The sequence below is a fragment of the Henckelia pumila genome, chromosome 2 (genome assembly GCF_033568475.1).
Source record: "Henckelia pumila isolate YLH828 chromosome 2, ASM3356847v2, whole genome shotgun sequence".
Taxonomy (NCBI): domain Eukaryota; kingdom Viridiplantae; phylum Streptophyta; class Magnoliopsida; order Lamiales; family Gesneriaceae; genus Henckelia; species Henckelia pumila.
In genome coordinates, this window is record NC_133121.1 from 57,472,935 (window position 1) to 57,545,023 (window position 72,089).

Genomic DNA, 72,089 nt, shown 5'->3' on the forward strand with positions numbered 1-72,089 from the left:
CATGTCTTTAAAACCAGGATGTCGATTCTGATAAACACGGGAGTATTGCTCTGCTTTTGGGATCCCGAGGATGAGGTCATGTAACGACTCACCGACTCTCCCAATCGAGGTGGTGCCACGTATCCCACTCCTCTAGACTTTGAGCAACCATAATGAGTATGCTAGCACTAGGCGAAATACTACAACCTAGGCCACTCAATCATAGTTCCCAAACGTCTAACAAAAAGGGCGGTTCTGCCCGCTGAAATCAAAGTAGGCTCAAGATGAATGCATAACATAAACATAAACATAACAAAAACTCAATCAATCCACAAATACAAGTTCCACATGCTAGAACAAGTATCAATGCAATATGTGATTTAAAAAGGGAAACTCGAGAACCAAAAGTCCCGAGTATGCTATCCCGCTACGATGACTTCTTTTACCTTTCAATGCCATAGATCCAAGTCCGGACAAGCTACAACAAAAGATTGTATCAACAACTAGACAACCTAAACAACAAACAACGGTTCAAGGAAATCTATTTACCGTTCTTCGTCCAACTCTCGACGAACAATGCTGCTAACACTGGGCTCGACACACTCCAACGAATCTGTACGAATACAAGAGTTGATCAACAACCACGATCATTCACAAGCCAAGGCTTCGCTCAAAACCAAAAACGATTCGAAAACCCAAAACTCAAACCGACGGCATAACGGCTATAAACTGAACAAACCGGAAATGCAGACAGCAGTTCAATACTGATATAATCTCATTTTAATGCCCAAAACAACAATAACAAAGCAAACCCATCAATCTCAAAATTCACATTTTCGAAAATGGCTTCCAAAAATCATAACAAATCCAAACGTCGCTCTAATTCAAAACCGACAGATAATAAACGATCAGAACTCTGTCTAGAACAACATACTCGAATCTAGAACGATTCTAACAACATCCAAAAACTAGAATGTATCCGATCGTAGAAAAACTTACGATATAACAGAGCTCTCACTGCAGTGATCGATAATCTGCCTTCAGAAATAAATTCCAACGGCCGGATCGAGCTCGGACTGAAATCTGGAAGCTTGGAAAAGGTTGGAGGCATCTTCAATGGAGCTCACGGTTTGGAGGAGGAAGAAGAAGACTTTGTCAACAAAATCTAGGTGTAGATAATATATAAAAATCAATATTTGCATTTTAGTCCCTAAAATTTCCAAAATTTGCAAAAAGGACCCTGATCAAAATCAAACCGGCTCGAGAACTCTGTAATCTCTGATTAACTCAAATAAACTCATTTAAGATAAAAACAGGGCGTTACAATTCTCCCCCACTAAGAAGAGATTTCGTCCTCGAAATCAACGAGAACCACAACTCAAAGATAAAATAAAAAACTAAAGACAGTAAGAAGAACTCACGTCATCCGAATAGCTCCGGAAATCGCTGTCTCATGTCAGATTCTGTCTCCCAAGTCGCTTCCTCGACGCCGTGACGGCTCCACTGCACTTTCACTAATGAAATCAACTTGGTTCTGAGTTGATTCTCCTTCCGATCAAGGATCTGAATCGGTCGTTCAAAATAGCTCAGAGTCTCGTCTAACTCGGCTTCGTCAGGCTGAAGGATGTGAGTAGGATCTGGATGATACTTTCGCAGCATAGAGGCGTGAAAAAAGTCGTGAATACCAAATAAAGACGGAGGAAGTGCAAGTCTGTAGGCAAGATCGCCTATCTTCTCGAGAATCTTGTACGGCCCGATGAATCTCGGAGATAACTTCCCTCTCTTACCGAATCTGACAGTGCCTCTGAACGGAGAAATCTTAAGGAAAACGCGGTCTCCCTGCTCGAAACTCAGAGGTCTACGTCTGACATTCGCATACTTCGCCTGTCTATCTTGTGCTGACTTCATTCTGGTCTGAATGATCTTAACCTGCTCTGCCATATCTCTAAGCATCTCCGGTCCCAAATCTGGTGACTCGGATAAATCATCCCAAAACAGCGGAGATCAACACTTCTTGCCGTACAAATCCTTGAAAGGCGCCATACCGATACTCGCTTGGAAGCTGTTGTTGTAAGAAAACTCGACAAGAGGCAAAGAATCCTGCCAACTAGTGCCAAAGTCTAGCACTACCGCTCGAAGCATATCCTCTAGCGTCTGGATAGTCCGCTCTGACTGTCCATCGGTCTGAGGATGATAAGCTGTACTCAGATGCAAACGAGTACCAAGTGCCCCCTAAAGACTTTGCCAAAAGTGAGAAGTGAATCTAGGATCTCTGTCTGAAACGATCGACTTCGGCACACCATGCAGTCTCACAACATTGCTAACATACAACTCAGCCATCTGATCATGACGATACGTCATCCTGTACGGAATAAAACACGCAGACTTCGTCAATCGGTCGATCACTACCCAAATGGCATCGCATCCTCGAACGGATCGTGGTAGCTTCGTGACGAAATCCATGGAAATGTGATCCCACTTCCATTCAGGAACAGATAAGCTGTGCAATAGAACACCTGGTCGCTTCCGCTCTGCTTTTACTTGATGACAGTTCAAACACCGAGATACAAACCTCGCAACATCGCCCTTCTTTTTCTTCCACCAGAACTGACTCTTTAGATCGTTGTACATCTTACGACCTCCAGGATGAACACTGAACCGACTGCAATGAGCCTCTCGGAGAATACGCTGTCTCAACTCCAAAATATCAGGCACAACAATACGGTTATTCACAAACAAGACGTCATCTCTAACCTGGAATTCTGACTGATGCCCAGATCTGACTTTCTCTACTGAAACCTGAATGCTCGGCTCAGACTTCTGTGCTTCTCTGATTGCAATAAACAACTCTGGTTCGGCTTGAATAGCAAACACTCTGATAGTCTCCCTATCTGTTTCAAACTCTAAACCAGAAGTGCAACAATCATCGATCAACTGAGAAACACCAATAGTAGAAAGAGATAAAGAACAAAGCTTTCGGCTCAACGCATCTGCAACTGCATTCGACTTCCCCGGATAATACTTGATTTCACAGTCGAAATCCTTCAACCATCTTCTCTGTCTCATATTCAGCTCTGCCTGTGAAAACAAGTACTTAAGGCTCTTATGGTCAGAAAAGATCTCGAAAGACTCACCATAAAGATAGTGACGCCAGATCTTCAGAGCAAAGATGATCGCAGCTAGTTCAAGATCATGAACCGGATAACGAGTCTCGTGCGGTTTCAGCTGTCTCGATGCATACGCTACCACATGCTTATGCTGCATAAGAACACAACCCAAGCCTCGGTTAGAAGCATCACAATAGACTGTGAAACCTCCAGTACCCTTCGGAATAGAAATAATTGGAGCACTGGTCAGTCTCCTCTTCAGATCAACAAAGCTAGCCTCACAATCTGCAGTCCAGACAAAAGGCGCATTCTTCTGAGTCAGCTGGGTAATAGGCTTGGCAATAGACGAGAAACCCTCGATGAAACGACGGTAATAACCAGCTAAACCCATCAAGCTTCGGATCTCAGGTACTGATGTAGGTTTAGGCCAATTCATAACCGCTTCAATCTTGCTGGGATCGACAGAAATCCCATCTTCAGATATAATATGACCAAGAAAGACAACTCGATCTAACCAGAATTCACACTTAGACAGCTTGGCAAACAACTGCTCAACTCGCAAAATCTGCAGTACGGTCCTCAAGTGCTCTGCATGGTCAGTACGGTTCTTCGAGTAGATAAGAATATCATCAATGAAAATAATGACGAACTCATCTAAATAACGCTGAAAGATACGGTTCATCAAACCCATAAAAACTGCTGGAGCGTTAGTCAATCCGAACGGCATGACTATAAACTCGAAATGACCATACCTCGTTCTGAATGCGGTCTTAGGAACATCTTCCTCTCGCACTCTCATCTGATGGTAGCCTAACCTCAGATCAATCTTAGAATAGACAGAAGAACCCTGCAGTTGATCAAAAAGGTCATCTATTCTGGGTAAAGGATACCTGTTCTTGACTGTAGCCTGATTCAATTGGCGGTAGTCGATACAGAGTTGCATAGAACCATCCTTCTTCCGAACGAATAGAACAGGAGCACCCCAAGGCGATACACTAGGTCTGATGTATCCCTTGGCAATCAAATCTTCAAGCTGCTCCTTCAACTCTCTCAATTCAACAAGTGTCATACGATAAGGAGCTTCCAAAATAGGTTGAGTATCTGGCACTAAGTCAATGCTGAATTCGATTTCTCGAATAGGCGGCAATCCAGGAACATCTTCTGGGAACACATCCGCAAATTCTCTAACCACCGGTAAATCTACCAAAGCTGGGCTAGATTTCAGTACATCAACTGCATATACCAAAAATCCTTCTGCACCTCTCTGTAGCAACGAGTCATAGATAACACTGAAATCAAAGGAATTCTAGATCGAGAACCCTTACCAAAGAATTTCCACTCGTCTGCCATTTCAGGTCTGAACCTGATCACTTTCTGAAAACAATCGACTGTTGCCCTGTACTTGGTTAAAGCATCTATACCGACAATACAATCAAAATCTGACAGTCCAAGCACAATACAGTCAATTTCTAGAAAATTTCCCTCAAAACAGAGCTCACTGTTCCTGACTAATCTGACAGAAACAATTCCCCCACCCAAAGGTGAAGTAACAGCTACTACTGTAGGCAACAATTCAGTTGGCAAAGCATGCAATAATACAAATTTCTCAGAGATAAAGGAATGGGAAGCACCTGTATCTATCAAAACATGAGCAGAATGACCAAAGATCGAACAGTTACCTGCTATAACATCATCAGGTGCTGCCTGAGCCTGATCCTCTGTCAATGCAAAGACTCGTGCCTGCTGTCTCGGAGGCTGATTTGCACTGGTACTACCTCCCTGTCTGTTCTGCTGCTGAGGCTGGAAAGAGTGCACTGCAGAAGACTGCCTCTCAGACTGAGCTGCAGATCTAGACGAACTCCCACTCTGAGCTCTATCTCTGTTACGCTGTGGGCACACTTTAGAGAAGTGTCCCGGTTGCTGACAGGTGTTACAATTGCCGAAGACTCCCACACACTGATCTGATGAGTGTCTTCCTCCACACTTGCTGCAGTACAAGGATGATGACCCAGAACTCGATCCTGAACCGAATTGCTTCGAACCACTGGAACTGGACGAACTGTTTCCTTGCCTCTTGAACTGTATACCTCTTGCTTTGTACTGATCTTTTCTGTTTCCCCCACTGCTACCACCTTCATACCTCTGCTGCTAGTTCTGATGTTGAGGTGGCTGATTCTGGTACTGAGATGGTTGGTTCTGATACTGCCTCTACTGCTGAGGTGCCCCCTGATTACCTCTTTGCCTCCACAAGCCTGCTTCTGCTCCCTTTGCATAATTCATGGCATCCGCAAAGTTGCTTGGCCTGTTGGTGTTAACCAACGTGAAGACATCGGGGTTCAACCCGTTGATGAACTGATCTGCCTTAGCTTCTTCATCTCCGGCAATTAGCGGTGCAAAACGCAACAGACTATCGAACTTAGCCACATACTCTTCAATGTTCAGATTCCCTTGCTTCAGATTTGCAAACTCTGCTCCCTTATCCTTACGATACGAGATAGGGAAAAACCGCTTATAAAACTCAGATTTAAAAAGAGTCCAAGTAACCTCTGTACCTCTACTCTCAAATGCTTTCTTTGTCATGATCCACCAGCTCTTAGCACCACCACGCAGCTGATGAATTACTAACCTGATTCGGCGGTCATCTGTGTAGTCAATGGAATCAAACAACTGATCCATATCATCCAACCAATTTTCACAGTCAACTGGATTTTTTGAACCCATCAACAACGGCGGATTGAATGACTGAAACCTCTTCAGCAAGGTTTCCATAGGAGTCGCTGAAGCATCCAACTGATCAACCTCAGTGCTAGCTTGCTCAGTCGCAGGGATAACTGGCGGTGTGTTTCTGTTTATCACTCGACGGGGACCCATCTGATAATCAAAGGTTAGGACACGAGATATCTCAATCGCTACAATCAGTGCCCTTACAACCGCTTGGAATACCGGATACCAGTCGGTAACAGAAACAGTTATATCTCAAGTAGATCATGCTTTATAAATTAAATCACATAACCATGTAATTCAATAATTCTCAATAATAAAGCATGCTCGCATGGAATTAAGTACATAGTTAAAATAATTCAAACACATGCGAGGAGCCAATACACGCAGACTCGATCTACCCGCTCACTCTAGTTCGACCAAGAATCTTAACGCTCTGATACCACTTAATGTGAGACCTCGTTTCTAATCAACTAATATCAGAGGACAAGCGATAAGTAAACAAGAACCCAAAGTAAATTTTTTTTTTTTTTAAAAGGAGACTCGCGCGCCCGCGCTGACATTAGCGCGCCCGCGCCTACGCCCCGCAAATCCCAGCGCGCCCGCGCTCATACCTCGCAAAAACTAGCGCGCCCGCGCTCTAAGTAAGAGCACCCGCGCCCACACCTCGCAAAGAGGCCGCGCGCCCGCGCCGTCCCCTCGCCCAGAGAAGTTAAGGCACTGAACTAAACTCAATCAAAACCTAAACACTAGCATTAAGAGTATTTGATATTCCAATAACAATACAAGAAAGGTTTAGGGGAGAGCAACATTCAATTCGATAGCACCTACATCGTTTCTTGTTACAAAACATATACGAGAAGTTCGAATGACTAAACATGATCGCAAAACATAACTAGGTTGACATGCTGATTCGACTTCTAAACGAGTCTCACTTCTATCTCTTGCTCTGGACGCTAACCAGGTCTATGCTGACTTGATCCTGCCCTTCCTGTTGCCAAGTACACATACAAAACAAAGCAACAGCCGGATAACCAGTGAGAATGATAATCCCAGTAAAAGCAACATATCAAGTAATGAATATACAACATGCTATCAAACCACATATTCAAGTCGAAGTTAATGATATGCATGTCTTTAAAACCAGGATATCGATTCTGATAAACACGGGAGTATTGCTCTGCTTTTGGGATCCCGAGGATGAGGTCACGTAACGACTCACCGACTCTCCCAATCGAGGTGGTGCCACGTATCCCACTCCTCTAGAATTTGAGCAACCATAATGAGTATGCTAGCACTAGGCGAAATACTACAACCTAGGCCACTCAATCATAGTTTCCAAACGTCTAACAAAAAGGGCGGTTCTGCCCGCTGAAATCAAAGTAGGCTCAAGATGAATGCATAACAGAAACATAAACATAACAAAAACTCAATCAATCCACAAATACAAGTTCCACATGCTAGAACAATTATCAATGCAATATGTGATTTAAAAAGGGAAACTCGAGAACCAACAGTCCCGAGTATGCTATCCCGCTACGATGACTGCTTTTACCTTTCAATGCCGTAGATCCAACTCCGGACAAGCTACAACAAAAGATTGTATCAACAACTAGACAGCCTAAACAACAAACAACGGTTCAAGGAAATCTCTTTACCATTCTTCGTCCAACTCTCGGCGAACAATGCTGCTAACACTGGGCTCGACACACTCCAATGAATCTGTACGAATATAAGAGTTGATCAACAACCACGATCATTCACAAGCCAAGGCTTCGCTCAAAACCAAAAATGATTCGAAAACCCAAAACTCAAACCGACGGCATAACGGCTATAAACTAAACAAACCGGAAATGCAGACAGCAGTTCAATACTGATATAATCTCATTTCAATGCCCAAAACAACAATAACAAAGCAAACCCATCAATCTCAAAATTCACATTTTCGAAAATGGCTTCCAAAAATCATAACAAATCCAAACGTCGCTCTAATTCAAAACCTACAGATAATAAACGATCAGAACTCTGTCTAGAACAACATACTCGAATCTAGAACGATTCTAAAAACATCCAAAAACTAGAATGTATCCGATCGTAGAAAACTTACGATATAACAGAGCTCTCACTGCAGTGATCGATAATCTGCCTTCAGAAATAAATTCCAACGGCCGGATCGAGCTCGGACTGAAATCTGGAAGCTTGGAAAAGGTTGGAGGCGTCTTCAATGGAGCTCACGGTTTGGAGGAGGAAGAAGAAGACTTTGTCAACAAAATCTAAGTGTAGATAATATATAAAAATCAATATTTGTGTTTTAGTCCCTGAAATTTCCAAAATTTGCAAAAAGGACCCTGATCAAAATCAAACCGGCTCGAGAACTCTGTAATCTCTGATTAACTCAAATAAACTCATTTAAGATAAAAACAGGGCGTTACAAATACCCTGTCATTTGCATGCATCATATTTGTATGTTTATCCGTGCTTTCGTATTGAGCTTAGCGCTCACGTCCAGTCTTTTCTGTGTATCTGGACACCCCATTCGACGGGGCAGGTTAAGGTGCGGGATTGAGCACCAGGAGCTTGGAGAGGCCAGTAATCCTTGAAGACAGCAAGATTAGCTGTAGGTTTATTTAAGTAATTCGATTGGGTTGTATAATCGAGTTTGTTTAGCCGGTTGTATTCTGTCGGTCTTCTTGTATTTAAGTCTTCCGCAGTAATTTTATTTAATTCATGCTTAATTATGCTCTTATCTCTGATTAGGTAGTGGATCCGGTATGGGTCGCTACAGATGTAGTCAGTGCAAATGCATGCATCATCCAGTACCAGCCGCCACCTCAGTACCAGCAGCCACCTTTTCAGCAGCATTATTCGCAGCAGCGTCAGCAGCCGCAGCAGTCTCAGTGGCAGCCTCCTCAGACTCCTTCTCGGGGTCATTCTTCTTTGCGGCCATGTGCCCAGGGTCATGTCTTTGCTCTTAACCAGGAACAGGATAGGCTGACAGTGATCGGATGATCGCAGGTACCTATAGTTTATGAGGTTTTCCTGCGTATATTTTGATTGATACTGGTGCATCACATTCTTTCGTCTCAGCACGTTTTTCTAAGAACTATAAGTTGCCATTCATTCCTTTAGACATCTTTCTAGTAGTTTCTACTCCTATGGGTAGCGAGGTTTTAGCCAAGCGTCTAGTAGTGGGTTGTGTCTTGGACTTCGAGGGGAATCAGCTTAGTGCTAACCAGATGATTCTAGCCATGGAGGATTTCGATTGCATCATTGGGATAGATCTCCTGACTACCTACCGCGCGATAGTGGATTGCTATCAGAGATTTGTTCAGTTTCGACCAGAGGATAGCGAGTCTTGGTATTTCTATGGTGAGGGAGCGCGACCCCCAATTCCAGTGGTTTTTGCTCTGAAAGCCCGACGTGCTTTAGAGTCTGGCAGGGAAGGCTACCTTATCTACGCCATTGACGCATCCTTAGGGGAACCAGATATCCGGAAGATACCAGTGGTTCGTGATTTTCCAGATGTGTTTTCGGAGGAAATTCCAGGTTTGCCACCAGTGAGGGAGATCGAGTTTGGCATTGAGTTACTGCCAGGGACTGCACCGATTTCTAGAGCTCCTTATCGTTTAACGCCATCAGAGATGAAAGAGTTGCAGAAGCAATTGCAAGATCTTCTTGATAAGGGCTACATTCAACCCATTGTTTCGCCATGGGGAGCCCCAGTGTTGTTTGTCAAGAAGAAGGATGGTTCGATGCTGGTTGTGTATTGACAACCGTCAATTGAATCAAGTGACCGTGAAGAATAATTATCCTCTTCCGCGGATAGAAGATCTCTTTGATCAGTTGCAGGTTACTTCTGTTTATTCGAAGATTGATCTTCGGTCTGGGTATCATCAGTTGCGAGTTCGGCAGGAGGATGTTCCTAAGACAGCATTGTGTACATGGTATGGACACTATGAGTTTCTAGTGATGTCGTTTGGTCTGACGAATGCTCCAGCTGTTTTGATGAACAGGGTGTTCCGTGACTTTTTGGATAAGTTCGTGGTAGTGTTCATCGAAGATATCTTGGTTTATTCTCGCAGCATGGATGAACATTCCTATCATCTATACACTGTACTCCAAGTCTTGAGGGAGAGACAGTCGTATGCAAAGTTGAGCAAGTGTGACTTCTGGATTGACAGGATTGTATTCCTTGGTCATGTCATTTCTCAGGAGGGCGTATCTGTTGACCCCAGCAAGACAGATGCTATTTTGAATTGGTCGCGTTTGACTACAGCTTTTGAGATCCGTAGTTTCCTCAGTTTGGCAGGGTACTACCGGCGTTTTGCGGAGAACTTCTCTTAGATAGCTAGGCCTTTGACACATCTGACAAATAAAGAAGCTTCTTTCATGTGGTCTGATGCTTGTCAAGACAATTTTCGAGAGCTGAGACGTCGTTTTACGACAGCGCCAGTTCTTGCTTTGCCGTCTGAACCAGGTGGGTTTGTAGTATACACTGATGCTTCTCTTCTGGGTTTGGGGTGTGTGTTGACTCAGAATGGCCACGTGATCGCGTATGCTTCCAAACAGTTGAAAAATTACGAGGAGAACTATCCCGTACATGATCTAGAGCTTGCAGCCATTGTCTTTGCTCTGAAGATATGGCGCCACTATTTGTACAGAGAAAGATTCGAGATCTTCACCGATCATAAGAGTTTTAAGTATCTGTTCACTCAGGCTGAGTTGAACATGCGGCAGTGTCGTTGGATGGATCTGTTGAAGTATTATGATTGTGAGATCAAGTACAATCCAGGTTCATCGAACCCCGTTGCTGATGCGCTTAGTCGCAAGGTCTATGTGAGTTCCCTTCATACCAGTTCGGTTTCGAAGGCAGTGGAGGAGTGTTGTTCTTTGGGATTGACGTTCCGTCATAAGAAAGAACAGCAAGGGATTCATGTTTCTTCTGTGCTTGCAGAGCCAGCCTTGTATCGACGAATCCAGGAAGCTCAGAATTCTGATATGAGGACTCAGAAGTTAGACCATTTGCCTGAGGGTGGTAATACTTCTGGTTTTCATCTGCAAGGAGACGGTCTGTTGTGCCTTTCTGGTCGAGTTGTAGTACTCGAGGATTCTGCTTTGAGGGATGAGATCTTATCGCAAGCTCACCGCATTCAATTCTCTGTACATCCGGGCAGCATGAAGATGTATAAGGATCTTTGCACTTGATTTTGGTGGAAAGGTATGAAGCACAGCGTCTATCAGTTTGTATCCCAATGCCTTGTGTGTCAGCAGGTCAAGGCAGAGTTTAGACGACCCGGAGGGTTACTTCACAGCTTAGAGATTCCTGAGTGGAAGTGGGAGCATGTGACGATGGATTTTGTCACCCACTTGCCTATGTCTTCCAGGAATTGTGATGCTATTTGGGTTGTCGTGGACCGATTATCAAATTCAGCGCATTTTCTTCCCTATAACCGCGATTATACCTTTGATAGGATGGCGCAATTGTATGTGCGGGAGATCGTTCGATTGCATGGAATTCCATTGAGCATTGTCAGTGATAGGGATCTGATATTCACCTCGAGATTTTGGGGTAGTTTCCAGCGAGCCCTTGGTACTACTTTGAGCTTGAGTACGACTTATCATCCAGAGACAGACGAACAACCCGAGCATACTATTCGCACCTTGGAGGATATGCTTCGCGCAGCAGTGATGGATTTTGGTCCAGCGTGGCATGATCATTTACCGTTGGTGGAGTTCGCTTACAACAATAGTTTTCATCGTGGCATTGGCATGGCACCATTTGAGGCTCTTTATGGATGTCGTTGTCGCAAACCTCTGTTTTGGGACGAGGTTGGCGAGCGTCAGGTTGAGGGCCCTCAGATGATTCAGCAGATGACTGATGCAGTGGAGTTGATCCGACGTAGGATTAAGGCGGCCCAAGATCGACAGGATAGCTACGCGAACACTCATCGAAGACCGTTACATTTCGAGGTATGAGAGCATGTATTCTTGCGTGTGTCACCTTTCCGGAAGGTGATGAGGTTCGGTCGCAAGGGTAAGCTGACACCGAGATTTATTGATCCTTTCGAGATTCTCGAGAAGGTTGGGGACGTATAGTCTAGCATTGCCACCAGATCTTTCGGGGATCCATGATGTGTTCCACGTGTCCTTGTTGAGACAGTACGTGGCGGATGAGTCGCATATCTTGCATCCGACCAAGGTATAATTAGATCAGGATCTGTCGTATGTGGAGAGACCCCTATGGATTCTAGACAGGAAGGACAAGGTGTTTCGTAACAAGTGCATACCATTGGTGATGGTACAGTGGCAGTGCAGAGGTACAGAGGAAGCTACTTGGGAGTTAGAGAGTCGGATGCGAGCCGAGCACCCCGAGTTATTTTGAGATTTTGTACTTCTTTGTATCAAGTTTGTACTTGTTCAGTTGTAATAAAGAACATTCGTGTTGAGTCCTGTACTTTTCCTCTGACTTTAATTTCGAGGACAAAATTTCTTAAGTGGGGGAGAATGTAGTGACCCGTATCCAGAATTAATGATTAATGAGTAATTAATCGTGTGATCATGTTTAGATTTAGTAAAAAATGATTAAGGGGTTTCCAAAAGGCTCTAAGGAGTTCAAAAATGGATCCAGGACACTCAAAAATGGCCGAAGGGGTTCTGAGGGTTCGGATGGTTCGGAGGCTCCGAACCGGGTTAGGAGGCTCCGAACTGGATCGGAGGATCCGAACCTAAGATCGGAGGATCCGAACGGGTTCGGAGGATCCGAACTCGGATCGGAGGCTCCGAAGATATTACGTCATGGGTGAGGTCACTGATGGGACTTCGGGGGATCCGAAGTCAGGATCGGAGGCTCCGAATAGGAAAGGAGGATCCGAAGTCAGGAACGGAGGATCCGAACCAGTTCGGAGGATCTGAAGTCGAGTTCGGAGGCTCCAAACTTTGCCTATAAATAGAGGGTCTGAGAGCTCATTCCCTTGCACCTCTCTCCTCTCTTCACTCTCGATTCATAGGCCTTCTAACTCAGATCTAGGAAGTTCTAGGCGTCCTATGGGGAATCCGAAAGTGGCATAGCGATCCAGGCATCGTAGCGGAGCTGTGGCCTAGTTTTGAGGCAAGCGACAGCAAAGGGATAACGACGGACGCAGGTATAGCTTTGGCTTCCTAAAAATATTTAGGAGTATGCAATAGCTTAGTTAAGGCTTTTAGAGATTAATTATTAATGCATGGGTAACTGCATTGTAGTAGCAGTAGACTGGACTAGTAGGCTTGGAGTCTAGACCAACGGAGCTAGGTTTTGACCAGCAGTTGTTAGAGGTACGTAAGTACTGACCGAGATAGCCGGCATGATATATTTGCATGTATGTTGCATGAGTATGTGCTATATGTTTTATCGTGTTTTAGCATGTTTTACCGCCTTAGCACATGCACAATTTTACGTATGATTGCATCTCGAGATATGTGAATCATTGACAGTCTCCATAGGGAACAGTAATCTCATGTTGGACTCGAGTCAGGTATGACAGTTTCCATATGGGACTTGTATCCTATTTTGGATTCGGGTCAGGATGGGGTTGGCTCAGCCCTGATATAGAACATACGAGTACCTCACGGAGTCGCTCTCTAGCCGGTACTGTATATTCCTGGTGCCTTGAGCAAGTGTTTTACCTGGGATTTTAAATCATCTGTGTACGCATATTTGTACTTATATCATTGCTTATGTATTGAGCGTAGCCACTCACGCCCTTGGGTTTGGGTATTGTGGTGTACCTTGTGGCGGGGCAGGTTTAAGGCTGGAGGGTCCAGGAGGCTCTCCACAGGATTGAGGATCCGAGAGAGTGAGGTTTTAGAGGTTAGGGATTTGTTTACCCTGAACCTTCGATTTGTTTGTATAATGGTATTTATACACTTATGTTATCGTTTTTGGTATTCTACCGATTGGATTTGTTGTATTTTAAATTATCCGCTCCTTACGCTTTAAGTATTATTGCATGCGCTTTATTATAATTCCGACTAGATAGTGGATCCTAGTTGGGTCACTACATCCATTGTCCAGAATTTTTTAGTCACCCCAAACGATGTCTAAGTCTATCTTCGCCATTCACAATATACCTTTTTATGTTATACATATGCTATCCAAGTTTCAACCCAATCCAAGGGTTAGATTTTTGTCAAATGCCTTCTCAAGAAACCTGCACAACTTTTATGGGAGAAGAGATTAGCTTCAGTGTGACATCCAGGAACCAATCCAGATGTAAACAAAATCCGATCTTCACTGTTCACAATTTATATCACGACCTGAGGAACGTTATGATCAAATTTTAAGTCGATCCAACGGTTCCACATGTCTCAAACGCTTCTAAAAGTTTACTGCTCATCAAGCACATGCAAATCCGAGAGCTCTCCTATTTTTGAGCAAGAAGTGCAGCAGATCTCGTACCCTTTTCTGACCAATTTCAAAGCAAAACAAGGGCCTAAGTTATGTTCAAGAATCACACAAGGAGCTGCTACCCAAGACCGATTAGATACTAGAAATTCGAAGCACCAGATTCTGCACAAGTTTGTGGATTTGAAAGCTTTCGTGTTCAATCATGTCAGCAAGTTTCATTCACGTTTTTAATCCAATTGAGCAAGTTCAAAGACTACCAAAACATATTTAAGCATTAGAGGTAAGTGGGATTATATATATATGTTTTAAAATAATGATGTTCTTGATTTTGAAAACTCGATCGTACATTCCTCGTTTCATGTCCTTTGATTTTGTTTCATGTGTCATTCGGTATGATTCCTCTGTTATGCTATGAGATCTTGAAATGCACTGTTAGGATTCGAATTAAGAAGTGGTAAGAAAATTTCGAAAACATGATAAGATATGATAAGGCTCTGATGTGGGTTATAATAACCGTTTAAGGCCTCGCCCCTTAGAGGAGTAACAATTAGGGACTGGTCAAGAGCCATGATTAACGAGATGAATAACAGTGTCATGTATAAGTTATGATTCAGTTATGATATGTCTTGATTCTTTGTTTCGAATTCTGTTTGTCTCCTGTCTTGACTCCTGTTGCGGCATGTTCTGGAACATGTCTCCTTTTGAATTCGTATCATGTATATATATTTGATATTTTTGTGTACGATTGGCCCCTACTTACGAAGTGTTTCCCAAAACCCTCACCTCCTTACTTCCCTTCCCAGATACGGGCGAAGATCAATTGGAAGATGATGAACAACACGCATTTTGAGGTTGATGATCAAGTTCAAGATATGGAAATTCCAGAATTTATTTCAGTCTTATTTTTTATTACGTTATTGCTTCCGCACTTGTGTTTCTCTCTGTAAAAACAGTTATGGTTTATGACATAGACTGAATTTTGGCAAGATTTGTACTACAAGGCTTGTTGTTTCAATGTTAAATTGTTAACAACGCCGATGTAAACTAGACCCGGTTCTGGGGCGTGACATCAAGTATAAGCATCCTATACCTAGACTAGATGATATGTTAGATGAGTTACATGGTTCTAGTATTTTTTAGCAAAATTGATCTTAAGAGTGTTTATCATCAAACTAGAATGAGGGAAGGTGATGAATGGAAAACTTCTTTTAAAACTAAGTATGGGTTGTATGAGTGGTTAGTTATGCCTTTTGGATTAACTAATTCACCTAGCACTTTTATGAGGTTGTTGAATCATGTCTTGCGTGCACATATTGGGAAATTTGTTGTTGTTTACTTTGATGATATCTTGGTGTATAGCAAGAATTTGAATGATCTTGTGGAACACTTGAGAATTGTGCTAATCACATTGAAAGTGAAAATTTATATGACAACTTGAATAATTGTGTGTTTTATACAAAAGAACTTGTGTTTCTTGGTTTTGTGGTAAGTGCTCAAGGGGTGAAAGTTGATGAGGAAAAGATAAGTGCTATTCGAGATTGGCCAACGCTTACTTATATAGGTCAAGTTCGAAGTTTTCATGGTCTTGCAAGTTTCTATAGAAGATTTGTGAAAGATTTCAGCACTTTGGCGGCACCTATGATTGCGGTGATCAAGAAGAACGTTTTATTCCATTGGGACGAGGATCAAGAGAAGTCTTTGAATATCATTAAGCAAAAATTAATTAATGCTCCTTTACTTGTTTTACCAAATTTTTATAATACTTTTGAAATTGAATGTGAGGCATCAGGTGTAGGGATTGGAGGCGTCTTGATGCAAGGTGGGCGGCCGATTGCATACTGTAGTGAGAAATTAAGTGGAGCAGCATTGAACTACCCTACTTATGATTAGGAGTTCTATACATTGGTGAGAGTGCTTGAGACATGATAGCACTACTTAAGGCCTAAAGCATTTGTGATACATACAGATCATGAATCTTTGAAGCACCTTAAGGGACAACAAAAGTTGAATAAGAGACATGCTAAGTGGGTAGCGTTTGTGGAAACGTTTCCCTACGTTATCAAGTATAAGCAAGGTAAGGAAAACGTGGTATAGGATGCACTATCACAAAGGTATGTACTTTTAACGACTTTATATTCTAAGTTCTTGGGTTTTAAGCATGTTAAGGAATTATCATCTGTTGATAGTGATTTCGGTGGAATTTTTGAGTCATGTATGTGTGGTCCAATGGATAAATTTTACTTGCATGATGGATATTTGTTTAAGAAAGATAAGTTGTGTATTCCTAAATTTTCTATTCGTGAATTACTTGTAAGGGAATCACATGGGGGAGGTTTAATAGGGCACTTCGGTGGGGCTAAAACTTATCAAACATTGCATGAACATTTTTATTGGCCTCACATGAAGCATGATGTTGAGAGGATTTGTGAGAAATGTGTGACTTATAGGAAAGCTAAGTCAAGACAACAACCAAATGGATTATATACACCACTTCCTATTCCTAGTGAACCATGGGTAGATATTTCTATGGATTTTTTTCTAGGACTACCAAGGTCTAAGAAGGGGAGGGATTCGGTTTTTTTTTTGTGGTTGATAGGTTTTCAAAAATGGCTCATTTCATTGCATGTCATAAATCTGATGATGCTTCGCATGTTGTTGATTTATTCTTAAATGAAATTGTTAGATTGCATGGCATGCCTAAAAGTATTGTTTCTGATAGAGATACAAGATTTTTGAGTTACTTTTGGAAAACATTATGGTGCAAACTTGGTACTAAATTACTGTTTTCGACTACATGTCATCCTTAAACGGATGGTCTAACTGAAGTTGTTAATAGGACGTTAGGAACTTTTTTGCGTACTATAATCAAAAAGAATTTTAAGATTTGGGAAGTATGTTTGCCTTTTGTTGAGTTTTCATATAATCGTAGTATTCATTCTACTATGAATTTTTATCCATTTGAAATTGTGTATGGTTTTAATTCTTTAACTCCATTGGATTTGATGTCTTTGGGTATGAATGAAAGGGTTAACATGGATGGTAATAAAAAGGTGGAGTTTGTGAGGAGTTTGCATGAGAAGATAAAGGCAAACATTGAGAAAAAAAAAACTTGCAATATAATAAGCAAGCAAATAAGGGGAAAAAGAAGGTTGTGTTTGAACCAGGTGATTGGTTGTGGTTTCACTTGAGGAAAGAAAGATTCCAAGAAAAGAGGCATTTAAAGCTTCTACCTAGGGATGATGGACCGTTTCAAGTCCTTGAGAGAATCAATGGCAATGCCTACAAATTGGACTTTTCAGGTGAGTATAACGTGAATACTATTTTTAATGTGTCTGACTTGTCATTGTTTGATGTAGGTAATGATAGATATTTGAGGACAAATCCTTTTCAAGAAGGGGAGGATTATGCGATCATGGACGGCTCGCGTGTTGATCAAGTATCTAAGGATCCATTAGAGTTGCCGCGAGGACAAATGACGAGAGGGCGTATCAATCTTTGATGACAAATTATCAAGGAGTTGGAGTACTTGGAGCTCACTTTGGAGGTGTGTTAATGTTCTCGAAGTTCAAAAAAGACATTGCGGAAGAGGATTTTAAACGTTCGGGACAGAACAACTCGTGCCCTAGTGAGCAAAGCTACCCGCTCAAGCGCAAGTGCATGCCCTAGCACGCAATGTTAGAGTAGGTGCCCGTCGAGCCAATCTGTTGGTCGATGGTCCTTGAAAGAACTCTTGTATGACAATCTTTATTTTATTAATATTTGACATTATTTAATTGGCACATATTTATCTATATACTCATGCTAGCTGCATACATAAAGCCCTTGATTATACAAATAGTAGAAAGAATATGAGCTGGTCATGCGATGACTATCATGAAACTCATATTTGGAATACTATATATTCTAAACTATTCCTAGTCGATTCAGCCGCCACAAAGAAGGATAAAGGCCGCTCGAGTTTGATACTAGTATTTGCGATGTGAGTACCAAGTTTCATTGGTATGGGACATGATGATGTCCCAGCATGCAAATAGGTGCTCCTTGTAGAGTGCACTGAACAACCTCCCTAAAGGACTTTTCAAGTGGTTCTAACTTATCGAGTGGAGAAGTCCTAGTTTATGGTTGTACACCATTAGTCCTTATGACCCGGGACAACATGAAGACTCTATATGCTAGTGATTCACTTTGACTTGTTTACCGACTCATCTAGGGTCATCAGGTGGCAATGTTGGGTGTTGTGACAAAACATATAGAAGTCGATGCATTGTAGTCGGGGATTCACCGCTTACCTACGGGTATGGATATCCTATGTGATCTCATGCATATGTAGCTTGAAATCTCTGATCAGAGTAGGTGGTAATTAAGAAAGGGTTTTCTTGAATTACACCTTCGATGCAACTACGACATGACACATAGATATCGATTCAAACTCTCGATAAACGAATGGTTGTCGAATCGATCGGGATATATGAGTTGAAGGTACCATACTGTACGCTAACCATAATTGATTGGTTCTTGAAGGCACTATCATTTGATACCTAGGGAGTCATGTAAGCTATGCTGCTAGACGTTTAACATGACTGGTTGGGTACTATCAGACTTGAGTTTTCTGACGTTCTTATTATCAAGGGGTTGATTAATAAGAATGGAGCTATATAGGGTATACTCACATAAGGGACTTGTTGATCCCGAATCATATGGAGATGTGAACCCACTGCTAGTTGTATCAATGAACCATTGAGGGTCAGATAAGTACTAGCTTTCTAGATCCCATTGAGAATAAAATTAGTTCAATGTGTTGAACAACTTATAAAGGAGTTTATAAGTAATATAAATTAGAAGTATGACTTTTAATGGAAAATAAAAGGGAAAGTAACTTTTAATTTGTGAATGTGTTCCAAAATTAAAAGTTGACTTAAAAATAATTAGTTTGTGAAAATGGCGATATTCTAAACTATTATTTTGAACTTAATTAATTAATTCAAGTGTTGAATTAATTTTACACTAGTAGACTTTGTAAAGTTTAAATGATTAAATTAATTCAAGTGTTGGATTAATTAAACACTATTGAGTCTAGTAGAGCTCAAAATAAAATAGTGTTGTATAATTATTTTACTAGTGGGCTTGAATGAGTTCAAGTCGGATTTAATTAATTGACTAAACTTAAATGGGTTTAGGTTTAATAATTAATTAAAATTAAGTTCAAATTCCATGTGTATATATATGTATATATATATCTGTTGGACGTGTGTATATATATATGATTATATATATTAAATATTATATTTAAAAGGAAATTTGAAGGGTTGAATGAATGGATGCAATTTTTCATGCAAGATTTTAACTTTTCCATGAATTGTTTAATTGTATCATTTAATCTTTGACCATGAAAATTATATTATCTATATTATACACAATTTCCTCCACTAATATACAACACATGGCCGTGGCTTTCTCTTAAGAAATTCTCCATTTTTGTCTTTTGATTTTTGGAAAAAAAAAAAAAAAAAAAAGACAAGAAAATCTCAATTCCAAATGCTCTAAATATTCTAGTGCATGTTTAGAGTGGATCTAGCTTGACTAGTTGTGTACCTAATTCGGAGAAGGAGCATTTCGAACAAGGAGTGTTTTGGAATCTTGTAGATTCGGTTTACCATTTCAAGAGCTAAGTTATTTAAAACTTCGTTGGAGCAATAAATCAATCTTTTGATATTGATAGGTAAAATCTTCTAAAACACCCTATGGATGTTTGCTACACAAGTGCTCGGTTTTTTTTTTATAAAAATTTTAAATTTCCGCTGCGTATCCGGGGACAAGTTAACCGATCCCCAACAGTGGTATCAGAGCCTAGGTTACTCTTTTGTGTAGCATTTGTTGAATATTATATTGAGGTAAATTTCTAACCAAATGAGAAAATCAAAATCCATCAACTTTGGGGCTGTTTTTGAAATTTTTTTATAAAATTAGGGGCTGCCCATTTCGGGCGGTTTGGGGCAGCCGAGGGCCGCCCCACGGGCAGCACATTTTAATAAAAAAATTGGTTGGCCGGATTCCGGCGATGGTGCTCCGGCAACGACTATGACGACTAGGGTTTTCAAAAGGTGTTTTGGGATATCCAAGTGTCATGAGCCCTAAGTTGTTGAGATTGTAAAAGTTGATATTTTTATGAAAATTGAAAATTTATGAATTGTGTATTTTCTCATAAAATAAATAATTAAAGTGGGACTTTGATTATTTATAGTAAATGGTGATTTACATGAAAATCGGTTATAAATTAATTAATTTGAAAGTAAACAAAGGTGTTTGTTTATTTTATTAATTTAATTTATAATTGTGGTGGTTAGTGATTGGACCAAGATATATAATATTTGATCAATTGATTATTGTGATAATTAATTAATGGTGTATGATATGTAATATTATTCATGAAGGATGATCAAAAGCCCAAAACCAATTTTTTAGGTGTATGCTAGGATATTTTGTGTTGAATGGTTTATAACCCGTTCCCACCCCATGAGATGTATCCCTATTTGCCATAGATATTTTATTGTAAAATATTTGATAGTGGAAGATCAAGATTGGAAGATGGTGGGACATGATGAATTATGAAGATCCAAGACATGTAAATATTGGAAGCTTATGTAATTGTTGCATATGCATCCCGTGCATTTCCTAGGATTGGACCTAGGCCCGTGTTTGGCTCACATGGGCCAAAGAGTTTTAGGGCAATTGATCATCCTTCTTACTTTACTGTTTATAATATATGCATGATATATTATAAATAATGGGTATGAACGTTATTATTTTATAATAACAAAGTTGCATGAATCCGGCAATCATACAATCAAACATGGCGAGTTTTTAAAATTAACGATGAGACCATTTCAAAATTAAAAATCCTCATTTTGAATTAGATTCAAAATTTATATCAAGCCCGAAAAGGGAAATTATAAATTTGTTTATGATTTCCATGTCTTCCATTGACAATGGGTGCATGATGAACGCTACCCGTATTCAATGCTCGACTCATATTAATTGGGGGGCTTGAATGCCGGAAAGCTGTGACATCCATTGACATGGTGATGTGAAATACGTGGAACTCCCATGACTTCGGCTCATATTATTGGGGGAACTCATGGCGACCGTCCATTAAGGTTCGATATCGATGGGTAAGGCTTGACACGTAAAGATGAACGACGTCATTTTATTGGGTCCTAATCAAGTGTAAGACAAAAGTTTACATAAGGGTTGCATGGAGATGCAATTGGAAACTACCTTTTAGGAATTTTGATTGGCTGATATTATTCGGGATCATGATTGGCTAATTGGACCTTATGTACCTACTGAGGAAAGGAGTTTCCCGTTTTCACTAGAGGGTGGTGAAAATATCAAAACAGTGGGAGTAAAACTTTATAAAGTTAAAGTCCATACTTTATATCTTATTAAATATTTTAAAATAGTCATTGACATTTATCAGTTATTATTTTTCAGTACAAACCTTTTGACAATGTCATCAATTCGCAATCCGTTATCTGCAATACTCGACAAAAATATACTGACCGGTCCAAATTACCTTGATTGGCTAAGAAATCTAAAAATCGTCTTGAACTCTGAGAGGATTGCATATACACTTGATGAGTCGCCCCCTGATAAGGCTCCGACTGATTGTAGCCCTGAGGAGCTACAAACTTACAAGGATTGGTGTGACCATGACTTGAAAGCCAAGTGTTATATGCAGGCTTCTATGAATGATGAGCTACAGCGACGTTTTGAGAGTGAAAATCATGCTGCTGACATTCATTTGCATCTCAAAGAAATCTTTGGTGAACAAACACGCCCACTTTGACATGCGATTGTCAAGGAGCTAATCACTTTGCGCATGCGAGATGGGGCTTCGGTCCATGAGCATGGCCTAAAGTTGATTGGGCTAGTGGAGAAACTCGTTAGCATGGATCTTGTGCTACCAGCTGAGTTGACCACCGACGTGTTTCTCTTGTCACTGCCTAGCTCATTTGACCCTTTTGTGGTGAATTTCAACATGAACAAGTAAGATCCAACCCTTGAGGAGTTGATTAACATGCTTGTTACGTTTGAATCCACAATCAAGAAAGAGAAGTCGGTTCTTTATGTGGGAACTTCATCTGGTGCAAAGAATAGACCACGTGGAAAGGGAAAGAAGCGTGATAAGTGTATTTTATACACTTAATTAATTATGATTTTAATTGTTAATTGTTGGTTTCGAGCAGATTTATGTGTGAGTTTTGTTGTTTTTGTGTTTGTAGGAGATTATGGAGAATTATTTGGAAAAGAGAAGAAAATGAGAATTTGTGGAAAAGAAGAATTAAAACAGGAGATAAAGAAAAGAAAATAAAAAGGAAAAAAGAAAAGAAGAACAGGAGAAGAAAGAAACGGGTAAAGCAATTGGGCTTCTTAATGGGCCAATGTTGTCAGTGCTTAAGTTAGCGCTAAACAAGGAGGAGAGGCGCTATCGCGCAAGACACATGAAGGCATGAGAATTGAATTCCAGAGAGCCATGCGCGCCCGCCTGGGAGTGTGAGGCGCCCGCGCGTCGCGGAAAACTGAAGTTAGGGAATTTTTATCGGGAAGGAAACTTTCTATTTTCTTGGGCTTTATTCTTGCGCTTTTGTGCACGATATAAAAAGGGATTTTTATCAGAATTAGGAGGGGGAAGCCGTCACAGATTTTTACACGCATATCAGAGAAATATTTGAGAAGTGATCGTGAAGAATTTCTGGAGCTTAATTGAAGAACGAAGACGGAGTTCGATAGACCGGACACAGCGTCGACGACGGATTTGTTTTCTATTCTTTATTTAATTCTGAATATGTTTGGATTTATGAATTATTGTTTTATTCAGAATTTTGTTATGAACTAATTTTTTAGAGTCTAGAGGTCGGATGGAACCTGGTGTAGACACTTCATGAATTTTTGATTTTATTGAATTGAGTTTCTTCTAGATTAATTGTTTTTTTTCTAGAATTGATTGTCTTTTCAATTATCTGATCAATAATTGATTTGTTATATTTATTTGGAATCTGAAACTCGGGAGAGGAGATTTTGAATAGGAACAATAGAAAATACACTGTTAATTATTTATACAGCCCGGGAGAGTGTATAATTTTAACAGAGCTTTTAAAGAGAACATTGTTTTGTGATAGACCACTGTGATAAATTCTTAATAGTGATATTGGAATTGAATTGTAGTTGATAAAAATTATTTGTTGCTCGGGAGAGGAAAATTAAACTTAAGTGTTCTTGGCTATTAATTGATTGGAATTCATGAAACTAAATTAATTAGGATTGACTGTTGTTGAAACCAGGTGAAATCTATACCTCTAGACCAATTTTCTCTGATTGATTACATCTGCAAGTTGTGTGTGTGCTAATAAAAAATTCATTGCTATTTTATTTTTCTGCAAAAATTTTGAGTTATTGATTTTCAAGATAAAGTTTAGACTATTTTAATTACAAGCAGTGAATATTTTTATTTTACTCCCTGTGGGATCGATATCTGATTTTATCACTATATTAAAACTTGACACTCGTACGCTTGCGAGCAATTTTTCACAACAAGTTTTTGGTTCCGCTGCCGGAGAGTAAATTTTGATTATTTTTTTTGTCTTGTTACCAATTAGTCTAGATTTTAATTTAGAGTTTTTATTTTATTTTATTTTAAGTTACTAATTAATTTCTTCTAATTTTAATTGCAGTTTATGCGACGATCTCAAAACACCAATTTTGATTGATGATTGGCGAGTAAAAGAGAAAGGGAAGATCTAACACTGGTGAAAGTCGGGCTGACGACTTTAAACCAAGCTCTACTTGGAAGGCAACCCAAGCATTATCTTTTATTTTATTTTATTTGCTTTTATTTTCAGTTTATTTAATTTTTGTTATTTAGATTTTTTTTAAGTATTTTTATTTTCATTTTTTTAAGCTTAATTTTCAAAAATTTTCAGGCTCAGAAATCACAATTCAAGGAGACGGCGCGCCCGCCCCATTAATCTGAGCGCCCGCGCCATACCTGAAAAAATTTCGAGCAAGAGGCGCGCCCGCGCCACTTCTCTCGAGCGCTCGCGCTTCCTTTGCACCAAAAGCCATCATCTGTGCAGCTTCTCCTAGTGCGATAACGCCTCCTCCATGCGCTAACCAATTCCTAATCTGCACAGACCTTAGCGCAATCGCGCCTCCCATCCCACCATCAGCGCTCCTCATCTGCACTGCCTCAAGCGCTAATGCGCTTCCCACCTTCCCATCAGCGCAGCTTCCTCCTACGTGATTGCGCATCCCCACAGCCCTTTCACATGCGCTAACGCGCATCTCTCCATCAACAGCGCAGAAAACAAGCCACCAACAGCTGCTCTTCCATGCGCAAACGAGATCATCAAACGCCCACTCCAGCTGTTACTCCTCCATGCTGCAACACCTACATGCGCTAACAAATTCAACAGCACTTTCCATAGTGCAATCGCCCTCTCATTTGCGCTGACATAAGCGCAATCGCGCTCTCTATTCCTCATCTGCGCTTCACCATGCTCGATCGTGCTTAGCCATCTTCCATCAGAGCACAACCTGGATCAATTAGCTTCACATTCCTCACCAACAACCTCTTCTTGTGCGAACATTCTAAAAAAAAAAAGCTATCCACTTCAATGCCGCATCGAGTTCTAGAGCAACATCTCCTATGCGCACTCATTTTTTTTCTTTCTTCCTCTATACATTCCAGCGCTATATATTGTCTTGATCGATTGCTTTGCGTTTAATTTTTTTTGTGTTTTAATCGTGTGCATGTATTATGTTCAGGTTAATTTGGAGGTTCATGTTGTGCGTCGTCAACTTCCTTCGATGGTCGGCCGCTGTTAATGTTGAAGGTTGATGATGCAAATTATTTTCATGGAGATGATGATGATAACACCGGGTCCTGATACTCGGTGTCGAAGGTACGTATCCCTTGTTCTTTTTCTTGTTTTTAATCATTAGGGACAATGATTATATTAAGTTTGGGGGGTGAACCAGTGTCTGATTTTGTTGTTAGTTGAATTAGTTGGTTGGTTGATAGTTGTTTCGTTGAGTTTTACTGTGTGTTTTATAGATAAAATTTTTGTTGAGTTTATTTATTGTTTAAGTGAGTTTGTTGAGTTGAAAAGAAGTTGAGAAATAATTGGATGCATGGCTGATGATAAAAAAATTTTGTGCTATAACTGAAGTCCATAATTGTCTACATATCTGAAAAAAATATTTTTGAGAAAATGGAACCAATTGAATGAATAATTTCTTATATACTCTGTGATTAATACTTGAATTTGATTTTTGAGACATACAGATATAGATATGATTGAGGCATTGTTTTGATTATTTGGGCCTGATTTTCATTGAATTAAGTTATCCTTAGTTGCCCATTTGAGCCTACACGTATATTAGTACATTGAGGTACGGAAAATTCTGAATTTTTGTGAAAATCATAGTTTATTGCTGATGATTATTTTTCCTGCACTGATTGAATTTGTATGAATTAATTGTGGATTGAGACTTGTCTAGAACTAGTTCGAACACTCTTCGAGGCAAAATACGAGAAAAACTGTTATTAGGAATGATTTAGGCGATTTTTCTGAATTCGTTTGAGCCTTTCAAGCTACCTAATTATATATATTTTATCGTTAGTACCTTGTTTGAGCTTTATTGAAAATCGAATGGCATGCATGTAAACGTGTGATTAAACCCCCATTCGTCATTATTTTCAAGGTCCTACATTGACTACCTGAATAGCCTAAACACTAATTCCTACCTTTAAGGGAGTAATTTGAATGCTAAAATTTTATATGTTCCTAGTTTTATTTGCGAAAAATGGAATGGTGTGGTGGATGAATTGAAAAGATGAAAAGAGGTAGTAGAAAAAAGAAAAAAAAAATTGTGTTGAAAAAGGTTGTGAAAGATGAAGAATGAAGAAAAAAAATGAATCAATGAAGTGAAGTGAAAGAAGTGTGAAATTGTGAATGAAAGGAGTTGAAATTAGAGCATAAATATAAACTACTCCTTATTTTGAATTCTTATCCTTCATTTGTAGCCATGAGCCAGGCCTTACATTATAAGCTGATTAAGTCCTATTGACCGAGTCTCAGTTGCCCAATATACTAGTGGAGAAGAGTTGCGAGAATTTAGCCTATGGACTGTTGATTGATGTTTTTAATGATTATGAATTTTGATCGAAACACGTACACACTATTCACTACAAGAAAAACGGCCAAAGACAACGCTTTTTCCGCGTTGTTAATGTCCCCGAAAAAGCGTTGTCGTAGCTAGTGTTGTAAAAGACCACGCTCAAAGACAACACGGAAAAAGCGTTGTCGTTTTTGGAAAAGACAACGCTTTTGTAAACGTTGTCGTATCTAAAAACGACAACGCTTTTTCCGCGTTGTCTTTGTCACAAAAAAGTGTTGTCGTAGCAAATATTGTGAAAGGCCGCGGTCAAAGACAACGCTTAAAAAGCGTTGTCGTTTTGAGCAAAGACAACGCATAAAAAGCGTTGTGATATTTGAAAAAGACAACGCTTTTTAAGCGTTTTCTTTTTTAGTAACGACAACGCTTTTTCCACCTACGACAACGTTTAAAAAGCGTTGTCTTTTCTCAAATAAAAAACAAAAAAAAAATTAATTCACAAATTTTCAATATTATCACTCAATATTCAAATTTTTTGAAAATTAAATCTAATATACAATATTTAAATATTATAAATCATTCAAATATAAAAAAAAAAAAAAAACCATTCAAATATAACAAATAATCGAATTATTCATGTTCATCTCGGCCATGTCAAAGTTCCTGTCTTATCACTGCAAATGGTAATTGCTGATCCCATAGTTTCACAAGCTGAAATCCTACGCACCTGTAGATCAATTTGTATCAGCAATTTCTTGAAGAATACAATATCAACACTGAACAAAGCCTGACACTAGACTGTAGGAAATTAAAGAGAAATCAAGCTCATGAATAACAAGATTGGAGATGGGAAAATGGTTGGTGGCTGATAATAGACAACTTAATGACACACTTACGTCAAGGTTACTGCCAATGGAAGCCCTCCAAGAACCGCAACAACAACAATCGTGACCTATACCAAACAACAGTCAGTGGACAGAAATGGCACCAAATGAACTATTTATTCAGAAATTAAAACTCACAGCAGCAGTTATGATGTGTATAAATCTGTAAATATTAGAGTCTGTTGGGAATGTAAGAAGTACAGGTGAAGAAGGTACCTGCAACAATCTGTTAGTAATGAAAGTTGTGTTGAAGCAAGCATAGAAGAGACGCCCTCCAATTAGTTTTTCATAGAAAATTATTCGAACATCTCCTCTAATGTGCTCGAATCTCAAAATGAATCAGTTTTTGTGGTGTTCAAGTGCCAAAAAAGTCAACCATTTTAAAAAATATCAGGATATCTTAATTGTACTGGTTTCTCATAATCATAACCAAGACAACTCTTTTTGTAAATTATGGACCTTTCGGTACCAAAAATCATTTTCAGAATATGTGTCAAACAAAAAATAAAGTAGAATATGAACTAACTTAGCCTGGAAGGTATAGACTCAACAACAAAGAGATTCAAGAAGTTAGAATGTTGATTCGGATCAGTGGGAAATATAACTCACTCCAGCTACCTGACATTCAAGGGAAAAAAAGGAGAAAAGGGGTGAAAAGAAAAACTATGTAAGGGCTCAATAGCTTGATCCTTGCACGACATGTATCAAAACTATGATAAAATATAAAATAAATTAAAATGAAATGAAATTCCTCTATTTTTAAATTTAAGGGCTCAATATCTTGATCCTTGCACGAAGACATTTTGAAATTTTAGCAAAAATTTCTCTACATCTTGGCAGAAATTTTAATTACTCTTACCTTCAATGACTAGATTTTAACATTGTTATCCATTCCACAGCTTGCAATACGATACATGTCCGAAGGGTGGAGGTCGTACAATATTCATAGCAAATGAAAGGATAGATTCTCAGAGTAAGTTCTACCTGAAGGTCCTACACGAGGAAGACAAAAGGTCGGATAGAACATACCACACTAAGAACTTCATTACGATGTCTCCCAGCACCAGAAAATATCAAAATACATATTCCAGTATGGATGTTCCATAGCCAAACTGATTCATCCTGGCCCATGTTTTATCGTTAATCAACTTTCATGCAAGATATTGTATGATAATCTTAACTTCTTTCAATAGAACAGGAGACAGATTAATTATCATAAACATATACAATATTTTTTTCTGGAAGCCACGGACTGGCATATACAAGAACAAGTTTTTAGTAGCACACTTACTTTGCTTGCTGACACCACCAGTGATGGTTTCAGTGGCTGGGTCCTAATTTCATTTAATGAATCCCCGTGACCAACAAAACTCTGCAAAAAATATAAGTAGTAAAAAAACTAAAGCATTACATTCCTTTACATGCCTAATCGATCTTTACACAGAGAAAAAGGAAAAGAAATGTAATATTCTTATACCACTTGGATGGGGAGGTATAAACAACCTTTGTTTTCAAGTAAATTTAGATTCCAAATAGTGTCACCGTAAAATATGTTTTGAGATCAGCAAAGGTTATTAATTACTTTATTTCAAAAAATACACCTCATGTTAACTAGTTCGCATTCATTCGCATGACACTAGTACATGAACAAGTAAAATCGAAACTGTGGCATCACATTAACATAACCAATATTTCTTAATGTTTCTCAACTACCTTTTTACTAAATCTAAGCTTAATGTATCTAGCTGAAAATCATTTTCAAGTCAGTCTAAGACATTCTGAACACCTTTCGAAACCATGTTCATCCCCATGGCATCACCTGTGCTGCAGCTAAATCTAATGCACAGATAAAGATGGGGGGGGGGGGGGGGGCCACATCATGTGGCAGTAGACAAAACAAAGCACAAATCAGGTTTTACAGAAACCCAAACACAACCTAAGTTGAAACAACAACGAACAATGATAGATCTGTAATAGTAGGCAGCAAACAATTTGTAAATTTCACATTTAATAGCAGTGTAACGCAACAAAAACATTTCGGAAGCAAAATAAAAATACCTACACAACGAGAAGAGAAAAAAGGAAAACCCAATGAAATCACAAAAACCAAGCAGAAGTTCGTAAGTTTTGTAAAAACATAAAATGAAGAAAATAACCTGAAGGAAAGAGTCACGTCTATTCACTGTGAGAAGGACTAAATAAGCCATGTTTATCTTGAACAGATTACCATGTTAACAAATGAACACATAGGCAGGATATTTTATGAGTTTGTAGTTCTCCTCTAGCAAGTTTATCTAGTTCCAGTTAGCAAAAGATTTAACAGAATGGGCTGACATTTATTGATTTCACTGAGTTCTCGGGCCATAGCTTGGAGCTCCTATTTGTTCTTTTCCATGAATAAGACATGTCCTAGGGAATTCAGGATTAAACAATTCTTAAGGTTATATTGTTGAACTGACCTTTTTAAAGTAAAAATTTAAATTCCTTTGAAAATGAGGGAACCTGAAAGCATTGGTGTGTGGTAAAACTTCTGATTGATTCGCTGCTTCTCTGTCATTATTGATCTCATACAAGTCAAGAATAATGATTTTCAGCAAGGAAGAAACATTAAAAAAATGATCTGAATTAATGTTTTATGAATAAATAAAGAAATTAAAGCACAACAATTCAAACCCTAAAACAAGAAGAACCGAGTGGAAAGAAAGAAAAGGTTGAGGATCGATGGAGTGTAAAGATCAGAGAGAGAGGCAAAGGAAACATGCATATATTTATATACATGAAAACATGATGAGTGGTGAGCATATTCAAAGATGTGAGTAAAATATTATTACATTAGCTTTAAGCAGTAATAATACTCATAATGGTAGCAAGAAAAACTCAATCAAGCACCAACAACAACAATCACTCCTCAAACCAACGCAAGAACCAACACACAAAGGAGAAGACAAACACACAATCACCAAAAACACCTAAAACCAGAAGAGTTTCAAGCCAAAATACCTCTAAGCAGCAATGGAGATGTCGAGCACACTGTAAGAAGCAGAAAACCAAACACCTTGCGGGTAGAAACAAGTGATCCATGCAGCAGCAGTGTAAGTGAGAAATCTACTGCAAACAAATGTAAAAACACCACCACAACACTCTAACAGACTACCAAAACCCACGCTCAAGCAGAAAATTGCAGAACCAAAGCAACAAAAATCGCCCTGCACAGATTTGTTTGCGGTAGATTTCTCCCTTCACAGATTTGTTTGCGATCTAAAAACTGATGGCACGATGAGTAGCAATTTTTTTCACCATAATACGAATGAAAAATTACAAATAATCATAAAGTATAACATGCATTTGAACCAACACTAGATTCAAGAATACGAATAAGGTGAAAGAAATCAAATAGTTATAGAGTTATTGATAAGATTAAAAGCAGAAACAAAAAGTTAAAACATGCATGCAACCACGAATAAGATTAATTTGTATATATAGTAGTACTATATTGGGTTCATGTCGGAAGCAAATACGCAGTCCTCGAGCCGGAAAAAGAAGCAAATACGCAATCCTCGAGCCGGAAAAATCTCAAGTGTTGGTCATTGATCCATCCATATTTGTCAGTGAAAGGATTGACGAGTGTTTTGGGAGGATTGAAAGTCTGGTGGGCTTCAAAGTATTTCTTAATAAAAAATAATTGAATGAGAAAGGATATATAGTTAATGTAAAGAATGAAAGAACTGACCGAAAGTAGAAGATTGGAAGGTAGTCCATCCATCCCCCACGCTCCGATTGCCCTTAATCCATGTATTCTCGATCCCATCTCCCAGAAGCATTATCATCTTCTTCGAACTCCCCATGTCAACGTACTCAAAATACGCTCCAGTTTTTATGTATATCACAAACCTCGTGTTGCTGTTATTCGGCGTAGCGCTTAATGCAGCATTCACGGTGGTGAATTTGCCGCTGCCGTCTTTCGCCACCACCAGATTCACCTTAGTAGCAAATATGCCCTGCTCAAAATATTATATTATAAAACATTTATGTTTACTCATTCCTTTTAAATATTTTTGCCCTGCTCGAAATATTATATTATTTTCAAAGCGATTTCTGCAAGTATTCTTAAAATATTTTCAAGTATAAAATATTTGTGAAAACTCAGTTAAAGCCCACCGAAAAACTCAGTTTAAGAGAAAATATGCCCTTCTCGAAATATTTTATTATATTCATCATATTATTCATCATAGAAACATTAACGTTTACTCATTCCTTCTATACCATTTGGAAAACTCAGTTTAAGAGCATTCACATTGAATGGTCTAGTTTCATAAAAAGATAAATTCATCACAAATAACTTAATAATTTACTGCATATTCAAGCCACTTCCATGGAACAAAATCAAGTCTCACGTGCTTCTAATAATCATATGGATTCAAGAAAACCAACATATAACAATACAAAATTCGATGAATTAAAGAAACACTTCCTGACAATTTAAAAGTCTATACAACACTCTTTTATAGACCAAGAGAGAATATCAAGCAATCATTAATCCAAGTTTGAAGAAACAAACCAATGGGCAGTGCTTGAGATTGAATAGTAATTTTGTGTGGCAAACTGGCAGTGAGGAGATGAGCAGCCGAGCCCGAGTGGGCAGTGGCGTGAGCGAATCCAAGGAGGAGAAAGCTTCGGCGGTGGATTTTGAGAGGAAAGCAACGGCGGACGGCAGAGCAGATTTAAATGTGCTAAAATCAAAACAATTCAAATTAACATGTAGGCATATGACACCAAAATAAATACACACAAACTACTGTAGGAAAATCTTTAGACTTATAAATCTCTATGGTGCTCTATTTTTTTCACCTTTCTTCATGCGCATCACATACTTGGGCAACCAAGAAGCATGGTTCTTTTAACCATCTTAGAACAAGGAGCTGAGCTGATTACCATTCGATTAATTACAACCAGATTCATTACCGTTGTTGATCCTTTATTCAACATCTTGGGGATCGCCATGCACATTACCATCTGAAAATTCATTCATATATATAATTTCACCAATGATTTTTGCTAATCAGATATATTACAAACATGGCAAGCTTGGGATTTGAGAAAATATAAATTAGTTCTAATTTTCCATTTTTCAAACAAATTAAATATACCATTCTTAATTGTAATTTATATAATTAAGGTGTCCTTACACAACAAAGTATAATAATTTCTTGGCTCTCGGTGACTTTACTTACACAACATGCAAAAACAATCGTACTCCTATGCAATAAGTAAAATACTAATCAAATTCAACCGGCTAAATCGAATCTGGCATAAGAGTAGTATCTTCATAGCAGATCGTCAATGACCCCAATACATTTGAGGTCATGACCACATCTACATATTCAGATAAGGACCTTGAGATCTCATATATACATTATGTTAATTGGATCTAATATATAATGAAATTCTCCTTGCGCTAGCTAATTCTAATATAAGTGGATCAGAAAAGGTGCATAATCGATTTCTTGATTCTTTTGTAGCCAGATGGATAACTTACTCCACTTGCGCACATATATATCTCGACATATATATTTCATATGGCCCCATGATCATTTTATCGATCAGACTCCATATGTTTCATTTCATTTTTTGTTAAAATGAAAATTTTTAACTAATTCGTTAAATTACATCAATAAAATCAAATAAATGTGATCTTATATTTTTGTGGACATTTAAAATTTATGCGCAGGCTAGGCCACAGGGTACGATAGTATACAAGCCAGTTAATATTATTTCTGCATGCATAGTAAATATATGTGTGTGTGTGTGTGATACTCAGTACTCTACTTAGCTACTGCATAGATACAAACAATTAAAATTGAGATGACATGCCAGATTCTTCATGACACCAAAATAAATACACACAAACTACTGTAGGAAAATCTTTAGACTTATCTCTATTTTTTCACCTTTCTTCATGAACATCACATGCTTGGGGCAACCAAGAAGCATGGTTCTTTTAACCATCTCAGAACAATGAGCTGAGCTGATTACCATTCGATTCATTACAACCAGATTCAGAAAAGTTTACCTACACCTACAGAACTTGTGTATTCAACCAATTACAAAATTCTTCACAATTGTGATTTCTGAACGAGATTGTTCATCGTTTAGGGAAGCCATGTATGAAAATCTACTTAAGCTCGTGATCGAGTTCAAAATTAAGTAGCATTACAAAAGAAAAGGTAACTCCAGTAGCACTCTCTCTAATTAAAATTGCGCCCCCCCCCCCTCCTTTTTTTTTATCCTTTTTCATCTCCAAATATGGATACATCGCATAGCACAAAGCTAAGCAAGGTTAAATTTAACTATTTTTTTTACAAGGGGGGAGTAGAATGATGGGCATTTTTAAACTAACTCTAAACCTTTGTATTTTAAGGGACAAGAGAAGCTAAGATAATAACGTACAACCAAAAAAATTAGCACTTTGCCAGATAATAAATCTCCACAAATACATAACAATATATAACAAGAGACAATTTAAGATTTTCAAATCCCAAAGGTTTACTAACAATAGACCACAACATGCAATGTCATCTGCTTTTGTAATCTAAGAATGCACAATCTGGTGACAAATTTAAAAACAATTTATCAACAATGGTGGTGATGACAGTACTCAAAACACTATGAGCCCACCTGATTTCGACTGCCGACTTGAAGCACTGGACTACACAATCTTCAAATTCACACCAAACGATATCTAAAACAAAAGGGAGCAATACTAAAAGATACAAACAAGAAGATCTCCACATTCGATGTGGTGCTGGCGGTAATCTGGCGGTGAGCCCTGTCGTACACAATGGAGCACAACAAAGAAGAAGAGTGTAGCTGGCGGTACAAGCGACCGACCTTACGACCACTGCCTCGTCTCCGGAGACGCCAAGTACCCGAGCAAGGTAATCCGGAAGATCGGAGAAAAAGCTCGTCAACTACAAGAGCGTGGATCAGATTGGAAATCCATGATTGAGCAGCAAAAGTCGATGAATGATGGAAACGAAGCTAGTTGGAATCGAAAGAAAACAAAAAGGAGAGGAGAAATCGCGACAAGGGTTTGGGGATTTTGGGTTTATTTTTTAACGTGAAGGGCCGATAGATGCAGGGTAAGTATTTTAAGTTTTATTTAAAATTTAAAAATAAAAAATTCATCTACAACGCTTTTTTAAATAGTGTTGTAGTACATAAAAAAAAAAAAGACTCTCATCGACAACGCTTATTAAAAGCGTTGTCTTTGGCCGAAAAAATTGTATATAGACAACGCTTTTTAAAAAAAAAGCGTTGTCTTTGATGAATACAAAATATATATAGACAACGCTTTTCACTTAAAGCATTGTAGTTTAAACAAAGACAATATTTTTAGTTAAAAGCGTTGTCTTTTAAGTGTTGTGTTTGAGTATTTTTGTTGTAGTGATTATTCTTTGCATTTACCTGATTGTGAGTGTTTTCGATTAATATCCTTAATTTTCATCCTATGCTACCTTGAAAAGTCCTCATGATCTATGAATGTGTGAATTGAACTTGGATAAGGGTGTTTTCAAACGTGAGTTGCGGAGATTGTGAGTTTATAAGGTTATTTTGGTTATGATTAAAACATTCAAGTGTTAGTAGGTTGGATATGATTGGATTTGATTTTTTATGAAATCATTGCTCAGGCCATTGCTCCATAATATTCATTGACTATCATTGTTGACTAGTCTTTTTGGTTTTGGTGATATGAAGTATTTTAGAATTTATTGTTTTGAATAGTTTTGCTCGGGACTAGCAAAAGTCTAAGTTTGGGGGTATTTGATAAGTGTATTTTATACACTTAATTAATTATGATTTTAATTGTTAATTGTTGGTTTCGAGCAAATTTATATGTGGGTTTTGTTGTTTTTGAGTTTGTAGGAGATTATGGAGAATTATTTGGAAAAGAGAAGAAAATGAGAATTTGTGGAAAAGAAGAATTAAAATAGGAGAAAAGAAAAGAAAATAAAAAGGAAAAAAGAAAAGAAGAACAGGAGAAGAAAGAAACGGGTAAAGCAATTGGGCTTCTTAATGGGCCAATGTTGTCAGCGCTTAAGTTAGCGCTAAACAAGGAGGAGAGGCGCTATCGCGCAAGACACATGAAGGCGTGAGAATTGAATTCCAGAGAGCCATGCGCGCTCGCCTCGGAGTGTGAGGCGCCCGCGCGTCGCGGAAATCTGAAGTTAGGGAATTTTTATCGAGAAGGAAACTTTCTATTTTCTTGGGCTTTATTCTTGGGCTTTTGTGCACGATATAAGAAGGGATTTTTATCAGAATTAGGAGGGGGGAGCCGCCACAGATTTTTACACGCATATCAGAGAAATATTTGAGAAGTGGTCGTGAAGAATTTCTGGAGCTTAATTGAAGAACGAAGACGGAGTTCGATAAGCCGGACACGGCGTCGACGACGGATTTGTTTTCTATTCTTTATTTAATTCTGAATATGTTTGGATTTATGAATTATTGTTTTATTCAGAATTTCGTTATGAACTAATTTTTTAGATTCTAGAGGTCGGATGGAACCTGGTGTAGACACTTTCATGAATTTTTGATTTTATTGAATTGAGTTTATTTTAGATTAATTGTTTTTTCTAGAATTGATTGTCTTTTCAATTATCTGATCAATAATTGATTTGTTATATATATTTGAAATTTGGCACTCGGGAGAGGAGATTTTGAATAGGACCAATAGAAAATACACTGTTAATTATTTATATAGCTCGAAAGAGTGTATAATTTTAACAGAGCTTTTAAAGAGAACATTGTTTTGTGATAGACCACTGCGATAAATTCTTAATAGGGATATTGGAATTGAATTGTAGTTGATAAAAATTATTTGTTGCTCGGGAGAGGGAAATAATAAACTTAAGTGTTCTTGGCTATTAATTGATTGGAATTCATGAAACTAAATTAATTAGGATTGACTGTTGTTGAAACCAGGTGAAATCTATACCTCTAGACAAATTTTCTCTGATTGATTACATCTGCAAGTTGTGTGCGTGCTAATCAAAACTTAATTGATATTTTATTTTTCTGCAAAAATTCTGAGTTATTGATTTTCTAGATAAAATTTAGACTATTTTAATTACAAGCACTGAATATTTTCATTTTACTCCCTGTGGGATCGATATCTGATTTTATCACTATATTAAAACTTGACACTCGTACGCTTGCGAGCAATTTTTCACGACAAAGCGTTCTTTCCATGCTCCCAAAAAGAATGTTCCCTTGAAGAGGCAAGCTCCGAGTCCCGTTGTGGTAGCCACACCAGTTAAGGCTAACAAGACTAGTGACGTCTGTCATCACTGCAAGAAGTCTGGACATTGGAAGCGTAATTGCAAGGAATATCTTGACCAGATTTGTTCTGGAAAGGGTATGTTCTACATTGAAGTGAACCTTTCACTTAACTCTTCTTCTTGGGTATTGGATACCGGCTGTGGCTCACATCTCTGTAATGATTTGCAGGTGATGGCAAGAAGTAGGAGACTCAGGGATGGTGAGACCTTCTTGAGGATGGGCAATGGGGCAAGAGTTGCTGCCAAAGCTATTGGAGATGTTTACTTATTGTTGGACAATGATTTTAAGTTAATTTTGAGATATGTTTTGTTTGTACCAGATTTGGTGAAAAACATTGTTTCCATTTCTATGCTTGATAAAGATGGATATTCTTGTTTATTTGGCAAAGGTGTTTGCAATATTTACAAGAATGAATGTTTAATTGGTACAGGACAATTGGAAAACAATCTCTATACTTTAAAATTGAAAGATATTCCTATGTATAATGTCCAAGAGATATCAACAACACACAAGCAAAAACAAGATACTCTAAATCCGACACACTTATGGCATGCTCGATTAGGTCATATATCTTTAAGAAGGATGAACAAGCTAGTGGGAGAAGGCATGTTTGATATGTCAGATATTAATTCTCTTAATACTTGTGAACCCTGTCTAAAAGGAAAGATGCCCAAAATTCCCTTTAAGGGCCATGTGGAGCGAGCCAATCGACTGTTGGATTTGATCCATACAGATGTGTGTGGTCCACTTAGCATCACCACTAAGCACGAACATTCCTACTTCATCACTTTTACCGATGACTTTTCTAGGTATGGATATGTGTATGTGATGAAATACAAATCTGAAGCTTTTGAAAGGTTTAAAGAATTCAGAAATGAAGTAGAAAAATAGTTGGGACAAAGAAGCAAGGCACTTCGATCGGATCGAGGTGGTGAGTACTTGAGTGCTGAATTCCAAGAGTATCTTAGGGAGAATGGGATTCTCTCGCAGTGGACTCCTCCTGCTACACCTCAGTTGAATGGTGTTTCAGAATGTCGTAACCGAACTTTGATGGACATGGTTCGGTCTATAATGGGGTTCACGGAGTTGCCGCCATCCTTTTGGGGATATGCGCTTGAAACAGCGGCACTGTTGTTGAACAATGTCCATTCAAAGGCAGTTGATAAGACACCATATGAGATATGGATGGAAAAGCCTCCCAAGTATTCTTATCTTAGAATATGGGGGTGCCCTGCTTATGTGAAGCAGACAGTGGGAGATAAATTGGATGCTCGATCCATTTTATGTTACTTCGTGGGATATTATTTCTATCATCCCAAAGAAACAAAGGTGTTTGTTTCTAGGAATGCAAACTTCTTGGAGAAGGAATTTCTATTGGATAGAAAATGGGAGATGATAGAACTCGAAAAAGTTCGAGAAACACCCACGATTGTGGAACCCACACCCGAACAGCCAAGAGAGGAGATACAAGTTCCTAGGAGATCCGAGAGGGTCTCAAGACCACCTATAAGGTATGGTCTACTTCTTGAATGTAGTAGCCCGTACCCTAATTGAATAATTAAAGGATTAATGCTGATTAATTGAATTGGGTATTGGTCGGATCGGAAGCTCCGAAGGCACGATCGGAAGCTCCGATCAGGATCGGAAACTCCGATGAGCGATCGGAGGCACCGATGTTATTACGTCAGGCATGACGTGTGGTTGGATCGGAAGCTCCGATCAGGACCGGAAGCTCCGATCACCCCTATCCGGAGTCAACAAGTGATATTTTGACACGTGGCAGATCAGGATCTTCGGAAGCTCCGATGGCAGGATCGGACGTTCCGATCGAGGTTCGGACGTTCCGATCAAGGATCGGAAGTTCCGATCGTTGTCTATAAATAGAAGGCCGAGGCTTCACTTTCATTTGCCAATTCCGAGTTCTCCTTTCCTTTCTAGTCCTTTTGGAACTGTTTTAGTCTTCTTAGGCTTGGTCCGGAGGTCGGCGAGGCGTTCGGTAGTCGTAGCGGAGTTGTGCCCAAGTTCTGGAGGCATCGACATCAAAGGGCTAACGACGGACGAAGGTATAGCTTTTGCTTCCTATAAATATTTAGGAGTATGCAATAGCTTAGTTAAGGCTTTTAGAGCACTTTAATGATAGTAGTATCATTTGGCAGTGTAGAGCAGACTATAGGCGTGGACCTAGAGTTGGTAGAGCTTGAACTGTTTTGAGGTACGAAAGTACTGTTCGAGATATCCTGACTGAGTATGCATGTATTATATGACTGCATGATTTATATGCCATGATATTATGCTGCATTCATTTGCATCTTGCTGTATCTCCTTCGAGATGTCTGTAGTAGGGTTGTACCACTATCCTGTTAGTGGATGGACTTCCATCGATTTGGGTCCGGCGTATCCACGGTTATCTCGGTATGGGAGCCACCTCCTGAAGCGACGGCACAGCGTGCTACATACCAGGGCCCGGTCTGTCTCTGTTATCTGATCCTTGACCTCGAGTCTATAGGGAGTTCACTTTGCATGCATGTATACTCATACTCTCGCACTGAGCGTTTTATGCTCACGTCTCGTACTCTGTATTTTTCTGGACACCCTATTCCATGGGGCAGGTTTGCGATTGGACGAGGAGGGTGGATCCAGGAGGGGCTAGTCAGTGGTTGGCCAGCTGGAGCTTCGTCTAGGTTTTATTACTGTTGTTTGAGTTTATACAGTTATTCGATTTGGTTGTATATTATTGGATAATTACAGATTCCTTTACTTGGGATTGTATAATGTTTATGATTTCCGCAGTTTATTCTGATATCTGTTTAATTAAGTTAATTGCATGCCTAAGTTCTGTTTAGTAGGTGATCCGGGTAAGGGTCACTACATTTATGGTATCAGAGCATGCAAAAGATTTCTTGGGATTTAGTCTCATCTTGAGGTATTTTTATAGATGTCAAATCGTGACGACCAGAGTTCTCATGGCAGTGTTGGAGGGCGTTGGGGTGATGCCGACCGGGAGCCTCGTCGAGAACGGCGTCATCGTCACCATGACGACGAGCGTTTCACTGTGCGCCGATTCTTAGCTATGGGCCCTAAGCCCTTAGTTGGAGGTGAGTCTCCGGAGGATGCGGAGAACTGGTTAGACCGCATGGAGACGACTTTTCAGACTTTCCAATGCACCGATGAGCAGAAGGTGGAGACCCTTGGCTATCTTCTGGATGGGCGTGCACGCAGGTGGTGGAGGTTTACTTCTACACCTTTTGTTGCGGCGAGAGGAGTGGCCATCTGGGCCGAGTTTCGCACAGCTTTCCAAAAGCGGTATTTTCCTCCTGCACTCCGACAGTCGAAGGCAGGCGAGCTACTGAGTCTGCGACAGGGAACCATGTCTATCGATGAGTATCAGCAGAGGTTCTTTGATCTGCTATCCTATTGCCCCGAGATTGCTGATAGCTCAGAGATGAAGTATAATCTGTTCCTTCAGGGCCTTAACCCTGAGATCCATGACCGTGTGGCGGTTGGCGATGACATGTCCTACGAGGGTTTGGTGAGCCGTTGTCATCAGGCAGAGGACAGAATTCGGCGGAACAGGTCTTTCCCTCAGTCGAGGCCTGCTAGTTCTTTGGGTCCCCGTGCCCAAACTTTCAAGAAGTCTGGATCTTCTTCTTCCTCTGGTTCTGGAAGTGTTGTCCGTTTTGGTAAGAAGGACAAGTGTGATCACTGTGGGAAGAGTCATCCATCCGACAAGTGCCGTAGAGCTTCTGGAGCTTGTTTCCGTTGTGGAGAGACTGGTCATATCCGGAGGGATTGTCCACTGTCTGGGGGAGGCGGTTCTGGATCTGGTTCAGGATCGGGTTCTCAGGCCACCGTACAGCAGAGGTCGCAGGGACAGTCTGCTGGGAGTTCTCAATTGAGGCCACGAGCTTCTGGCCAGGTGTTTGCCCTGAGGCATGATCAGGCAGTGGAGGAGAATGAGAAAGTCATCGCAGGTAAATTTCTGCTTTATAGTATACCTGTTCTTGTACTTATTGACACTGGTGCATCTCATTCCTTCATTTCTGCACGTTTTGTTAAGAGGCATAAGTTACCATGCATTGCACTAGACGTAGTGATGTCTGTTTCTACTCCGACGGGCCAATCTGCTTTGGCTAAGCGTCTAGTGATGGGTTGCCCTTTAGAGTTCGAAGGGAACATTCTGTTAGCAAATCTCATGGTCCTAGCGATGGACGACTTTGATTGCATTCTGGGAATAGATATGTTGACTACCTATCGAGCTTCAGTGTACTGCTATCAGAGATTAGTACGCTTTCATCCGAAAGGGAGTGAGAGCTGGTTTTTCTATGGTGAGGGAGCGCGACCCCCGATGCCTTTGGTATCAGCTTTGAGAGCCTGTCGAGCTCTAGAGTCTGGCGGGGAAGGCTACCTTATCTATGCAGTTGATTTGTCCGCTGAGAGTATTGGGTTAGAGAGCATTCCTGTTGTGGATGAATTTCCAGATGTGTTTCCTGATGAGATTCCGGGTTTTCCTCCTGCTAGGGAAGTCGAGTTTGGCATAGAGTTGATGCCGGGTACTTTGCCTATTTCTAGAGCACCGTATCGTCTGGCTCCGTCAGAGATGCGTGAGTTAAAGAATCAGCTACAGGATCTTTTGGACAAGGGGTACATTCGTCCTAGTGTATCTCCTTGGGGAGCTCCTGTTCTCTTCGTGAAGAAGAAGGATGGGTCGATGCGGCTGTGCATTGACTATCGGCAGCTGAATCGAGTGACTGTGAAGAACAAGTATCCGTTGCCTCGTATTGATGACTTGTTCGATCAGCTGCAGGGCACGTCAGTTTACTCCAAGATTGACTTGAGATCTGGGTATCATCAGTTGAGAGTCCGTGATCAGGACGTAGCCAAGACTGCATTCCGTACTCGCTATGGGCATTACGAGTTTCTAGTAATGCCATTTGGTTTGACTAATGCGCCGGCTATATTCATGGATTTGATGAACCGTGTCTTCAGGGAGTATTTGGACAAGTTTGTCGTGGTCTTTATTGACGACATCTTGGTGTATTTGCGTAATACGGAAGAGCATGTTTCTCACTTGCGGTTGGTACTGCAGACTCTTCGAGATGAGCAATTGTACGCCAAGCTGAGCAAGTGTGAGTTCTGGATGGATAGAGTGGTTTTTCTTAGCCATATCATATCCAGGGAGGGGATTTCTGTTGATCCAAGCAAGATTGAAGCGGTACTTAATTGATCGCGTCCGACGACAGTTGCTGAGATCCGTAGTTTTCTGGGTCTATCAGGGTATTATCGTCGCTTCATTCTGAACTTCTCTCAGTTAGCTCGACCGTTGACGCAGCTTACCCGCAAGGGTGTGGGTTTTGAGTGGTCCTCCGAGTGTGAGGAGAATTTCCGTGAGCTTCGATGGCGGTTGACTTCTGCGCCGGTGTTAGCATTACCGTCAGGATCTGAAGGGTATGTAGTTTACACGGATGCTTCTCTTCAGGGGTTAGGCTGTGTCCTGACTCAGAATGGGCATGTGATCGCATACGCTTCTAGACAGCTGAAGCTTCACGAGGACAACTACCCAGTCCATGATTTGGAATTGGCAGCCATTGTGTTCGCTTTGAAGATCTGGCGTCATTATCTTTATGGCGAGAAATTTGAGATCTTCACCGACCATAAGAGTCTCAAGTATTTGTTCACTCAGGCGGAGTTGAACATGAGACAGAGACATTGGATGGACTTGCTTAAAGACTATGATTGCGAGATTAAGTACCATCCGGGAGCTGCTAATCTCACCGCTGATGCTTTGAGTCGCAAGGTGCGACTATCCGCACTTCAGGCTTGTTCGATGTCTAGTGCGATCAGTGACTGTTGTACTTCAGGTTATACCTTCAAGCATAAGAAAGGTATGCAGAGTATCCAGATATTTGCGATATTATCTGAGCCAGCCTTGTATTCGCGGATCCGAGATTCTCAGATGTCTGATTCAAAGACCCAGCGTTTAGCTCGTCTAGCTAACGAGGGTAGCTCGTTTGGATTTCATTATCAGTCAGATGGCTTTCTGTGTTTGTCTGGTAGGCTTGTGATTCCACAGGATGAAGAGTTGCGAGAGGAGATTTTATCTCAGGCACATCGCACTAAGTTGAGTATTCATCCTGGGAGCAACAAGATGTACAAGGATCTACGTACTCGTTTCTGGTGGAAGGGAATGAAACGCAGTGTTTATCAGTTTGTTTCGAGATGCTTGGTGTGTCAACAGGTCAAGGCAGAGCACCGACGACCTGGAGGTTTGCTTCACAGTCTGCCTATTCCTGAATGGAAATGGGAGTTTATCACAATGGACTTTGTGACCCATTTGCCGGTATCCCCGAGAAATTGTGATGCTATCTGGGTTGTGGTGGACCGACTCACCAAGTCAGCGCATTTCATTGCCTATAGCCGAGAGTACTCTGTGGATCGCATGGTGTAAGAGTGGGTGCCCAGTGAGCCAACTGTGTGGCTATGGGCTTTGTTGACTCTTTGTATAAACAATCTTTTGTTTAATATTATTTACACTTTTATGGCAATGACTTTATATTACTTCATATTGTTATATTGTGATATACTATTGTTGTTTTGATAAAGACCTTGAATATACTATAGTGTATGTAAGATGTGGTAGAACATGGAGATGTCTATCATGAAATACATCTTATAGTCACTGTATATTCTAAAACCGTTCCTAGTCGATTGAGCCGTCCGATAATAAGGATAAGGATCGCTCGAGTTTGAGACTAGCATTTGCGATGCGGAGTACCACGTTTCATTGGTAGGGAACATGGAGATGTTCGAAGCATGCAAATGGATATTCATAGGATGAATAGTCGAACTACCCTATCCGGACTTTCCAAGTGGTTATCACTTATCGAGTGGATAAAGTCCGCGGTTTTGGTTGTACACCATTAGTCCTTACGACTTGAAACATCATGGAGACTCTATATGCTAGTACTGTGCTTTGACTCGTTTACCGACTCTGAGGGGGTCATCAGGTGTCGAGATTGGGTACAGTTACGACACATATAGGAGTCAATGCATTGTTGTCAAGGATTCACCACATACTTGCGAGTGTGGATATCCTATGCGATCTGAGGAGATATTAGTGTGACAAATCTCTGGCCAGAGTACTTGATGTGATTTAAGAAATGGTTTCTTAGTAGCACATGCGATGTCACTAATTTGATCTTCAAGATGTATTGCATAGTTATCGAATCTTGAGCGACTCTCGATATACCAATGGTTGTTGATTCGATCGGGATATATGGATGAAGGGACCGTACTGTACGCTAACCAAAATCTACTGGTTCTTGTAGGCACTATCAGTGATACCTAGGGAATCATGGGGCGATGTTGCTAGGCGCTTTACCATGATTCGTTGGGCAAGTCGGAAAGTGTTGTTCCGAGTCACAAGGAGTTGTGAGCCCACGGCTAGCTGTATCCCTGAACCATTGAGGGTCACACAGTGTAATGGAGTTTTAATCCCCGTTGAGATAGTTAAATTTAAAGAGTTAAATTTAATGAACTAAGGAGTTGGACTTCTTAAATAAGAGTAAGGGAGTAGGATTTCCTAAAATGACATAGGGATGGACATTTTTGGAAACCACTGAATTCGGATTCAGGAAAATTTATTTTGACTTTAAAATGTGCAGAAATGGTTTCTGTGCACATTGGTGAAATCAGTTCATCAATCGGAGTCACGATGAATTTTATATTAATTTCTGAACGAGCGGGCTTTGCTTGTCAGGCCCCAGCTTATGACTAATGGGCCCTAAGGTGTTAGTGGCCTGCATTATAAATAAGTTATTTCAGTACAGAAATTACACACAACAGGTCATAATTTTTGAGAGCAAAAATCGAAAACCCTAGTTCCTCTCAAATAATATTTCGGCCGCCCCCTTGCTCTGTCACAGAGAAATTCCGGTCTGTGATTTTGAATCGCAGTAAGGAATAACGAATCAGATTCGTTTATTCTCTTCGCAGAAAACTTCTGATAGATTTTCTAGTGCAATCTATCAGAGGGATTAAACCTCTGTTCGTGGACCTGATTGAAGGCGTTCATCGGTTCCAGGGAGAGACAACAAGAGCAGAATTGTTCTGTTGGTGTCCATTAATCTCGTTGCGAGATTTGAGGTAAAATTTATTTAATTGTTATTTAAATTTTACACACACACGTAATTCAATTGATGAACGGTTGATACCCATACCATGGAAACGTTCCATGAAAAATTTTTAAACTTCCGCTGCACCGGGTATCAATCGTAATTGGTCTGGGAACTCGCCAGTTTTTCAACAGATGGCACGGATGTACATTCAGGAGATCGTCCGACTTCATGGAGTGCCTGTGAGCATTGTCAGCAATCGGGACCCCAGGTTTACTTCTAGATTCTGGGGGAGTGTTCAGCGTGCGATGGGTACTACTCTCAGTTTGAGTACTGACTACCATCCGGAGACTGATGGTCAGTCAGAGCGCACTATCCGTACGTTAGAGGATATGCTTAGAGCGTGCGTCATGGATTTTGGTTCAGCCTGGCAGGATCATTTGCCGTTGATCGAGTTCGCTTATAACAACAGCTATCACACTAGTATTGGGATGGCACCTTTTGAAGCGTTGTATGGGTGACGTTGTCGTACTCCACTCTTCTGGGAAGAAGTGGGGGAGAGACAGGCTGAAGGACCGGAGTTTATCCAGCAGGCGATAGACATTGTTGATCAGATCAAGAAACGGATTAAGACTGCACAGGATCGTCAGGCCAGTTATGCTAATATCAAGCGTAGGCCTTTGCAGTTCGAGGTTGGGGAGAAAGTGTTTCTGAGAGTGTCACCTTTCCGCAAGATTCTCAGATTTGGCCTTAAGGGCAATTTGTCTCCCAGATTTATCGGTCCGTTTGAGATCTTGGAGAGTATTGGCGATTTGGCTTATCGACTAGCATTGCCACCGCATCTATCCAGCATTCACGACGTGTTCCACGTATCTCTATTGCGACGGTATGTGGCAGATGAATCTCATATTCTGCAGCGATCTGAGGTTCAGGTAGACAAGGATTTGACTTATGTTGAGAAACCTCTTTGCATCCTTGATTATAAGGATAAGGTTTTACGGAACAAAGTCATTCCTTTAGTTTTAGTTCAGTGGCAGCGCCGAGGCACTGAGGAAGCTACTTGGGAGCTTGAGGACAGGATGCGTAAAGACCATCCTGAGTTGTTTTGATTTCATTCTTTAAGTTGTATTCAGTTGCAAACTCTGTAAACGTTTGATTTGAATAAAGAATGTTTCTGATTTCTATTTTGCATTCGGTACTTAAGATCTGTTTTCGAGGACAAAATATCTTAAGTGGGGGAGAATGTAGTAGCCCGTACCCTAATTGAATAATTAAAGGATTAATGCTGATTAATTGAATTGGGTATTGGTCGGATCGGAAGCTCCGAAGGCACGATCGGAAGCTCCGATCAGGATCGGAAACTCCGATGAGCGATCGGAGGCATCGATGTTATTACGTCAGGCATGACCTGTGGTTGGATCGGAAGCTCCGATCACCCCTATCCGGAGTCAACAAGTGATATTTTGACACGTGGCAGATCAGGATCTTCGGAAGCTCCGATGGCAGGATCGGACGTTCCGATCGAGGTTCGGACGTTCCGATCGTTGTCTATAAATAGAAGGCCGAGGCTTCACTTTCATTTGCCAATTCCGAGTTCTCCTTTCCTTTCTAGTCCTTTTGGAACTATTTTAGTCTTCTTAGGCTTGGTCCGGAGGTCGGCGAGGCGTTCGGTAGTCATAGCGGAGTTGTGCCCATGTTCTGGAGGCATCGACATCAAAGGGCTAACGACGGACGAAGGTATAGCTTTTGCTTCCTATAAATATTTAGGAGTATGCAATAGCTTAGTTAAGGCTTTTAGAGCACTTTAATGATAGTAGTATCATTTGGCAGTGTAGATCAGACTATAGGCGTGGACCTAGAGTTGGTAGAGCTTGCACTGTTTTGAGGTACGAAAGTACTGTTCGAGATATCCTGACTGAGTATGCATGTATTATATGACTGCATGATTTATATGCCATGATATTATGCTGCATTCATTTGCATCTTGCTGTATCTCCTTCGAGATGTCTGTAGTAGGGTTGTACCCTATCCTGTTAGTGGATGGACTTCCATCGATTTGGGTCCGGCGTATCCACGGTTATCTCGGTATGGGAGCCACCTCCTGAAGCGACGGCACAGCGTGCTACATACCACGGCCCGGTCTGTCTCTGTTATCTGATCCTTGACCTCGAGTCTATAGGTAGTTCACTTTGCATGCATGTATACTCATACTCTCGCACTGAGCGTTTTATGCTCACGTCTCGTACTCTGTATTTTTCTGGACACCCTATTCCATGGGGCAGGTTTGCGATTGGACGAGGAGGGTGGATCCAGGAGGGGCTAGTCAGTGGTTGGCCAGCTGGAGCTTCGTCTAGGTTTTATTACTGTTGTTTGAGTTTATACAGCTATTCGATTTGGTTGTATATTATTGGATAATTACAGATTCCTTTACTTGGGATTGTATAATGTTTATGATTTCCGCAGTTTATTCTGATATCTGTTTAATTAAGTTAATTGCATACCTAAGTTCTGTTTAGTAGGTGATCCGGGTAAGGGTCACTACATTGAAGATGGCCAAGATGTGCCTGACCATGGATGTGATCCAAAGACCTTCAAGGAAGCATTGTCTGATGCTGATTCATCCAAGTGGCTTGAAGCTATGGAATCTGAGATTAATTCCATGTATTCGAACCAAGTGTGGAATCTTGTGGATCCACCTGAAGGAATTGTTCCTATAGGGTGTAAATAGATTTACAAGAGAAAACTTGGGATGGATGGGAAGGTGGTGACCTTCAAGGCGCGATTGGTAGCAAAAGGTTATACTCAAAGGCAAGGAGTTGACTTTGAAGAAACTTTTTCTCCAGTCGCAATGTTCAAGTCTATAAGGATAATGCTAGCCATTGCCGCATGGTATGACTATGAAATATGGCAGATGGATGTGAAGACAGCTTTTCTTAATGGGGATATTAAGGAAAAAATTTACATGTCTCAACCTAAGGGTTCACATCTATCGGAAGTAAGCATAAAGTATGCAAACTTCAGAGATCTATTTATGGTCTCAAACAAGCATCTAGGAGCTGGAATCTCAGATTTGATGGTACAATCAAAGAGTTTGGATTTACTAAGAATCCTGAGGAACCCTGTGTGTATAAGAAGGTCAGTGGGAGTGCTGTGACATTCCTGATACTTTATATTGATGACATTCTACTCATTGGGAATGATGTAGGCATGTTGCAATCAACTAAAGTATGGTTATCGAGTAAGTTCTCGATGAAGGACTTGGGTGAAGCATCTTTTGTATTGGGAATATAAATCTATCGGGATAGATCGAAAAGATTGTTTGGTCTCACCCAGTCCACATACATTGATACCATCGTGAAGAGGTTCGCGATGGATGAGTCCAAGAGAGGACATCTACCAATGTGTCATGGCGTGTCTCTATCCAAGTCCATGTCTCCCAAGAATGATGCAGAGATAGAGGCGATGACACGCATTCCATATGCATCTGCAATTGGTATTATCATGTATGCGATGATATCTACACGTCCTGACGTGGCTTTTGCACTAAGTGTTACAAGTAGATATCAATCGAACCCTGTTCTTTCACAATGGAAAGCTGTGAAAGACATTCTCAAGTATTTGAGAAGGACTAAGAATATGTTCTTGGTTTATGAGGGTGGAGAACTAAAATTGGAAGGCTATACCGACTCTAGCTTCCAAAGCGATGTTGATGATTTGAAGTCAACTTTCGGTTTTGTATTCATGCTCAATGGTGCTGCTGTTTGTTGGAAGAGTTCCGAGCAAAACAGCACTGCGGAGTCAACCACTGAGGCAAAATATATTGTTGCATCCGATGATGCAAATGAAGCTATTTGGATTAGGAATTTCGTCCAAGAGTTGGGCGTGATTCCTAATGGAGTTGATCCAGTCCCGGTGTACTGCGACAACACTTGTGTCGTTGCTCAAGCGAAAGAACCGAGGTCTCATCAGAAATCCAAACATGTACTGAGAAAATACCACATCATCCGGGAAATTGTGGAAAGAGGAGATGTCTTGTTATACAGAGTCGCCTCCGCAGATAATGTTGCTTGCCCACTAACTAAGCCTTTACCAGGACCATTGTTCGAAAAGCATCGCGAATCAATGGGTTTGAATAATATGGGTAGTTGGTTCTAGTGCAAGTGGGAGATTGTTAGAGTAGGTGCCCGTCGAGCCAATGTGTTGGTCGATGGTCCCTGAGAGAACTCTTGTATGACAATCTTTATTTTATTAATATTTGACATTATTTAATTGGCACATCTTTATCTATATACCCATGCTAGTTGCATAGATAAGGCCCTTGATTATACAAATAGTAGAAAGAATATGAGATGGTCATGTGATGACTATCATGAAACTCATATTTGGAATACTGTATATTCTAAATTGTTCCTAGTCGATTCAGCCGCCACAAAGAAGGAAAAAGGCTGCTCGAGCTTGAGACTAGTATTTGCGATGTGAGTACCACGTTTCATTGGTAGGGGACATGGTGATGTCCAAGCATGCAAATAGGTGCTCCTTGTAGAGTGCACTAAACAACCCTCCCTAAAGGACTTTCCAAGTGGTTCTCACTTATCGAGTGGAGAAGTCCTAGTTTATGGTTGTACACCATTAGTACTTATGACCCGGGACAACATGAAGACTCTATATGCTAGTGCTTCACTTTGACTTGTTTACCGACTTATCTGGGGTCATCAGGTGGCAATTTTGGGTGTTGTGACAAAACATATAGGAGTCGATGCATTGTAGTCAGGGATTCACCGCTTACCTACGGGTATGGATATCCTATGTGATCTCATCCATATGTAGCTTGAAATCTCTGATCAGATTAGTAATTAAGAAAGGGGTTTCTTGAATTACACCTTCGATGCAACTACGACATGACACATAGGTATCGATTCAATGACAACTCTCGATAAACCAATGGTTATTGAATCGATCGGGATATATGAGTTGAAGGGACCGTACTGTACGATAACCATAATTGATTGGTTCTTGCAGGCACTATCATTTGATACCTAGGGAGTCATGTAAGCGATGCTGCTTGACGTTTAACATGACTGGTTGGGTACCATCAGACTTGAGTTTTCTGACATTCTTACTATCAAGGGGTTGATTAATAAGAATGGAACTATATAGGGTATACTCACATAAGGGACTTGTTGATCCCGAATCACATGGAGATGTGAACCCACTGCTAGTTGTATCAATGAACCATTGAGGGTCACACAAGTACTAGCTTTCTAGATCCCGTTGAGATTAAAATTAGTTCAATGTGTTGAACAACTTATAAAGGAGTTTATATGTAATATAAATTAGAAGTATGACTTCTAATGGAGAATAAAAGGGAAAGTAACTTTTAATTTGTGAATGTGTTCCAAATTAAAAGTTGACTTAAAAATAATTAGTTTGTGAAAATTATGATTTTATAAACTATTATTTTGAACTTAATTAATTAATTCAAGTATTGAATTAATTTTACACTATTAGAATTTGTAAAGTTTAAATGATTAAATTAATTCAAGTGTTAGATTAATTAAACACTATTGAGTCTAGTAGAGCTCAAAATAAAATAGTGTTGTATAATTATTTTACTAGTGGGCTTGAATGAGTTCAAGTTGGATTTAATTAATTGATTATACTTAAATGAGTTTAGGTTTAATAATTAATTAAAATTAAGTTCTAATGCCATGTGTATATATATGTATATATATATGTTGCACGTGTGTATATATATATATGATTATATATATTAAATATTATATTTGAAAGGAAATTTGAAGGGTTGAATGAATGGATGCAATTTTCCATGCAAGCTTTTAACTTTTCCATGCATGGTTCAATTGTATCATTTAATCATTGACCATGATAATTATATTATCTATATTATACACAATTTCCTCCACTAATATACAACACATGGTCGTGGCTTTCTCTTAAGAAATTCTCCATTTTTGTCTTTTGATTTTTGGAAGAAAAAGACAAAAAAATCTCAATGCCAAATGCTCTAAATATTCTAGTGCATATTTAGAGTGGATCTAGCTTGACTAGTCGTAGACCTAATTCAGAGAAGGAGCATTTCGAACAAGGTGTGTTTTGGAAGCTTGTAGATTTGGTCTACCATTTCAAGAGCTAAGTTGTTTACGACTTAGTTGGAGCCATAAATCAATCTTTTGAGATTGATAGGTAAAATATTCTAAAACACCCTATGGATGTTTGCTACACAAGTGCTCGGTTTTCTTTTGATAAAAATTTTAAATTTCCGCTCCGTATCCGGGCACGATTTAACCGATCCCCAACACGCAATTTTGGCTGCTCGAACGCGCCTCGTGATTTCTGAAAGACTTGGGCAGAAGACTACTCGCTCGAGCGAGAAGATCTTGATCTCGAGCGCGAGATACGTACGAAAACGCATAGTGCGGCATGTTTGTGTGTGTTTCGTAAGTTTTTGATATTTTGATATTATTTTTCATATTTTGAGTATTTTAGGTCCATTAGGAAACTATCTTTTAGTTATTTTGGTATTATTTTTCAACTAGGAAACTTATAGTTTAATTCTATTAGGACTCTTGGATTGTTATTCTTTTATATATTGTAAACTTTACATTCATTATTGAATAATAAGAATAAAATTCAGCTTTTGATTATATCAATCTTAAAATTCTCTCTACAATTTTACTTGAAGCTTTTTAGCTTTGTTCAAATCAAACTTATCAAATTTTCCTAAACTTTGTGGTGTTTGTCAGTTGTTTTTCATCGTAGATTGTCAAATATAAGTTATTTGAAGGTTTCTTTGAATCACAATTGTTTCGTGATTATTCATTACTAATTTTTTTATCAATTAGGGGTGAATATCCAAATTTATCTTTTAATTTTTACTTGTTTCAAAGTCGGGACAAAAATCATTGTTTTTTTCTTGTTAATGAATTAAGGGCACGATTCCTACAATAATCGTGTATGTTCTTCATAGCTAGTCAGAATCATATCACAAGCAAACAAAGACACGAACACATGCAACACAAACACAACAAACAATAAAATAAAAACTAGACTATCCCCCCCCCCCCCCAAATACTTATCCAAAGCAGTTTCCTCAATATTTCAGAAACAACTAAAACAATTCAATAAACAACAAAATGCAAAGACAACATAAACACAATGAAAACAAAAATAAAACTCTCCTGGTTCATGCGTCTTCCTCTACCTCCTTGGGTGGGACAACAACAGCTGGGTTATAGCGTTGGGGTGGAGCATACTGAAATGGAAATGGGGAGGGGTACTGAGGGGGAGCACGGTATCCAAACGAATCCAAACCCAACTGATGTGTCAAGCTCCGGATCATGTCCTTAATATTGTGGAGCGGTGGATGTGGCTGTCAAATAATCCTGCGTGAAATGGGCAAAAGCAAACATCTTATTGACGGTGTCCATGATGGTGCGGCGAGCAGGTGGCGGTCGTAATTGGCTTAGTCTAGAAGAACTCTCGCCTCTCCTCGGAGGCGCTGCTTTACAACGAGTCTTCTCTTTCACATCCCAGGTAGCATCATCAAGTGGTTTCCCCATTTGCAGCCACTCTTCATATTCATGAGGGACGACCTCAGCTTGAATGCATAACTCAGAAATTATCGATGGGAATAGGAGCCCAACATGAGAAGTGTGGATGGAGTGGCGGAGTTTGGAATAAATAACAAGAAAAACATTTATCGGCTAGTCCATTGCTAGGGCATATAGCAAAATTGAGCGATCCGAGTAAATGTCACTGGTATGTGACACTGACATCATCATTTTGGCAACAAAGGCGTACCACATTGCCAGTTCCATCTGCAAATATTTCTCCAAAAAATGCAAACGCTTCACCTAATCTTGCCACACAGCCCCGGATAACAAATATGCTCTATCATGAGATTAAAATCCGGGTTTTCTTTGAATTGTTGATATTGAGAATCATCCACTGGATGGGTCTCTAAAATTTGTTTCAAAGTATCTATGTCATAAGGCACGAGTCGCCCTCGCACAAAAGCTTTGTCATCATCATGCTCATCCGCATTTACATAAAACCCTCTCACGATAGGAACGATGGCGGCATTTGGTTGGGTACAATATTTAATCCAATTACGATTTTGAACATCCACCCAAATATCAATATTGCATGCATTCATATCTACACCAGGTTCTGGAATAGGATTACGATGTAGTTTCGCGTGGTCGTACCTTTTCTTTGCCTCCTGTTGGAAAACGGTGTTCATATCAATCAGAATTGATACCCGGTGCAGCGGAAGGTTTAAAATTTTTATATGGAACGATTCCATATCATGGGTATCAAAACTTTACGATTAAATTGTGCGTGTAAAAATTAAATAACAATTAAATTTTTACCTTGAATCTCGAAACGAGATTATGGACACCAACAGATAACTCTGCTCTTGTTGTATATCCCAGGAACTGATGGACGAACAATTCTTCAATCAGGTCCACGAACAGAAGTTTAATCCCTCTGATAGACTGCACTAGAAAGTCTATCAGAAGTTTCTACGATGAGATAGAACAGATATGATCTGTTAAATTAGTCTGCAAATTCAAAAATTCACAGACTGGATTTTTGAACTCTGTAGGGGAGGGGGCGGCCAAATTCTCAAGAGAGGAGGCTCTCTAGGTTTTCGAAATTATGACCTCTGTTGTATAATTTCTGTACTGCAATAACTTATTTATAATGTGGGCTGCTAACAGCTTAGGGCCCATTAGTCATAAGTTCAAGCCTGACAAGCAAAGCCCGCATGTTCATAAATTAATATAAAATTCATCATGACTCAGATTGATAAACCAATTTCATCAATGTGCACAGAAACCATTTCTGCATCTTTTAGAGTCAAGATAAATTTTCTGAATCCGAATTCAGTGGTTTCCAAAAATGTCCATCACTATGTCATTTTAGGAAATCTTACTCCCTCTACTCTTAAATAAGAAGTCTCACTTCTTTATTCACTAAATTTAACTCTTTAAATTTAATTATCTCAACGGGGATTAAAAATTCATTACTTGTGTGACCCTCAATGGTTCAGGGATACAGCTAGCCGTGGGCTCACAACTCCTTGTGACTCGGAACAACAATTTCCGACTTGCCCATCGAATCATGGTAAGAGCGCGTAGCAACATCGCCCCATGATTCCCTAGGTATCACTGATAGTGCCTGCAAGAACCAATAGATTTTGGTTAGCGTACAGTACGGTCCCTTCATCCATATATCCCGATCGAATCAACAACTATTGGTAAATCGAGAGTCGTTCGAGATTCGATAACTATGCAATGCATCTTGAAGATCAAATAGTGACATCGCATATGCTACTAAGAAACCATTTCTTAAAACACATCATGTACTCTGGCCAGAGATTCGTCACACTAATATCTCCTCAGATTGCATAGGATATCCACATTAGCAAGTATGTGGTGAATCCTTGACAACAAAGTATCGACTCCTATATGTGTCGTAACTGTACCCAATCCCGACACCTGATGACCCCAATAGAGTCGGTAAACGAGTCAAAGTACAGTACTAGCATATAGAGTCTCAATGATGTTTCAAGTAGTAAGGACTAATGGTGTACAACCAAAACCACGGACTTTATCCACTCGATAAGTGATAACCACTTGGAAAGTCCGGATAGGGTAGTTCGATCATTCATCGTATGAATATCCATTTGCATGCTTTGAACATCTCTATGTTCCATACCAATGAAACGTGGTACTCGGCATCGCAAATGCTAGTCTCAATCTCGAGCGATCCTTATCCTTATTAACGGACGGCTCAATTGACTAGGAACTGTTTAGAATATACAGTGACTTTGAGATGTGTTTCATGATAGCCATCCCCATGTGCTACCACATCTTACATACACTATAGTATATTCAAGGTCTTCATCTAAACATCTTATAGTATGTCACAACATAATAATATGATAAAAGATAAAGTAAATGCCATTATAAAAGTGTAAATTATATTAAACAAAAGATTGTTTATACATAGAGTCATAAAAGCCCTTAGCCACAAGTTGGCTCACCGAGCACCCACTCTTTCAATCTCCCACTTGCCCTAAAGCCAACTAGTCATACTACGTAGTCCCATTGCTTCACGATGTTTGTCAAATAATGGTCCTGGCAAGGCTTAGTAAGTGGATCAGCGATATTGTCTGCAGAGGCCACTCTCTCGACAGTGAAATCTCCTCTTTCCACGATCTCCCGGATGATGTGGTATTTCCTCAGTACGTGTTTGGATCTTTGATGAGACCTTGGTTCCTTTGCCTGAGCAACGGCACCCGTGTTGTCACAGTACACCGGGACTGAACCAACAGCTTCAGGAATAACGCCCAACTTTTGGACGAAATTCCTCATCCAAACGACCTCTTTAGCAGCAGCTGATGCCGCAATGTATTCTGCCTCAGTGGTGGAATCCGCTGTGGTGTCCTGCTTGGAACTCTTCCAAGAGACAGCACCGCCATTGAGCATGAACACAAATCCAGAGGTTGACTTCGAGTCATCCACGTCACTTTGGAAGCTAGAGTCGGTATAGCCTTCCAATTTCAGTTCTCTTCCTCCATAAACCATGAATACATTCTTAGTTCTTCTCAAGTACTTAAGAATATCCTTCACGGCTTTCCAATCCATTTGACCGGGATTGGCTTGATATCTGCTCGTGACACTCAGAGCAAATGCCACATCCGGTCTAGTGGATATCATCCCATACATGATACTCCCTATGGCTGACGCATATGGTATGTGTGTCATTTTCTCTATCTCTTCGTCAGTCTTGGGACACATAGACTTGGATAGAGAGACTCCATGACACATAGGTAGATGTCCTCTCTTGGACTCATCCATTGAAAACCTTTTCAATATAGTGTCGATGTAGGTAGCTTGAGTAAGTCCTATCATTCTCTTAGATCTATCTCTATAGATCTGTATCCCTAGAATATAGGACGCCTCACCCAAATTCTTCATCGAGAATCTACCTGATAACCATATCTTTGTTGACTGCAACATCCCTACATCATTCCCAATGAGTAAGATGTCATCAACATAAAGTACTAAGAATGTCACAGCATCCTTAACTACTTTCTTGTACACGCACGGTTCCTCCGGGTTCTTGATGAAACCAAAATCCTTCATTGTTTCATCAAATTTCTGGTTCCAACTTCTTGATGCTTGTTTGAGACCATAGATCGATCTCTGAAGCTTGCATACCTTATGCTCGCTTCCCATGGATGTGAATCCCTCGGGCTGCATCATATAGATTTCTTCCTTAATGTTTCCATTAAGAAATGCAGTCTTCACATCTATTTGCCATATCTCATAGTCATATCATGCTGCTATGGCAATAAGAATTCTTATGGACTTGAACATTGCGACTGGTGAAAAAGTTTCATCATAGTCAACTCCTTGTCTTTGAGTATAACCTTTTGCCACCAATCGTGCCTTGTAGGTCAGTACCTTTCCATCAGGCCCAAGCTTTCTCTTGTAGATCCATTTACACCCTATTGGAACAATTCCATCGGGAGGATCTAATAAAGACCAAACTTGGTTTGTATGCATCGAATCTATTTCCGACTGCATAGCTTCAAGCCATAAATTCGAATCTGCATCAGAAATTACTTCCTTGAAGTTTCTTGGATCACATCCAATGTCGGGTTCACTTTGATCCCCTTCAAGAAGAAAACCATATCTAATAGGAGGCCTAGAAGTCCTCTCGGATCTTCTAGTAATAGGCGTGTCAATCAATGGTTCCTGAGGTGTAGGATCATTATTTTGTATCTTGGGTTCTTCTCGAATTTCTTCGAGTTCCACAATCTTGCCTTTCTTATCCAATAAGAACTCCTTCTCCAAGAAGGTGGCATTCCTTGAAACAAACACTTTTGTTTCAGTAGGATGATAGAAATAATATTCGATTGAATTCTTCGGATACCCTACAAAATAACATAAGGTGGATCGACTATCCAACTTATCTCCCACTGTCTGCTTCACGTAAGCAGGACATCCCCAAATCCTCAAGTACGAATACTTAGGAGCTTTGTCATTCCATAACTCGTATGGTGTTTTGTTCACTGCTTTGGTGTGGACGTTGTTCAACAACAACACCGCCGTTTCAAGCGCGTAGCCCCAAAACGAAGGTGGAAGCTCAGTGAAGCTCATCATGGATCGAACCATGTCCAACAAAGTTCGATTACGACGCTCCGATACACCATTCAGATGAGGTGTCATAGGAGGAGTCCACTGAGAGAGAATCCCATTCTCTTTTATATAGCTCAAAAACTCGGTACTCAAGTATTCTCCACCTCGATCCGATCGAAGTGCTTTAATACTTTTACCTAGCTTGTTTTCTACTTCAGCCTTGAATTCTTTGAACTTTTCAAATGCTTCAGACTTATATTTCATTAAATATAAATACCCATATCTTGAATAATCATCAGTAAAGGTAATGAAGTAGGTGTGACCAAATTTTGTACCAATACTAAATGGTCCGCAAACATCCGTATGGATCAAATCCAATAGATTTTGACTACGCTCAGGTTTTCCTTTGAAAGGAGATTTAGTCATTTTTCCTTTCAGGCAGGACTCACAAGTAGGTAGAGAGTTAATATCAGACATATCAAACATGCCCTCTCTCACTAGCTTGTTCATCCTCCTTGATGAAATATGACCTAGCCTAGCATGCCAAAGGTTTGCCGGGTTTTGACTATCGATTTTCCTTTTGTTCGTTGTTACCGGTTTATCAACATAATTTATTGAAACGTCCTTTAATTTTAAGTTATATAGATCGTTTTCAAGTTGTCCATTTCCAATCAAACATTCATTCTTGTAAATATTGCAAATCTCATTCACAAAATTGCAAGAAAAACCATCTCTATCAAGCATAGAAACAGAAATAATGTTTTTGATCAAGTCTGGAACAAATAAAACATCTCTCAAAAGTAACTCAAAATCGTTCTGCAAAATTAAATAAACGTCTCCCACAGCTTTGGCTTCAACTCTAGAACCATTTCCGAGCCTCAGCTGGGTCTCACCCATTCTAAGCTTGCGACTTCTTGTCATCACCTGCAAATCATTGCAAATGTGAGATCCACATCCGGTATCCAATACCCAAGAAGTAGTATTAAGTGAAAAATTTATTTCAATATAAAACATACCCTTCGCAGTTCGCAACTGCTCTAGATATTCCTTGCAGTTACGTTTCCAATGACCGGGTTTCTTGCAGTGATGGCAAACATCCTTGGACTTTTCCATGTTTGAAGCCTTTGTCTTGTTCTTTTTCTCGGGTCCGGTTTTCTTGGATGGGGCAGAACGTTTCTTACCCTTTGTACTTGGCCCCTTCTTAGCAGAAGAAGAGGATCCCACCAAGAGAACCGGTTTATCCTTCTTTAAAGTGGCTTCATAAGTTACAAGCATATTGACCATCTCTTCAAGGGAGGCCTCTATCTTGTTCATATTGAAATTCACCACAAAACCGTCAAACGATGAAGGAAGAGAGAGAAGTTATAAGTCCACATTGAGTTCATGCTCCAATACCAAATCAAGCGTTACCAACTTCTGAATGAGCCAAATCACGCATACCCCATGATCACGGACCGAAGTCCCTTCACGCATGCGACACGTCATTAACTTTTTTACAGTAGCGAACCTTTCAGCCCTCGATTGAGCCCCAAAAAGTTCCTTGAGTTGCACGTGAATGTCAGCAGCATTCACGGTATCCTCAAATCGCCTCTGGAGTTCATCAGACATCGAAGCTTGCATATAGCATTTGGCCTTGATATCATGGTCCCACCATTTATTAAGTTTGGCCAACTCTTCCGGACTTATATCAGCTGGTGCTTCCTTCGGAGGAGATTTTTCTAACACGTAGAACATCTTCTCCGAGGTCAAGACAATCTTCAACTTACGGAACTATTCCGTATAGTTTTCGCCAGTCAGTTTATTTTGTTCGAGAATAGAGAATAGTGGATTGCGCGAATTCATCTTAATGAAATACTGAAAAGAAACAGACAATAATCAGTGATTGTTTAATTAATTTACTAAGACATAAAATAGGCGAAATTTATTTTATTAATCTCACTCCCACTATTTTAACGATTTCACTACCCTCTAGTGAAAACGAGAAACATTTTCTTTAGTGGGAACATGGAGTCCAATTGACAAACTATAGTCCCGAATAATATCAGCCAACCATAATTTTCAAAAGGTAGAGCCCAATTGCTTCCAAAGCAACCTCCATGTTTTTACCTCATGTCCAATAAGGGCCCAATAATATGACGCCGTTTATTGTGACATGTCAAGATGACCCATCAATATCAAGTTGTGATGGACGGTCGCCATGTGGATCCCCAATAATATGAGCCTATCCCATGGGAGTTCCATCCAACTTACAACATGTGTCGATCCAATGTACAGCTTTCCGACAAACGGGCCCCCCCAATAATATGAGCCGGACCGTATCCGCGGGTAGCATCTCATACATTGATCGTTGATGGAAGGTAGGAACATTTAAACAATATTTAAATTTCCTTTATTTATCTTGATATCAATTTTAAATCATATTTAAAATGAGGAATTTTAATTTTGAAAATTTGTCTCATCATTTAAAATTTGTATGCTTGCGGGATTCATACAATTTAGTCTAAACATGCATACAACGATAATATCATATATTATATTTTAGGATGATCGATTCCATTACTAATCGACCCGTGGTTGCCAATCACGAGTCTAAGTCCAATCCTAGGTGATATGCAAGTATGCAATGCAATCCTATTACATTGTGCTTCCAATTTACATTTCTTCAGTCTTTATTGTCTGCTGGGCCCACCTTCGTCTTCAAATCTTCATCTTCCACTAAGTATAATGTATTTACAATAAATAACTATGACAAGTAGGGGATACATTTTAAGGGGTGGGAACGGGCCATAAACCAGGCCCACTTATATTACATATGACAATTCATATTGGGCCATAAACCAGGCCCATTAATAAATCCAACAACAATAAAAACAAATGTAAATTCCCTAACATACACCTACAAAATTGGTCATGGTAATCGATCATCCTTATCCAATAATATTTAATTCAAAATTAATTTATTGGATAACATGCAATGGCAATTAAATTAAAAAGGATAAAATCATATTCCATATATAAAATCTTATTTTACATACAAAATCATATTTTACCTTTTTATCAAATAAAATCATATTTTACATATAAAATCCAATTTTATACATAAAATCATATTTTACTCAATATTTCCATAAGATCATATCTTATCATCAATTGTACCAAAAATAATTAATTTCATAAAATCTGATTTAACGGATAAAATCTATAAATTTTCCAAAAATTCAAATTTATCCAAAAATCAATTTTAAAATTTTCGGACTCGAACAATTCGATCCGACGCCTCGTGGACCAATCAAAAACAATTTTCGATCGGACCAAAAATAGAATTTTAACATATTAAAATTTTAATTAAAATAAAAAAATTAATTTTCCCGGGCAGCCCGTCGCTGCCCCTTGGGCAGCGACGATCGCTGCCCTGGGCAGCGATCAAATCGCTGCCCTGGGTTTGCCCATTAATTTTAAATTTTAAAATCCTTTTGTTTCAAAAAACCAAGGCTTAAAAATTTTTGTACAATTGATTAATTTAATCGCTTGATCTGAGCAACCTGGCTTTGATACCACTGTTGGAAAACGGTGTTCAGATCAATCAGAATTGATACCCGGTGCAGCGGAAGGTTTAAAATTTTTATATGGAACGATTCCATATCATGGGTATCAAAACTTTACGATTAAATTGTGCGTGTAAAAATTAAATAACAATTAAATTTTTACCTTGAATCTCGAAACGAGATTATGGACACCAACAGATAACTCTGCTCTTGTTGTATATCTCAGGAACTGATGGACGAACAATTCTTCAATCAGGTCCACGAACAGAAGTTTAATCCCTCTGATAGACTGCACTAGAAAGTCTATCAGAAGTTTCTACGATGAGATAGAACAGATATGATCTGTTAAATCAGTCTGCAAATTCAAAAATACACAGACTGGATTTTCGAACTCTGTAGGGGAGGGGGCGGCCGAATTCTCAAGAGAGGAGGCTCTCTAGGTTTTCGAAATTATGACCTCTGTTGTATAATTTCTGTACTGCAATAACTTATTTATAATGTGGGCTGCTAACAGCTTAGGGTTCATTAGACATAAGTTCAAGCCTGACAAGCAAAGCCCGCATGTTCAGAAATTAATATAAAATTCATCGTGACTCAGATTGATAAACCAATTTCACCAATGTGCACAGAAACCATTTCTGCATCTTTTAGAGTCAAGATAAATTTTCTGAATCCGAATTCATTGGTTTCCAAAAATGTCCATCACTATGTCATTTTAGGAAATCTTACTCCCTCTACTCTTAAATAAGAAGTCCCACTTCTTTATTCACTAAATTTAACTCTTTAAATTTAATTATCTCAACGGGGATTAAAAATCCATTACTTGTGTGACCCTCAATGGTTCAGGGATACAGCTAGCCGTGGGCTCACAACTCCTTGTGACTCGGAACAATAATTTCCGACTTGCCCATCGAATCATGGTAAGAGCGCCTAGCAACATCGCCCCATGATTCCCTAGGTATCACTGATAGTGCCTGCAAGAACCAATAGATTTTGGTTAGCGTACAGTACGGTCCCTTCATCCATATATCCCGATCGAATCAACAACTATTGGTAAATCGAGAGTCGTTCGAGATTCGATAACTATGCAATGCATCTTGAAGATCAAATAGTGACATCGCATGTGCTACTAAGAAACCATTTCTTAAAACACATCATGTACTCTGGCCAGAGATTCGTCACACTAATATCTCCTCAGATTGCATAGGATATCCACACTAGCAAGTATGTGGTGAATCCTTGATAACAAAGCATCGACTCCTATATGTGTCGTAACTGTACCCAATCCCGACACCTGATGTGTAGTGACCCTTACCCAGATCACCTACTAAACAAAACTTAGGCATGCAATTAACTTAATAAAACAGATATCAGAATAAAACTGCGGAAACCATAAACAATATACAATCCCAAGTAAAGGAATCTGTAATTAATCCAATAATATACAACCAAATCGAATAGCTGTATAAACCCAAACAACAGTAATAAAACCTAGACGAAGCTCCAGCTGGCCAACCACTGACTAGCCCCTCCTGGATCCACCCTCCTCTTCCAATCGCAAACCTGCCCCATGGAATAGGGTGTCCAGAAAAATACAGAGTACGAGACGTGAGCATAAAACGCTCAGTGCGAGAGTATGAGTATACATGCATGCAAAGTGAACTCCCTATAGACTCGAGGTCAAGGATCAGATAACAGAGACAGACCGGGCCCTGGTATGTAGCACGCTGTGCCGCCGCTTCAGGAGGTGGCTCCCATACCGAGATAATCGTGGATACGCCGGACCCAAATCGATGGAAGTCCATCCACTAACAGGATAGGGTACAACCCTACTAACAGACATCTCGAAAGAGATACAACAAGATGCAAATGAATGCAGCATAATATCATGGCATATAAATCATGCAGTCACATAATACATGCATACTCAGTCAGGATATCTCGAACAGTACTTTCGTACCTCAAAACAGTGCAAGCTCTACCAACTCTAGGTCCACGCCTATAGTCTGCTCTACACTGCCAAATGATACTACTATCATTAAAGTTCTCTAAAAGTCTTAACTAAGCTATTGCATACTCCTAAATATTTATAGGAAGCAAAAGCTATACCTTCGTCCGTCGTTAGCCCTTTGATGTCGATGCCTCCAGAACTTGGGCACAACTCCGCTACGACTACCGAACGCCTCGCCGACCTCCGGACCAAGCCTAAGAAGACTAGAACAGCTCCAAAAGGACTAGAATGGAAAGGAGAACTCGGAATTGGCAAATGAAAGTGAAGCCTCGGCCTTCTATTTATAGACAACGATCGGAACTTCCGATCCTTGATCGGAACGTCCGAACCTCGATCGGAACGTCCGATCCTGCCATCGGAGCTTCCGAAGATCCTGATCTGCCACGTGTCAAAATATCACTTGTTGACTCCGGATAGGGGTGATCGGAGCTTCCGGTCCTGATCGGAGCTTCCGATCTTGCCACACGTCATGCCTGACGTAATATCGATCGGAGCTTCCGAACTCTACCCAAGTAATTATGATTAATTCCTTAATTACTGATTTTGGTTACGGGCTACTACATTCTCCCCCACTTAAGATATTTCGTCCTCGAAATCAGATCTTAAGTACCGAATGCAAATACAGAAATCAAAAACATTCTTTATTCAAATCAAACGATTACAGAGTTTGCAACTGAATACAACTTAAAGAATGTTATCAAAACAACTCAGGGTGGTCTTTACGCATCCTGTCCCCAAGCTCCCAAGTAGCTTCCTCAGCGCCTCGGCGCTGCCACTGAACTAAAACCAAAGGAATGACTTTGTTCCGTAAAACCTTATCCTTATAATCCAGGATACGAAGAGGTTTCTCAACATAAGTCAAATCCTTGTCTACCTGAACCTCAGACCGCTGCAGAATATGAGATTCATCCGCCACATACCGTCGCAACAGAGATACGTGGAACACGTCGTGAATACTGGATAGATGCGGTGGCAAAGCTAGTCGATAAGCCAAATCGCCAATGCTCTCCAAGATCTCAAACGGACCGATAAATCTAGGAGACAACTTGCCCTTAAGGCCAAATCTGAGAATCTTGCGAAAAGGTGACACTCTCAGAAACACTTTCTCCCCGACATCGAACTGCAAGGGCCTACGCTTGATATTAGCATAACTGGCCTGACGATCCTGTGCAGTTTTAATCCGTTTCTTGATTTGATCAACAATATCTATCGCCTGCTGGATAAACTCCGGTCCCTCAGCCTGTCTCGCCCCTACTTCTTCCCAGAAGAGTGGAGTATGACAACGTCGCCCATACAACGCCTCAAAAGGTGCCATCCCAATACTAGTATGATAGCTGTTGTTGTAAGCGAACTCGATCAACGGCAAATGATCCTGCAAGGCTGAACCAAAATCCATGACGCACGCTCTAAGCATATCCTCCAAAGTACGGATAGTGCGCTCCGACTGACCATCAGTCTCCGGATGATAGGCAGTACTCAAACTGAGAGTAGTACCCATCGCATGCTGAACACTCCCCCAGAATCTAGAAGTAAACCTGGGGTCCCGATCGCTGACAATTCTCACAGGCACTCCATGAAGTCGAATGATCTCCTGAATGTACATCCGTGCCATGCGATCCACAGAGTACTCTCGGCTATAGGCAATGAAATGCGCTGACTTGGTGAGTCAGTCCACCACAACCCAGATAGCATCACAGTTCCTCGGGGATACCAGCAAATGGGTCACAAAGTCCATTGTGATAAACTCCCATTTCCATTCAGGAATAGGCAGACTGTGAAGCAATCCTCCAGGTCGTCGGTGCTCTGCCTTGACCTGTTGACACACCAAACATCTCGAAACAAACTGATAAACACTGCGTTTCATTCACATCCACCAGAAACGAGTACGTAGATCCTTGTACATCTTGTTGCTCCCAGGATGAATACTCAACTTAGTGCGATGTGCCTGAGACAAAATCTCCTCTCGCAACTCTTCATCCTGCGGAATCACAAGCCTACCAGACAAACACAAAAAGCCATCTGACTGATAATGAAATCCAGACGAGCTACCCTCGTTAGCTAGACGAGCTAAACGCTGGGTCTTCGAATCAGACATCTGAGCATCTCGGATCCGTGAATACAAGGCTGGCTCAGATAATATTGCAAACATCTGGATACTCTGCATACCTTTCTTATGCTTGAAAGTATAACCTGAAGTACAACAATCACTGATCGCACTAGACATCGAACAAGTCTGAAGTGCGGATAGTCGCACCTTGCGACTCAAAGCATCAACGGTGAGATAAGCAGCTCCCGGATGGTACTTAATCTCGCAATCATAGTCCTTAAGCAAGTCCATCCAACGTCTCTGCCTCATGTTCAACTCCGTCTGAGTGAACAAATACTTGAGACTCTTATGGTCGGTGAAGATCTCAAATTTCTCGCCATACAGATAATGACGCCAGATCTTCAAAGCGAACACAATGGCTGCTAACTCCAAATCATGGACTGGGTAGTTGTCCTCGTGAAGCTTCAGCTGTCTAGAAGCGTATGAGATCACATGTCCATTCTGAGTCAGGACACAACCTAACCCCTGAAGAGAAGCATCCGTGTAAACCACATACCCTCCAGATCCTGACGGTAATGCCAACACCAGCGCAGAAGTCAACCGCCGTCGAAGCTCACAGAAATTCTCCTCGCACTCGGAGGACCACTCGAAATCCACACCCTTGCGGGTAAGCTGTGTCAACGGTCGAGCTAACTGAGAGAAGTTCAGAATGAAGCGACGATAATACCCTGCTAGACCTAGAAAACTACGGATCTCAGCAACTGTCGTTGGACGTGACCAATTAAGTACCGCTTCAATCTTTCTTGGATCGACAGAAATCCCTTCCTTGGATATGATATGGCCAAGAAAAACCACTCTATCCATCCAGAACTCACACTTACTCAGCTTAGCGTATAACTGCTCATCTCGAAGAGTCTATAGTACCAACCGCAAGTGGGAAACATGCTCTTCCGTATTACGTGAATACACCAAGATGTCGTCAATAAAGACCACGACAAACTTGTCCAAATACTCCCTGAAGACACGGTTCATTAGATCCATGAATATAGCCGGCTCATTAGTCAAACCAAATGGCATTACTAGGAACTCATAATGCCCATAGCGAGTATGGAATGCAGTCTTGGCTATGTCCTGATCACGGACTCTCAACTGATGATACCCAGATCTCAAGTCAATCTTGGAGTAAACTGATGTGCCCTGCAGCTGGTCAAACAAGTCATCAATACGAGGCAACGGATACTTGTTCTTCACAATGACTCGATTCAGTTGCCGATAGTCAATGCACAGCCGCATCGACCCATCCTTCTTCTTCACGAAGAGAACAGAAGCTCCCCAAGGAGATACACTAGGACGAATGTACCCCTTGTCCAAAAGATCCTGTAGTTGATTCTTCAACTCACGCATCTCTGACGGAGCCAGACGATACGGCGTTCTATAAATAGGCGAAGTACCCGGCATCAACTCTATGCCAAACTCGACTTCCCTAGCAGGAGGAAAACCTGGAATCTCATCAGGAAATACATCTGGAAATTCATCCACAACAGGAATGCTCTCTATCCCAATACTCTCAGCGGACAAATCAACTGCATAGATAAGGTAGCCTTCCCCGCCAGACTCTAGAGCTCGACAGGCTCTCAAAGCTGATACCAAAGGCATCGGAGGTCGCGCTCCCTCACCATAGACAAACCAGCTCTCACTCCCCTCCGGATGAAAGCGTACTAATCTCTGATAGCAGTCCACTGAAGCTCGATAGGTAGTCAACATATCTATTCCCAGAATGCAATCAAAGTCGTCCATTGCCAGGACCATGAGATTCGCTAACAAAATGTTCCCTTCGAACTCTAAATGGCAACCCATCACTAGACGCTTAGCCAAAGCAGATTGGCCCGTCGGAGTAGAAACAAACATCACTACGTCTAGTGCAATGCATGGTAACTTATGCCTCTTAACAAAACGTGCAGAAATGAAGGAATGAGATGCACCAGTGTCAATAAGTACAAGAGCAGGTATACCAAAAAGCAGAAATGTACCTGCGATGACTTTCTCATTCTCCTCCACAGCCTGATCATGTCTCAGGGCAAACACCTGGCCAGAAGTTCGTGGCCTCAAATGAGAACTCCCAGCAGACTGTCCCTGCGACCTCTGCTGTACGGTGGCCTGAGAACCCGATCCTAAACCAGATCCAGAACCGCCTCCCCCAGACAGTGGACAATCCCTCCGGATATGACCAGTCTCTCCACAACGGAAACAAGCTCCAGAAGCTCTATGGCACTTGTCGGATGGATGGTTCTTCCCACAGTGATCACACTTGTCCTTCTTACCGTAACGGACAATACCTCCAGAACCAGAGGAAGAAGAAGATCCAGACTTCTTGAAAGTTTGGGCACGGGGACCCAAAGAACTAGCAGGCCTCGACTGAGGGAAAGACCTGTTCCGCCGAATGCTGTCCTCCGCCTGGTGACAACGGCTCACCAAACCCTTGTAGGACATGTCGTCGCCAACCGCCACACGGTCATGGATCTCAGGGTTAAGGCCCTGAAGGAACAGATTATACTTCATCTCTGAGCTATCAGCAATCTCGGGGCAATAGGATAGCAGATCAAAGAACCTCTGCTGATACTCATCGATAGACATGGCTCCCTGTCGCAGACTCAGTAGCTCGCCTGCCTTTGACTGACGGAGTGCAGGAGGAAAATACCGCTTTTGGAAAGCTGTGCGAAACTCGGCCCAGGTGGCCACTCCTCTCGCCGCAACAAAAGGTGCAGAAGTAAACCTCCACCACCTGCGCGCATGCCCATCCAGAAGATAGCCAAGGGTCTCTACCTTCTGCTCCTCGGTGCATTGGAAAGTCTGAAAAGTCATCTCCATGAGGTCTAACCAGTTCTTCGCATCTTCCGGAGACTCTCCTCCAACTAAGGGCTTAGGACCCATAGCTAAGAATCGACGCACAGTGAAACGCTCGTCGTCATGATGACGATGACGCCGTTCTCGACGAGGCTCCCGGTCGGCATCACCCCAACGCCCACCAACACTGCCATGAGAACTCCGGTCGTCATGATTTGCCATCTACAAAAATACCTCAAGATGAGACTAAATCCCAAGAATTCTTTTGCATGCTCTGATACCATAAATGTAGTGACCCTTACCCAGATCACCTACTAAACAGAACTTAGGCATGCAATTAACTTAATAAAACAGATATCAGAATAAAACTGCGGAAACCATAAACAATATACAATCCCAAGTAAAGGAATCTGTAATTAATCCAATAATATACAACCAAATCGAATAGCTGTATAAACCCAAATAACAGTAATAAAACCTAGACGAAGCTCCAGCTGGCCAACCACTGACTAGCCCCTCCTGGATCCACCCTCCTCGTCCAATCGCAAACCTGCCCCATGGAATAGGGTGTCCAGAAAAATACAGAGTACGAGACGTGAGCATAAAATGCTCAGTGCGAGAGTATGAGTATACATGTATGCAAAGTGAACTCCCTATAGACTCGAGGTCAAGGATCAGATAACAGAGACAGACCGGGCCCTGGTATGTAGCACGCTGTGCCGCCGCTTCAGGAGGTGGCTCCCATACCGAGATAACCGTGGATACGCCGGACCCAAATCGATGGAAGTCCATCCACTAACAAGATAGGGTACAACCCTACTAACAGACATCTCGAAAGAGATACAGCAAGATGCAAATGAATGCAGCATAATATCATGGCATATAAATCATGCAGTCACATAATACATGCATACTCAGTCAGGATATCTCGAACAGTACTTTCGTACCTCAAAACAGTGCAAGCTCTACCAACTCTAGGTCCACGCCTATAGTCTGCTCTACACTGCCAAATGATACTACTATCATTAAAGTTCTCTAAAAGTCTTAACTAAGCTATTGCATACTCCTAAATATTTATAGGAAGCAAAAGCTATACCTTCGTCCGTCGTTAGCCCTTTGATGTCGATGCCTCTAGAACTTGGGCACAACTCCGCTACGACTACCGAACGCCTCGCCGACCTCCGGACCAAGCCTAAGAAGACTAGAACAGCTCCAAAAGGACTAGAATGGAAAGGAGAACTCGGAATTGGCAAATGAAAGTGAAGCCTCGGCCTTCTATTTATAGACAACGATCGGAACTTCCGATCCTTGATCGGAACGTCCGAACCTCGATCGGAACGTCCGATCCTGCTATCGGAGCTTCCGAAGATCCTGATCTGCCACGTGTCAAAATATCACTTGTTGACTCCGGATAGGGGAGATCGGAGCTTCCGGTCCTGATCGGAGCTTCCGATCTTGCCACACGTCATGCCTGACGTAATATCGATCGGAGCTTCCGATCCTGTTCGGAGCTTCCGATCCTGATCGGAGCTTCCGAACTCTACCCAAGTAATTATGATTAATTCCTTAATTACTGATTTTGGTTACGGGCTACTACATGATGACCCCAATAGAGTCGGTAAACGAGTCAAAGTACAGTACTAGCATATAGAGTCTCAATGATGTTTCAAGTAGTAAGGACTAATGGTGTACAACCAAAACCGCGGACTTTATCCACTCGATAAGTGATAACCACTTGGAAAGTCCGGATAGGGTAGTTCGATCATTCATCGTATGAATATCCATTTGCATGCTTTGAACATCTCTATGTTCCTTACCAATGAAACGTGGTACTCGGCATCGCAAATGCTAGTCTCAATCTCGAGCGATCCTTATCCTTATTAACGGACGGCTCAATTGACTAGGAACTATTTAGAATATACAGTGACTTTGAGATGTGTTTCATGATAGCCATCCCCATGTGCTACCACATCTTACATATACTATAGTATATTCAAGGTCTTCATCTAAACATCTTATAGTATGTCACAACATAATAATATGATAAAAGATAAAGTAAATGCCATTATAAAAGTGTAAATTATATTAAACAAAATATTGTTTATACATAGAGTCATAAAAGCCCTTAGCCACAAGTTGGCTCACCGGGCACCCACTCTTTCACCTCCGGCGAGACGAATTTTCCGGCGAGATTTGACGATGAAGAAGAAGAACCGGCAGCGGCTTGGCTTGAAGTTAGGGCCTTTTTGGGTGGCATAATATCAAAGAGAAGCCAGAGATGAGGATGGCCCGGTGGTGGCGTACTGAAGAGAACGATGGCGAGCAGGTGGCGACCGAAAACAGGGGATATTGGTGAAGGGAGAAAACTCAGTCAATAAACCCAAAACAACAACTATAATATGGTGGAGGAGGATCTCGCCTTGGAAACCTACGAATTAGAGAGAAATTGAGAAGCAATTGGTGAAAATTTGGAAAGGGCAAAATTAGGGGTTAGGGATTTGAAGAAATAAAGAGAAGAGAATGAAAGTAGAAGAAGAAGAAGAAGAATAAGAAAGAAAGCCCCTTAAATTTGCACAGAAATAAACGCGCTCGAGTAGGAGAAAAAAATAGCTCGAGCGCGATGCCTTCAAAAATATTGTATGGGACAGAAGATCATGCACTCGAGCGGTATAAAGAAACCGCTCGAGCGTGTTTACTTAAAAAAATTTCCAAAAACAAAGGAACGTGCGCTAGAGTGGTAGAAAAGAACCGCTCGAGCGCATTTTTTAAAAAAAATAAAAATTTATTTTTATTTTTATTTTAATGAAAACCAACTCCCTAACAAAAATAAAAACAATAAAAAGGTAAATTAAAATAAAATCAAAACAAAAAGAAAAAAAGGAGAAGGGAAAGAACACTGGGTTGCCTTCCAGTCAGCGCTAAATTTATAGTCTATAGTCCGACTGTACTTTCCTTTCAATTTTTCGGGTCCTGCAAATCGATCGTGGTCTGGGTTTTATCCAAAATTCCACCGCGATAAATTTTCAGCCTTTGGCCATTAACCTTGAATTCTCCAGTTCCAGGACTTGTGATCTCCACAGTGCCATAAGGTAAAACTTGAGTTATTGTGTATGGCCCTGACCATCTCGAGCGCAATTTACCTAGCATGAGTTTCAAACGTGAGTTAAATAATAATGCATGTTGGCCTACCTCGAACTCACGGGAGATAATTTTCTGATAATGTCATCTTTTTATTTTCTATTTATAGACCTTTTCACTCTCATAAGCATCCGATCTTACTCGTCTAGCTCATTCAACTGCAACATCCACTCCGCACCTGTGGCATTAACATCAAAATTGAGAAATTTAGTGGCCCATAGAGCTTTATGTTCAAGTTCAACAGGAAGATGACATGCTTTGTCATATAACAACCTAAAAGGAGACATGCCTATAGGTGTTTTAAATGTAGTACGATAGGCCCATAAAGCATCATCTAATTTATTAGACCACTCTTTTCTATTGTAATTCACAGTTTTTTTCCAATATTCTTTTAATCTCTCTATTCGAAACTTCAACTTTTCCACTAGTTTGGGGGTGATAAGGTGTTGCCACCTTATGAGTGACCCCATACTTAATCAATAAAGTGTCAAATTGGTAATTACAAAAGTGGGTTCATCCATCACTAATAATGGCTTTAGGTGTACCATATCTTGTAAACACAAATTTTTTCAAAAATTTCACAACCACCCTAGAGTCATTAGTTCTACACGCAAGTGCCTCTACCCACTTAGACACGTAATCTATTGCCACCAAAATATATTTATGCCCCTAAAACATAGGAAATGGTCCCATAAAGTCAATACCCCAAACATCAAAAACATTACATACAAGAATGTTATTCAGGGGCATCTCATGTCTCCTAAAAATATTACCAACTCTCTGACACTCATCACATGATTATAAGAATCTTTAAAAAGTGATGGCGAGTAGAACCCCGATTGGAGAACTTTAACAGCGGTTCTACCCGCTCCAAAATGTCCTCCAGTCGGTCCTGTGTGACAATGTGTGAGTATAGAACTTACCTCTTCCGCTGGAATTCATCTACGAATAATACCATCTACACAAATTTTAAAAAGCAAAGGATCTTCCCACAAAAAATATTTCAAGTCGGAGAAAAATTTCTTTTTCTGTTGATAATCATGTGTGGGGAAAAAAACTTACTTGACAGATAATTAAAAATTTGTGCATACCAGGGTAAATCTGTCACCTCAAACAATTGCTCATCTCGGAATTCATCATGTATTACCTGCTTCTCGACTCCCTGATTCTCCAGAAAAGATAGATGATCCGCAACATGATTCTTAGACCCTTTCCTGTCAACAATTTCCATATCAAATTCTTGCAGCTACAATACCCAGCGAATCAACCTCGGCTTTGCATCCTTCTTGCTCATCAAATACTTCAGCTCTAAATGGTCAGTATGGACAATGACTTTGCTTCCCACCAAATACGATCTGAACTTGTCCACCACAAACACAACTGCAAGTAACTCTTTTTCAGTGGTGGCGTAGTTCAACTGGGCAGCTGATAGTGTGATACTGGCATAGTAAATCACATGTAACATTTTATCTCTCTTTTGCCCAAGGACAGCTCCCAACGCCGTGTCACTGGCATCAAATCAACTCAAACGGCAAACTCCAATTCGAGGCCACAATTACTGGTGCACTAGTCAGCTTCTGCTTCAGTATTTGAAATGCCTGCAAACACTCATCAGAAAAATTAAAAG

At 40.3% G+C, this 72,089-nt stretch overlaps 1 protein-coding gene across 11 annotated transcripts; it reads right to left on the bottom strand.

Annotated features, from left to right (window-relative positions):
* Positions 1 to 26,892: 26,892 nt before the first annotated feature.
* LOC140881613 (polycomb group protein FIE2-like) lies at positions 26,893 to 34,355 on the bottom strand. 11 transcript variants are annotated; one of them, XM_073287064.1, is made up of 9 exons: positions 33,927 to 34,355; positions 32,100 to 32,264; positions 31,810 to 31,981; positions 30,982 to 31,249; positions 30,252 to 30,509; positions 28,543 to 28,623; positions 28,281 to 28,373; positions 27,264 to 27,319; positions 26,893 to 27,094 (listed from the first exon to the last, which is right to left on the bottom strand). In XM_073287064.1, the coding sequence occupies exons 5-9, from the start codon at positions 30,330 to 30,332 to the stop codon at positions 27,022 to 27,024; spliced, it is 384 nt and encodes a 127-aa protein (XP_073143165.1). In that variant the 5' UTR covers positions 30,333 to 30,509; positions 30,982 to 31,249; positions 31,810 to 31,981; positions 32,100 to 32,264; positions 33,927 to 34,355; the 3' UTR covers positions 26,893 to 27,021. The 11 variants fall into 11 exon arrangements, 3 of the variants coding, with proteins under 3 accessions (XP_073143165.1, XP_073143167.1, XP_073143166.1); XR_012150023.1 differs by lacking the exon at positions 28,543 to 28,623 and adding an exon at positions 28,111 to 28,150 and having other exon boundaries at positions 26,893 to 27,319; positions 30,982 to 31,231; XM_073287066.1 differs by lacking the exon at positions 27,264 to 27,319 and having other exon boundaries at positions 30,982 to 31,231.
* Positions 34,356 to 72,089: the final 37,734 nt, after the last annotated feature.

Bases quoted from the DNA above. Each gene is read 5' to 3' on its own strand.
- LOC140881613 (XM_073287064.1), bottom strand. From the start codon at position 30,332: ATGGATCACTTGTTTCTACCCGCAAGGTGTTTGGTTTTCTGCTTCTTA. The intron at 28,624-30,251 runs GTATTTTGGCTT...TATTTTTTGCAG, and splicing joins ATCTCCATTGCTGCTTAGAG to AGTTTTGTTGGTCACGGGGA. The intron at 27,095-27,263 runs GTAAGTGTGTCA...ATTGATCTACAG, and splicing joins CCATTGGCAGTAACCTTGAC to GTGCGTAGGATTTCAGCTTG.